The sequence below is a fragment of the Dama dama genome, chromosome 1, assembly GCF_033118175.1.
Source record: "Dama dama isolate Ldn47 chromosome 1, ASM3311817v1, whole genome shotgun sequence".
NCBI classification, from domain to species: domain Eukaryota; kingdom Metazoa; phylum Chordata; class Mammalia; order Artiodactyla; family Cervidae; genus Dama; species Dama dama.
In genome coordinates this window covers 50,026,875-50,083,146 of record NC_083681.1, presented here as the reverse complement: position 1 = coordinate 50,083,146, position 56,272 = coordinate 50,026,875, and the positions used below count along the sequence as shown (strand labels likewise).

The following is a 56,272-nucleotide window of genomic DNA, read 5'->3' as shown; positions in this document are numbered from 1 at the left end:
AGAAATATCATATGACATCCCCTATATCTGGACTCTAAAAAGAAATGATACAAATGAACTTACTTACAAAGCAGACAGAAACTCACAGACTTAGAAAATTATTTCTTTGTTGCTGGAGGGGAAGGGATAGTTAAGGACTTTGAGAAAGTCGTGTACACACTGCTATATTTAAAATGTATAACCAACAAAAATTGATTGTATAGCACTTGGAACTCTGTTCAATGCTATGTGCCAGCCTGGATGGGGGAGGGAGAATGGATATATCTATATATATGGCTGAGTCCCTTAGCTGTTCACCTGAAATTATCACAACATTTTAATCGGCTATTCCCCAATAAAAAGTGTTTTGGGTGTTAAAAAATTAAATAAAAAATGTAAGGAATTAAATAATAGTGTATAAGATAGAAAAAAACAACTCTCATTAGGTGGCCACAGTGTTGCTGAGATTTAGTGGTTTATTTGATCTAATCATTTCTGCTTTTCTCATGATGGGATATATTTACAATCAGATTGAATCAATTAACAATTAGCTATTTCTTTTGCACCCTTTTGCAGTAAAAGGATTATCTTCCTGGTCAGTGTCTTATTCACAGTTTTTGTCTCGCTTATTTGATTAAACAATTATACATATGGTTATAAGAGAAGTACTTAAATGTTTTATATACTGAGTAGGGAATGCTCAGAGCAGTACTTGAGATGTGCTAAAGGACACTGAGTTTGATCAACTCTCTCTAGAGTCATTATGAATTGAAAAAATGTCAATGGGCAAAACAAAAGTGTTCTTGTAACTTGTGAAAAACTATTAGCAGAAATGTTTCCAGAGGTGGATTTGACTCTGGTGAATAATCTTATAAATTTAGGAGCAGAAATAAGGATATCTTCCTACAATTTAACACAGTTACACTTCCGAAGTATCAACAATACGAGAAAAGCTATAGAATAACCATAGTGATGTTTTGTGTCATTAAATTAGGTATAGGATTGAAAATTTCAAGTCTGTGAGTAGCCTACTGGCTTTGTCTAAAAACAAAACTAGCACCATATGCACAAGCAAAGAAGGGGTTAACTGGAGATTGTAAAATGCTCTGTGATGGCTGTTGGGGGCAGGCACAAGTTTGAGGTAGAGGTTGGGTGATTTAGTCACTGGATTGTTCTGGGGATTGGATTACATTCTCTGTTCAGCACCCACTATCCAAACTCAATCACTCAGGCTAAAAGATGGCCTGAGGGGGCTCTTGAATTTCTGTGGATATGTCCCCTATGGATATGCGTACATAAGTAAGTATAATTCAATAAACTTTACACCAGAAAAACAAAGCAAAAACCCAATCACTCAAGATTTAACCCAATCACCAATCAAGAGATCTCCACTCACCAAGGGCTGGTGCCTCCGTATAAAAACGTTCTGTTTTCTGACACTAATACTCTGGAAGAGCTGGGCCCAGGCCATCCTCTCCCAAGTTTCAGAGTCCCCTCAGCCTCAGAATTCCACTTACCTGCTTGGAGTCCCAAGTGGCCCCCGCCATGTCCTTCTGCCCGCTCAAGGTGGCTGTGGTCTGCACGAGCAACATGAACAGGAGCATGGAGGCCCACAGCATTCTCAGGAAGAAAGGTTTCAGTGTCAGGTCTTTTGGAGCTGGATCCCGAGTCAGGCTCCCAGGAACCGCACGCAACCTCCCTGTGGTTTACGATTTCTCCACCACGTATGAACAGATGCGCAAGGACCTTGCGCGCAAAGACCGAGAACGCTATACCAGCAACGGCATCTTGCACATCTTGGGAAGAAACGAGAGAATCAAGCCTCGCCCAGAAAGATTTCAAGAGTGCAGAGATCGCTTTGATGTCATCTTCACCTGCGAGGAGAGTGTCTATGACAGGGTGATAGAAGAGCTGTGGGCCCAAGAGCAGGAGACCTGCCAGCCTGTGCACGTGATCAACGTGGACATGGACGACAACCTGGAGGACGCCACCCTGGGGTCTCTGATCATCTGCGAGCTCTGCGAACGCCTCCAGCAGGCAGAGGACATGGAAGGCAGTCTGGCTGAGCTGCTCCTGGCAGCGGAGAGGAAAACAGGAAGGAGCTTTCTGCACACGGTCTGCTTCTACTGAAGAAGAGAGCAAACCATGGCTGACTCTCGGCCTTCTCTCTTTACCTTGGTCACATTATTTGGCACCAATTTGTGTGCTAGTCTTCAAGGTTGGCTTAAAGTGCTTCCTAAATCCTTTCGAAACATAGTGCTCCCCTCTGATTTTGATTAGAGTTTTGTAACTGAAAGTGGGTTCTGGCTGCTCACTGTTCAAAAGCCAATAAAGAGGCACGTTTAGTGGAAAGGAAAGTTTATTTTGCATCCTGGCAACCAGGTGGAGAGGGCAGGGGAGTGGTGGTTCAGGGAGGGGGACAGACTTCTCTCCAAAGACTGACTCTGCCCCTCTGACAATAAGTGGGCAAGAATTTTTATAGACAGAGGGAGGGGGTCACATGCAGAAACAGCTATGACAGTTGTCTTGACATTGGTCATGAGCTGATTTGATCAGCATCATCTTGATTTTTTAAGTCCAGTTAATCTTCAGTTCTATGGTTGGTTTGTTCCTCTTACCTTATGAGCATTTTCAAAATTGTGGAAGCTTATATCATGGATGGGGCCAGTCTGGTGGCTCAGTGGTAAAGAATCTGCCTGCAATGCAAGAGACACAGGTTCATTCCCTGGGTCAGGAAGATTCCCTGGAGAAGGAAATGGCAACCCACTCCAGTACTCTTGCCTGAAAAATCCCATGGACAGAGAAGCCTGGCAGCTACTGTCCACAAAGTCACAAAAGAGTCTTAGCAGCTTGGCGACTAAACAACAAAAACAGCGAATGTCATGGCAAACAAAAGCAGCAAATGTCATGGCAAATGCCTAGTCATTCTGTAGTTAATCCATGGGGCAGGTGTTTCAGTATCTACAAGATAGCTCACAGGATATGTCTCAAAATATTATCTACAGCACTTAAGGGAGAATTACGATGGTGTGATCACTCACCTAGAGCCAGACATCCTGGAATGTGAAGTCAAGTGGGCCTTAGAAAGCATCACTATGAAAAAGCTAGTGGAGGGGATGGAATTCCAGTTGAGTTATTTCAAATCCTGAAAGATGATGCTGTGAAAGTGCTGCACTCAATATGCCAGCAAATTTGGAAAACTCAGCAGTGGCCACAGGACTGGAAAAGGTCAGTTTTCATTCCAATCCCAAAGAAAGGCAATCACAAAGAATGCTCAAACTACTGCACAATTGCATTCATCTCACACGCTAGCAAAGTAATGCTCAAAATTCTCCAAGCCAGGCTTCAGCAATATGTGAACTGTGAACTTCCAGGTGTTCAAGCTGGTTTTAGAAAAGGCAGAGGAACCAGAGATCAAATTGCCAACATCTGCTGGATCATCAAAAAAGCAAGAGAGTTCCAGAAAAACATCTATTTCTGCTTTATTGACTATGCCAAAGCCTTTGAATGTGTGGATCACAATACACTGTGGAAAATTCTGAAAGAGATGGGAATACCAGACCACCTGACCTGCCTCTTGTGAAACCTATATGCAGGTCAGAAAGCAACAGTTAGAACTGGACATGGAACAACAGACTGGTTCCAAATAGGAAAAGGAGTACGTCAAGGCTGTATATTGTCACCCTACTTATTTAACTTATATGCAGAGTACATCATGAGAAATGCTGGGTTGGAAGAAGCACAAGCTGGAATAAAGATTTCCAGGAGAAATATCAATAACCTCAGATATGCAGATGACACCACCCTTATGGCAGAAAGTGAAGAGGAACTAAAAAGCCTCTTGATGAAGTGAAAGAGGAGAGTAAAAAAGTTGGCTTAAAGCTTAACATTCAGAAAACTAAGATCATGGCATCTGGTCCCATCACTTCATGGGAAATAGATGGGGAAGCAGTGGAAACAGCATCAGACTTTATTTTTTGGGGCTCCAAAATCACCACAGATGGTGATTTCAGCCATGAAATTAAAAGACGCTTACTCCTTGGAAGGAAAGTTATGAGCAACCTAGATAGCATATTTAAAAGCAGAGACATTACTTTGCCAGCAAAGGTCCATCTAGTCAAGGCTATGGTTTTTCCAGTGGTCATGTATGGATGTGAGAGTTGGACTGTGAAGAAAGCTGAGCGCTGAAGAATTGATGCTTTTGAACTGTGGTTTGGAGAAGACTCTTGAGAGTCCCTTGGACTGCGAGGAGATCCAACCAGTCCATCCTAAAGGAGATCAGTCCTGGGTGTTCACTGGATGCTGAAGCTGAAACTCCAGTACTTTGGTCACCTCATGCGAAGAGTTGACTCATTGGAAAAGACCCTGATGCTGGAAGGGATTGGGGGCAGGAGGAGAAGGGGATGACAGAGGATGAGATGGCTGGATGGCATCACCGATTCGATGGACATGAGGTTGAGTAAACTCCAGGAGTTGGTGATGGACAGGGAGGCCTGGCGTGCTGCAATTCATGGGGTCGCAAAGAGTCAGACATGACTGAGCAACCTGACTGAACTGAACTGAAAGATACTTAACTACGCTTAGTGACTAAACTATTATTTAGTTTTGTTAGACTGTTTTCCTTTGTTTCTGCCTTTTCTCACTTCTGTGATTAAGCTTATTCTTTTTCTTTATTTTTGGCTGTGCTGAGTCTTCCATGCTCTGTGTGGATTTTCTTCATTGCAGTGTGCAGGTTTCTCTTGGTTTGAAGCACAAGCTCTAGGTGGGCAGTTGTCAGTAAGGCCAGCTTAGTAGTTGTGGCCAATGGGTTATATTGTCCTGTGGCATGTTGAATCTTCCTGGACCAGGGATCAAACCTGTGCCCCCTGGACAGGCAGAGAGACTCTTAACCACTGAACTACCAGGGAAGTTCCTAAGGTTATTTTTTGACTAAAGTTTTTTCACAGATAAAGGCTGACTGAGGACATGGTGGGGAAGGTCCATAAGGCCCTGATCCATTTCCATCTGCTCTATTCAGTTCATGCCCAAGATCTAGTTCCTCATGACTTATAGGATCCCTTCAAGTCTGGGTCACTGACTGTAATAAAATTTCACACTATATTTAAGTTGTGACTACTTATCCATTTATGCCTGGTGTTTGTAAGACTTTTCTCTTACAATTGTTCTGCTTCCCTTGTATTCTTGAAGCCATTCTTTGTACCAATTCCCAGGGATTTCCAAGTTCCAGTCAAGGCTCAGAAACTTCTGCTTTGAGTCAGTTGCTCTCAAGTCATGGTGTCCATCGCAGTCATCTGAAGGGCTTTGTACATGACAGACCTCTGGGCTCCACTCCCACAGCTTCTGATTTGGTGATCTGGGGTCCAAAGTTGCCTTTATCACACATTACAGGCTGATGTTAATGCCCTGGCTCTGGGATTCACACTTTGAGAAGACTGAGTATGTTCTCTAAGGTAGGACTGTGAATATGACAATCACTCTAACTGTTGGAGGCACAGGGACATAAAATCTGTGATGTACTAAATGAATGTTTCTCTTGCACCATTTTGAAGGGACAAGACTGTCTCTCCTTATTGTTTGGTCTCTTGTTCATAGTTTTTAGACCAATATCCTTTGCTCTGTCAATTCTGCAAACTAACAAAGGAATGGAACTAAAAATTACTGTATTTCAATATAGAATGGTCAGACAGCTCTCTACTTAAAGACATGAGAAAGTTAGTGGTGGCTGCTCCAGTCCCTGGAGAATCATCATGAATTCAAGAAAATAAAATAGAGGATAGGCAGTGTTGTTGGAACTCCTGAAATACTGCAGGGATGTTTTCCAGGAGTTCCCTTTTTACACAGGTGAATAATTTTATTACTTTATGGACAAAACTATGTGTATCTTCCTGTGATTTAACACAATTACAATTCTAGAGCATCAATTGTAGGAGAGAAATATGGAAAAATTCTTGTAATTGAATGAAGTATAAGCTTGGAAATTTCAAACATGTTTTTCATATGCACATTCTCAGGTCACTGGAAGGGCTGCTGAAAAGCTTGGGAGTAGTCTGGGCATTTTGCCTAATATCATAGGTTCAGTTCAGTTGCTCAGTCATGTCCAACTCTTTGCAGTCCCATGTACTGTAGCACAGGCCTCCTGTAGCCAGACCTCCCTGTCCATCACCAACTCCTGGAGTTTACTCAAACTCACGTCCATTGAGTTGGTGATGCCATCCAACCATCTCATCCTCTGTCATCCCCTTCTCCACCCGCCTTAATCTGTCCCAGCATCAGGGTCTTTTCCAATGAGTCAGTGCTTTGCATCAGGTGGCCAAAATATTGGAGTTTCCGTTTTAGCCTTAGCCCTTACAATGAATATTCAGGACTGATTTCCTTTAGGATGGACTGGTTGGATCTCCTTGCTGTCCAAGGGATTCTCAAGAGTCTTCTCCAATACCACAGTTCAAAAGCATCAATTCTTTGGTGCTCAGCTCTCTTTATAGTCCAACTCTCACATACATACTTGACTACTGGATAAACCATAGCTTTGACTATATAGACTTTTGTTGGCAAAGTGATGTCTCTGCTTTTTAATATGTTGTCTAGGTTGGTCATAACTTTTCTTCCAAGGAGTAAGCGTCTTTTAATTTCATGGCGGCAGTAACCATCTGCAGTGATTTTGGAGCTCAAAAAAATAAAGTCTTCACTGTTTCCATTGTTTCCCCATCTGTTTGCCATGAAGTTATGGGACCAGATGCTCTGATTTTTTGAATGTTGAGTTTTAAGCCAACTTTTTCACTCTCCTTTCACTTTCATCAAGAGGCTCTTTTGTTCTTCACTTTCTGCCATAAGCATGGTGTCATTTGCATATCTGAGGTTATTGATATTTCTCCCGGCAATCTTGATTCCAGCTTGTGCTTCATCCAGCCCAGCATTTCTCATGATGTACTCTACATAAAAGTTAAATAAGCAGGGTGACAATATACAGCCTTGATGTACTCCTTTCTTGATTTGGAACCAGTCTGTTGTTCCATGTCCAGTTCTAACTCTTGCTTCTTGGCCTGCATACAGATTTCTCAGGAGGCAGATGAGGTGGTTTGGTATTTCCATCTCTTGAAGAATTTTCCACAGTTTGTTATCATCCACACAGTCAAAGGCTTTGGCATAGTCAATAAAGCAGAAGTAGATGATTTTCTGGAACTCTCTCGCTTTTTTGATGATCCAGCAGATGTTGGCAATCTGATCTCTGGTTCCTCTGACTTTTTTTAAATCCAGCTTGAACATCTGGAAGTTCACAGTTCATGTATTGTTGAAGCCTGGCTTGGAGAATTTTGAGCCTTACTTTGCTAGCATGTGAGATGAGTGCAATTGTGTGGTAATTTGAGCATTCTTTGGGATTGTCCTTCTTTGAGACTGGAATGAAAACTGACCTTTTCCAGTCCTGTGGCCACTGCTGAGTTTTCCAAATTTGCTGGCATATTGAGTGCAGCACTTTCACAGCCTCATCTTTCAGAATTTGAAATAGCTCAACTGGAATTCCATCCCCTCCTCTAGCTTTGTTCATAGTGATGCTTCCTAAGGCCTGCATTCCAGAATGCCTGGCTCTAGTTGAGTGATCACACCATTGTGATTATCTGGGTCATGAAGATCTTTTTTCGTATAGTTCTTCTGTGTATTATTGCCATGTTCTTAATATCTTCTGCTTATGTTAGGTCCATACCACTTCTGTCCTTTATTGTTCCCATCTTTGCATGAAATGTCCTTTGGTATCTCTAATTTTCTTCAAGAGATCTGTAGTCTTTCCCATTCTATTGTTTTCCTCTATTTCTTTGCACTGATCACTGAGGAAGGCTTTCTTATCTCTCCTTGCTATTCTTTGGAACTCTGCATTCAAATGGTATATCTTTCCTTTTCTCCTTTGCCTTTCACTTCTCCTTTTCACAGCTATTTGTAAGGCCTCTTCAGACAACCATTTTGCCTCTTTGCATTTCTATCATAAGTGGAGATTTCAAAACACAGCTACAGGGTAACCACACCCTTGTCCAATATTAGATGTTAAAGATGATTTAACACCAGATTGTTCAGATGACTGAATCTAGTTCTCCAGTCCAAATTCACTATCCAAACCCATTTAAGAGTTAACCCACTTATCAGTCAAGAGTTCTCTACCCACCTCATTGTGGTGACTGCATATAAACTTGGTCTCTGTTCTTTGACACTATACTAGTTGCAAGAGCTGGACCCAGGTGCTCATCTCCCTGGTTTCAGAGTTCCCTTGGACCCTGAAGCCCACCCATGCAGCTGGAGTCTCAAGTGGCCACCATCATGCCCTCCTCCCCATTCAACATGGCCATGGTCTGTATGAGCAACATGAACAGCAGCATGGAAACCCAAAGCATCCTCAAGATGAAAGGGTTCAATTTCAGGTCTTTTGGAGTGGGATCCTGTGTGGCACTCCCAGGACTGGCACCCTCCCCGTGGTCTATGATTTCTCCACCACATATGAGTAGACACGCAAGGACCTTCTCCTCAAAGACCAGGTATGCTATAGCAGCAGTGGGGTGTTTCACATGTTGGGGAGAAATGAGATAATTAAGCCTTGTCCAAAATGATTTCAAGAGTGCACAGATCCCTTTGATGTCATCTTCACCTGTGCTGAGAGAGTGTATAAAATAGTAGTGATAGATCTGTGTGATAGAGAACAGAAGACCTGGCAGCCTGTGCATGTGATCAACTTGGATACAAAGGACACGCTGAAGGCAGCCAGCCTTGGTGCTTCCATCATCTGTGAGCTCTGCCAGGGTCTCCAGCAGGCTGATGACATGCAAAGCAGTCTGGCCGAGCTGCTCCAGGCAGCAAAGCAGAAAACAGGAAGGAGACTTTTGCACATGGTCTGCTTCTACTAAAGATCTTAGGTGGTTTTCAGCTCCCTTGTCAGTAAGAACTTTAGTATAGACTTTTGGGCTAGTGGATATTTTCTCTGAGAAGGGTCTTCAAAGTTCTTTTATATTAAAGGCTGTCTATATGATTTTTTTTTCAGGTGCATCCCACTCAGGCAAAAAGTGGAGGATAAAAAGGTTTCATGGCAAACAGAGCACGAACTGTAAGTAGGCATTAAAGTCCTTTCAATTTGAGTTTAAATAGTGTGGAGACTTGCCTTCAAAGGAATAATTCAGTGTTCACATGTCTCTGCAAAGAAGTCAACCTCCAGGACTCCATTTTAATGATCAACAAACCAAGGCTCATAATGGCTTGCTGGACAAGTGAAGTGTTGAAGGATATTTCAGAAAATGAAAAACAGTGTCTATTTTATCCATTTATAGTGATAACAATCCTTTTGCTTTTATGGCATATGTATAAATGTGAATTGTTTTTTTTTAGTGAGCTAGGTTTGTATTGAATGTTTGAACTTAAAAATATTTTTATTTTTAGATCAGAAGTCCTTTTCTAGTGCCAACTTTAATAGAAACTCAGTGCATAATGAATTGTATTTATTACTAAAATTCTGGCACGATTTGTTCAATAAAATAGCTCATTAAATGTAATAAAATGAAATAAACCTTCAAATTTAAAGAGAAGTGTTGTCTTATTTGTGGTAAGGAATGCATATTACAAAGTGAAAGTGAAAGTTGCTAGGTCGTGTCTGGCTCTTTGCGACTCCATGGAAGTTAGCTTGCCAGGCTCCTCTGTCCATGGAATTCTCCAGGCTAGAATACTGGAGTGGGCTGCCATTTCCTCCTCCAGGGAATCTTACAGACCCAGGTATCGAACATGGATTTCCTGCATTGCAGGCAGATTGTTTACTGTCTGTTCCATCAGGGAAACTCGTTACAAAGTGAGTGCCTTGGTTCTTTTATTGTTGAAGACAAATGACTTCCATGGAGAAAAGCATTTTTTCCTAATGAGAACTTTCTTCATGCTAAAAACATTCATTTGTTGAGTACTGTTCTGTGAAAGTGGTTCCTTACTACTGGATAGTGAAATATTCTTGGTTCTGATGAACAATGGCACCAAGTCCTGGGTGACTTTGCTGTTGTTGTTCAGTCACTAAGTCATGTCCAACTCTTTGTGACCCCAGGGACTGCAACATACCAGGCCTCTCTGTCCTTCACCATCTCCCAGAGTTTGCCCAAGTTCATGTTCATTGAATTGGTGATGCCATCCAACCATCTCATCTTCTGTCACCCTCTTTCCCTTCTACTGAGGGAAAAATGTCAAAATATCTAACGTGGAGTTGGGGTTTCAAATGAAATAAGAGAAAGAATGGGACTGAAAATATTTTTTGGAGAAAGAATTGTGGAACATTTCCAAACTTATTAAAAAATATTTACAGATCCGAAGATTCAGCCAACCTCAAGGAGCATGAAAACAAGCTGTGCCTAGGCCCATGAATATTGATCTGAAAAGCAAGATCAAGGCGAAAATCTTGAGTGTAGCCAAAGGAGGCAGGCAAATATGAGTGTGTCAAAATTATTTTGATTTACATGTGATCTGTTAAGCACTAAGTACATATAATTTTATATACCCTTAGGCAACAACATCATTATTCATGTCTCTGAAATTTGGAACTCATGGAAAAGCTGAGGATGGGTATAACTTTCATGTAAACTATTTCATGGGCTTCCCTGGTGGCTCAGTTGGTAAATACCAAGTCTGCCTGCAATGCAGGAGTCCTGGGTTCAATTCCTGGGTTGGGAAGATCCCCTGGAGAGGGGAAGGGCTAGCTTTTCCAGCATTCTTGCCTGGAGAATTCCACGGGCAGAGGAGCCTGGCGAGCTATAGTTGATGGGGTCAGAAAGAGCCGGACATGACTGAGCAACTAACACTTTCAATTTCAAGATATTTCATGAAGAAGAAATGTCAAAAATTGTTGGTACATATTAATTGTAAGTTTCATATTTTTGCTGAAAATAGATTAACACAATCTCTTCACTGTTCACCTGAAACTATCACAAAACTGTTAATCCACTATACCCCAATACAAAATAAAAAGTTTATATTGTTTTTAAAAAATGCACCAAATAAAGATAAGCTTAAGGGTAATTTTCATTAGTAGGTAAACTCAGGGTTATCGTTTGTGTTTATGAACACAGTGGAGCCAAGTAGCAATTATTATTTTACTTGAAATTTTCTAAGGAGAAGAGAACGCAGGCAGAATTCACATGTAAATGATGTCCAGTGAACTGAAAGATAAAGGACAAAATGACATCCTACTTTTACAGTAATTAGAATGGAGAAAAGTGGTGAGGAGTTACCATAGGGGACAGAGTTGATGAGGCTTGCTAAACTCAAGAGACTCTGAGCTACAGGGTTTAGCACTAGACTCACATTGACAACCTCATTTTAGGTGATCAAAACAGCATTTATCACATTAAATTTATATGGCCTTGGTTTTTTTTTTTTATAGACTAGCTTAGGTGATGAACCGTTTTTTTTTTTTTTTTGTTTGTTTTTTTAATTCAGAGCATCTGAAAGAAGTGAGAGAGAGAAAAGGAGCGGGAGGAAGTGAAGAAGATGTGAAGGTGTCTTAGAGACAAAACACATTTGGGAAGAGAGTGAGGCTGGTGGAGACAGTTCTGTCCCTTGGGTCCTGGGATAAGTGCTGCTCTCAGGGGCTCACATCAAGGAGAATAAACAGCCCAAATCCTGCTATGTAACTAGCTGATACTTATATTTCCAGTAGAATGTCTGTTCCTGAGGACTCATTCTAAAGCCAGGGTGTGATTAGACATCTACAGGTAGAGATGGTTCAAGGATCAAGGTAAGGACTGGGCAGGTGCTATGTCCTAAACAGGCTAGAGGGGCAGGACCCTTGTAGGATGTTAATATGTGTGGAATGATACTAAACAGAGGTACTTCTAGCAGAAGTGAAGGGTGAGGTCTGGAAAGGGAAGTTGAGAGTATATGAACCAGCTGAAGTTACTGAAAGTTAGCAAATTAGCAGATCAGTTGAGTTCAGTTGCTCAGTCATGTCTGACTCTTTGTGATCCCATGGACTGCAGCATGCCAGGTTTTCCTGTCCATCTCTAACTACTGGAGCTTGCTCAGACTCATGTCCATCGAGTTGGTAATGGTGTCCAACCATCTCCTCCTCTGTCGCCTCCTTCTCGTCTTGCCCTCATTCTTTCCCAGCATCAGGGTTTTTTCCAAATGAGTTGGTTCTTCACATCAGGTGGCCAAAGTACTGGAGCTTCAGCTTCAGCTTCAGCATAAGTCCTTTCAATGAATATTCAGGGTTGATTTCCTTTAGGATTGACTGGTTTGATCTCTTTGCAGTCCAAGGGACTCTCAAGAGTCTTCTCCAACACCACAGTTCAAAAGCATCAATTCTTTGGCGCTCAGCTTTCTTTATAGTCCAACTCTCACATCCAAACATGACTACTGGAAAAACCATAGCTTTGATGAGATGGACCTTTGTCAGCAAAGTAATGCATCTGCTTTTTAAAAAGCTGTCTAGGTTGGTCATAGCTTTTCTTCTATGGAGCAAGTGTCTTTTAATTTCATGGCTGCAGTCAACTTCCGCAGAGATTTTGGAGCCCAAGAAAATAAAGTCTGTTACTGTTTCCATTGTTTCCCCGTCTATTTGCCATGAAGTGATGGGACCAGATACCACAATCTTAGCTTTTTGAAAGTTGAGTTTTAAGCCAGCTTTTTGACTCTGCTCTTCGCTTTCGTCAACTTCAGTTCTTTGCTTTCTGCCATGTGTGGTGTCATCTGCCTATCTGAGGTTATTGATATTTCTCCCGACAATCTTGATTCCAGCTTGTGCTTCATCTAGCCCAGCATTTCTCATGATGTACTCTGGCATATAAGTTAAATTAGCAGGGTGACAATATACAGCCTTGATGTACTTCTTTCCTATTTGGAACCAGACTGTTGTTCCATGTCTGATTCTAACTGTTGCTTCTTGACCTGCATACAGTTTTCTCAGGAGGCAGGTGAGGTGGTCTGGTATTCTCATCTCTTTAAGAATTTTCCACAGTTTGTTGTGATCCACACAGTCAAATGTTTTGGTGTAGTCAATAAAGCAGAAGTAGATGTTTTTCTACTGGTAAAAGTTTCTAAGGAACTCTCCTGCTTTTTTGATGATCCAATGGATGTTGGCAATTTGATCTCTGGTTCCTCTGCCTTAGAAAAGGAGATATCATTCATTAAATAACAGGTGCCATAGAATTAGGTTTGACATGAGAAATAGAAAACAAATGGTCTTACTATAGATCGCTCTTGGCAAAATATGAAAAAGATGTTGAAAATGACAAGGATCTGTGTGGGATTTCTCCAGGCAGTGTGTGGGAAGGGGCTTTGGGGAGCTACCAGGGAGACTTGCCTGTGTGTGAGAAATAGGAGGAGGCATTTGAGTAGGGTGTTAAGAATTAACTTGTTTCAGACTGAAGTCACTCCATTGGGACACCAGTCCCACAGGAAAATTCCCTAACCCTAGCTTTCTGGCCTCTTTCTATGACTCTGATTTTAAATAGTTCCCTCTTAGTCCCTGTCTCCACTTTATGGCTGTGGTGAACTTTTGCAATGCTCTAGGGCTTCCCCGATAACTCAGTTGGTAAAGAATCTGCCTGCAATTCAGGAGGGCTGGGTTCAATTCCTGGGTCAGGAAGATCTGCTGGAGAAGGGAAAGGCTACCCACTCCAGTATTCTGGCCCGGAGAATTCCATGGACTATATAGTCCATGGGGTCACAAAGAGTTGGACACTACTGAGCGACTTTCACTTTCCGCTGAAGCCCTACCTTGTTGATTTGTCTTTCCTGGCTTCTTCCTTCTTGCCTTTATCTATTTTCCTTTTATTTATTTATTTTTAAATCAGGCTGTGGGATTCACAAGTACCGTCATTTCTATTTGGTGCTCTCCCCTGCCTTCTGGTTTTCCACTTCCTGCAATGGACAGGCTGCCCTCACTGGACAGAATTCTCAGAGGGGAGCATGTGCTCAATGGGAAACAGTTTCAGTGTACATGCTAAGTTGTTTCAGTCATGTCTGACTCTTTGTGACCCTATGGACTCTAGCCTGACAGGCTTCTCTGTCCCTGGGGATTCTCCAGGCAAGAATACTGAAGTAGCCATGCCCTCCTCCAGGATATCTTCCTGACTCAGGGATTGAACCCCACATATCTTACATCTCCTGCATTAGTGAGCAGATTCTTTACCACTACAGCCACCTGGGAAGCCCAACAGTTTCAGACCCAAGGCCAACTGATGACTGGTGACTCTGACAGAACATTTTCTCCCAGCACCCAGCCATGATTATAGGAGTTGATTTTCCTCCCCAAATAGGAAAATTAGAAGCATTGAAGGTAACTGGAGTAGAAAATATAATGTTTATAGTGAGTATAAGATCAATCTTATGAGACAAATATTTTAAGATACTCATTCAATAGAAGGAATTCACATTTGTCTCCAATTCTTAAAACCTGTCTATTCATAATTTGCCCCTCTTTAAACCATAAGTATATATTGTAAGACTCTAGACATTCCCATTTCCCCCCTCTATCCCTGGTTAGTGATATGGTGCCTGAAAATAGTTTTTGCTCAATATATGTTACCTGAATAGCTGAGTTAATTAATGAATCAAAGTGTACTAAGAAACAAATGTTCAATTTCTGCATGTAAAAAGACTTTAAATATCATGCGGCCCTCCCTCCTCCTTCTGAGAAGTGATACCTTTCTTTTTTCAATTTCAGTCATTTCTACACTTAGTTTTCTAAGATGCAAGCTGGAGGAGTGCCTCACATCGGGCACGCAGGCCTTGTCAATAGCACCTCTTAAGGTCTCTTGACCCTCTTCACAAGTGAGGTTCCTGTATGTGGTAAATGCACAGTTTTCAAATCTCATATCTATTAATTATTTCCTTGGGATATTTGGCAAATAATTCACATTTCTTGAGTCTCATATTTCTTAAGAGTGAAATGGAGATAATACCCAGTTCCTTGAATGGATAGTCAACATGTGAGTGCAAAAATACATGAAGTACCACACACCAAGTGATGACTACAGCTGCTGGCATAAAGCAGATGCATGATAGATATTAGTTTAATTCCTCCTTGAGCATTAGGTTCAGATCTGTTTTACTCCAGGAACACCATTGGCCATTTAGAATCCTGTCTCATCAACTACTGTTCCAGTAAACCTCCATAGATAATTTTATTTTATTTTATTTTCACATTGAAAACAATTTTATTTTAAAAACTAGATCAACTGTTCTAAACTGATAACTTCATGACATCTAAGGGCTGCTCCCCATGTAAATGGTTGAGTCTAAGTGTAAAGTTGTGATCAATGTCCTTCACAATCAGGAAAAATCTGCCTGTACAAATCCTCCCATACTTTCTCCAGTATTCTCTATGCCTAAGCCTCTCTAGCCTGAAATTCTCTAGCTTATGCCTAAGCCTCTGCCTGAAAACGTTTCAAGAATACATCTTTTTCTTTTCTTTCTTTGCTATATGATAAACTCCTCAATGTCAAGTTCAATTACAATCTTGCTACTGCCTTCCCAGAGATGTACCATGGTTCCTGCTATATATTGATACCCATCTGTTGGCAGGAAAAGATATACAGCAATATCTTTTTATTTGACCAGTTGGAAACCTATATATCCTTTAGTTAGAGTAGGATTCTAGGCTACAGAATATATCCTATTCACCTTTGTATATGTCTTATTATTTGCATGTTCAAAGAAGGCAGAAGTATGGAATATGCCAAAATCTCCTGCTGCTTTCACCAAGACTAGGAAAATCTGTGTTTTTATCTCTGTATATGAATAAGAAGTGATGTATGTAGTGGTATTTCTAGATATGATGACTTTAAACCACACTGGTGTTAGCCACACAGTCTTCCGCTTGCTGGGCATCCCTGGCCTTGAGGACCAGCACATATGGATCTCCATCCCCTTCTTCATTTCCTATGCTATTGCCCTCTTTGGAAACAGTCTAGTCATCTACATTATCCTCACAAAGCGCAACCTTCATGAACCCATGTACCTCTTCCTCTGCATGCTGTCTGGAGCAGACATTGTCCTCTCTACGTGCACAGTCCCTCAGGCCTTGGCTATCTTCTGGTTCCATGCTGGGGAGATCTCCCTGGATCGCTGCATCACTCAGTTCTTCATCTCACACAGCACTTTCATGTCTGAGTCAGGGATCTTGCTGGTGATGGCATTTGACCGCTACATTGCCATATGCTTTCCACTGAGATACACCACTATTCTTACACACACACTGATTGGGAAAATAGGAATTACCATCTTTCTGAGAAGTTATTGTACCATTTTTCCCATAGTATTCCTTTTGAAAAGATTGAATTTCTGCAAAAATAATATCATACCCCACACCTTTTGTGAACACATTGGTTTGGCCAAATATGCTTGTAATGACATTCGGGTGAACATCTGGTATGGACTCTTTGTCCTAATGTCAACAGTGGTTTTAGACGCCCTGCTAATATTTGTTTCCTATGTGCTGATTCTCCATGCTGTCTTCCACATGTCTTCCCAAGACTCTCGCCACAAGGCTCTCAACACGTGTGGCTCTCATGTCTGCATCATCATTCTCTTTTATGGACCTGCCTTCTTCACGATCCTGACTCAGAGGTTTGGTCGTCACATTCCACCTCATATTCACATCTTGTTGGCTAATGTCTGCGTTCTGGCTCCACCTATGCTGAACCCTATCATTTACGGGATCAAGACCAAGCAAATCCGGGAGCAGATGGCTCACATATTTTTTCCAAAGCAGAAGTAACTCCAAAGGAGGAACAGACTTTTCATCGTCTCTAGCTGTTCATGATATGGACTACAGATGTGGTGAGTGGAAATAGTATTGATAAACTGAAACATAAATGTCTTGGTGAATTCTGTTTCCAGGAAAGGTCACAAGGTAGGTTTCAGAGTTTACATCTTTTGCTGTCAAAGCAACAGAGAGTAGTATCATGTTTGACTGAGCATGGTGTGTTTCCTCCAGAGAGCCTGTGAACTTCTAAATCATGTATCCTTCATGTCATCAGCTTGATTTGGTAAAAGATGAAATGAGTACTGATTTCTGGTTTTGAATTTCTTCAACCATTCCGGGCTGAGTTTCCCACTTTTTTGAGACATCTTGTGACATCCTTGGACAATCACATAAAAAGGGTACAATTTATCAGTTGGGCAGGATGAATAACTTCTGGACCCTAACGGATAGCATTGTTTCTATATTTAATAATCTTATATTGTCTATTTGAAATTTGTTAACTTGAGAGTTGATATGTTTTCTTACCACACGCACTCATGCACATATACATACACAAATTGCACCTATGAAAAGGGTGATGAATATGTTCATTAACTTGATTGTATTATCTTGCTATATATGTATATGTATTTATATATCAAATCATCTGATTGTATACTTTATAAATATACAATTTGCATTTGTCAAATATTTGACAAAATTTTTTTGGAAAGAAAAACATTTTATTCTAATGAATTCACATCAGTAACATCAGAAAAGCATGTTTAAGAGACCACAAACATCTGTGTAGCCCCAAACTCAATACCATCTCAATGAACTTCCACAGAATGAGAAAACCCTCTTCCTCAGCAATCTTGCTGCTGCTGCTACTAAGTCGCTTCAGTCGTGTCCGACTCTGTGCGACCCCAGAGACGGCAGCCCACCAGGCTCCCCCGTCCCTGGGATTCTCCAGGCAAGAACACTGGAGTGGGTTGCCATTTCCTTCTCCAATGCATGAAAGTGAAAAGTGAAAGTGAAGTCGCTTAGTCGTGTCCGACTCTCAGCGACCCCATGGACTGCAGCCTACCAGGCTCCTCCGTCCATGGGATTTTCCAGGCAAGAGTACTGGAGTGAGGTGCCATTGCTTTCTCTATCAGCAATCCTGAGGAAGCACAAAAGTTGTTAATGATTGAGGAGAGGTTTACCTGGTGGTTTCACACTTTAAATCTTCACTATCAATTATATTTGTAATGCTAAACCAATGTGGGCATGAGAGATGATTTTTCATATCTTTGGTCGGAACTTCTTGATTAAGCTAATCCATTCACCAATGTTTCACAAGGTTCTAGTACCTTGTGAAACCCTCACAAAGCTTAAGGTCACCCTGATTCTGAGCACACTCAAAAAACTGTTCCACCTCAAAGGAGCATGAGACTTGCTGCTGCTGCTGTGTATGGCATAAAATATATAACACATGAAAAGATGCTCAACATTGCTAATTACTAGACAAATGCAAATCAAAACTGCGATGAGATATTACCTCACACCAGTAAGAATGGCTATCATAAAAAACTCTACAAATAATAAATGCTAGAGAGGGTGTGGAGAGAAAAGAACCCTTCTAAACCGTTGGTGGGAATGTAAATTGGTACAGTCACTATAAATAATAGTATGGAGGTTCCTTAAAAAACTAAAAATACAGTGACCATATGACCCTGCAATCCCACTGCTGGACATATACCTAGAGAAAAACATCCAAAAGAATGCATGCACCACAATGTTCATTGCTGCACTGTTTACAATAGCCAAGACATGGAAGAAACCTAAATGTCCATCAACAGAGGAATGGATAAAGAAAATGTGATATGTATATATTACTCAACCATTACAAGGAATGGAAGAATGCCATTTGCAGGAACATGGATGGACCTAGAGATTGTCATAATGAGTGAGGTAATTTCAGAGAAGGAGAAATATCTTCTGACATTCTTTATGTGTGGAATCTAAAAAGAAATGACACAAATGAACTTATATACAAAATGGAAAGAGACTCACAGACTTAGAGAACAAATTTATGATTGCTGGGGGGATGGATGGGGAGAAGGGGTAGTTAGGGAGTCTGGGATTGACTTGTAGACCCTTGTAGATAACTAACAAGAACCTACTATATAGCACATGGAACTCTGTTCAATGTTATGTGGCACCCTGGATGGGAGGGGAGTTTGGGGGAGAATGGATACATGTATATGTATGACTGAGTCCCTTCACTGTTCATTTGAAACTATCATAGCATTGTTAATCAGCTATACCTCAACACAAATTAAAAAGTTAGAACAAATATATGGCCTCTAAAGTGTTTCCTCATTAACATATGTCTCAGCCTCACGCATTCTGATTAGTTTTCCCCCAATATGAATGACTGGGTGAATATAAAGGAGGCTTAGCACCAATGAACATGATCTGAACCTGGTGTAGCAGCAGTCAGCACCCCAGCATCTCTGAACTAATATTCTAATCAGAAGTGTTTTCTATTGGAAGGTTTTTAGTCAAAAGGGGAAATGGTGGAAACCTCTGCCTTACTGAGGTCTGGGAAAGTCATTCTGGCTTCTGCATAGTTTAACTTAAATTTTGCTGACCAGAGCATCCTGTTTTGTGGCCTTTCAGACATGCACTGTACAGCTGCTATGGTCATTGAGGAAGCGAATGCATTCGAATTTCAAAATGGAGTAGCTGTGGTTCAGAGGTGGCTCTTATAAACTTGATTTTGCAAATGTTCCTGTTTCACTGAAAACTTGAATTTTCTGACTATTATTGCAGACCAGGACAAAAAAACCACAGGTGGGTGTAGTATTATCTCAGATGTGATTACTGCTTGTATTTTGCTTGTCATGATGTCTCCTGTATCATGACTGTTAGATGCCTTACATTTCCTCCCCAGTCCGAGTAAATGGAAATTTTTTTGAGGACTGAGCCACAACACTGGACTCACTGGGAAATGAGTCTAATTTCTGGGTCTCCAGCAAGATACCATGTCAGCCTCTTTTATTCTCTGTACATCCCCTGCCTGACCAGTGCCTCTTTACCTACACCCTACTCACATAATTGACCTTCCTACGTACTTTCCTCAGGCCCCAGATAGTTGCTGTTCTTATCAAAGGGACAGTGAGGGGACATACCCCTTTACTGGTTTCCTGGTAACTAGTGAGCCCACCTGATGTCAATTCCCCTCTAACTAGTAATCTCCCCTTCTCCAGGGAGCAAAGTTTGCCACCATGTTCTTCCTGTCATCCCCAGTTACCGTGTGGTGTCACGCAAGGAACTTACTTCAGACATTGAAATTCCCTATCTATTATACCATTGACGCCTCTGTTGCTGACTCTTAACTCTTTTTCCATCTTTTTTTTCTTGTGAAAGTCACTCAGTTGTGTCCGACTCTGCGACCCCATGGACTATACAGTCCATGGAATTCTCCAGGCCAGAATACTGGAATGGGTAGCCTTTCCCTTCTCCAGGGGATCTTTCCAACCCAGGGATTGAACCCAGGTCTCCCACATTGCAGGCAGATTCTTTACCAGCTGAGCCATGAGGGAAGTCCAAGAATACTGGAGTGGGTAACCTAACCCTTCTCCAGCAGATCTTCCCAATTCAGGAATCGAACTGGGCCTCCTGCATTTCAGGTGGATTCCTTACCAGCTGAGCTATCTGGGAAGCCCTCTTTTCTTCCATCTTAAAGCTGGGCAAGCACAGGTCTCAAAAGCCTGTGGAGTACAGCCCAACAGGAACACCCTGTTGATTGTGTTGATGCTTATACAAACCTATACATGTGATAAAATTGCCTAGAACCACTCCCTTGAAATAAGTGCATGTAAAATTTTTAACATCTAAATAAAATATGTGGATTTTAATAATGTCATTTTTTTGGTTTAGATATTCTACTATAGTTATGCAAGATGTTACCCTTGGGTAAAACTAGGTGTATTGTATGAGGGGCTACTCTTTACATTGTTTTTTACAACTACCCATAATTCTGTAGTTATTTTAAACACTATTACCAAGCTGTATTGATCAGAACAGTAAGGGATTGGCATAAAAACAGACAAATCAATGGAGCAAAAGGGAGCCCCCAAATAAAGTTTTACATATCTGGTTAACAATGGTCAAGAATGTTTAACAGAGAAAGATAGTCTCTTTAACAAATAGTATTAGGAAAACTGGGTAATCAGGAGAAAAATGAAATTGGACCCACACCATACATCACACACATACACAAGCCTCTCAAAGTGGATTAAAGACCTAAACTCAGACACCAAGCCATTAAACTCCTAAAGGAAAAAATTTATTGAGTTTGTCTTGGCAATAATTTTTTATGTATGACACAAAAGCACAGACAACAAAAACAAAAATCAACAAGTGAGACTACATCTAACTCAAATGCTTTGTGCAGCAACGGGAACAATTTATGAAACAAATAAGCAAAGTATGGAATGAGAGAATATATTTGCAGAACATATATCTTGTAAGGATTATTATCCAAAATATATATGTAGGGAACTCATACAACTCCATAGCAAAAATATCCAAACTGCCTGATTTAAAAATGGACAGAGATATAAATCAAGCATACTTCAATAAGATAAAATTTTTAAAAAGGGCAGAGAAACTGAATAGATATTTTCCAACAAGACATACAAATAATCAAAAGGAACATGAAAAATTCTCAACATCACAAATCATCAGGGAATGAAAATCAAGACCAAAATTACTAATCATTTCACACTTGTTTTTTCATTTTATAAAAAAGGAAAGAGAGAGCTATTTTATAGAAATAGGCTATTTTATAAAAAAAAGAAGAGAGAGCAAGCTTGCGGAGGATGTGGAAAAAAGGGAAACACTGTGCACTGTTTGTTGGTAGAAATGTAAATTGGTTCAGCTGTGAAAAGCAGTACTAAATTTTCTCAAAAAATTAAAAATAGAACTGTTACACGATCCAGCAAATCCACTTCTGGATGTCTATTAAAGGTAATTAAAATCAGGATCTTGAAGAGATATCTGCACTGTCATGTTTATTGCAACATTATCTACAATATGGAAACAACATAATTATTCATGTACCAATGAATAGATAAAAAGATGTAGTATCACACACACATCTATCTAGGTGGAATATTTGTCCATGAGAAAGAGTAAAATTTTACCATTTGCCGAAACATAAATAGATCTCAAAGACACCATGCCAAGTGGAATAAGCTAGTCATAGGAGGACTAATACTGCAGGATTCCACTTACATGAAGTGTCTAGTCAAACTCATAGAAGCAGAAACTAGGATGGTGGTTGCTAGGCACTGGGGAGAGAGGGAAATAGGGAATTGCTGTTTAGTGGGCTATAGACTCAGTCATACAAGATGAAAAGGTTCTGAGAGATCTCTTGAACAGTGTTGTGCTTGGAGTTAATGATGCTGTACTGTGTATTTAAAATTCTAAGATGGTAGATTTCATGTCTTGTGTGTGTGTGTTTTGCCACAATAAAGAAAAACTTAACTCTAAGTTGTCTACAAGAAATTTATCTTAACTGTAAAGAATCAAATGGATTAAAAATAATATGATGGAGTAAGACATACCTTGCAAACACTAAACAAAAGAAAGCTGAAGTAGCGCTATTAACTTGAGATAAAGCATATCTCAGAATAGTGAAAATTTTCAGGGGGAAAGAAATGCATTATGAAGGATAGAATTATTGATTTTCCAAGAAGACACAACAATTGAAGTGTGTATGTGCCTGACAGTAGAGATCAAATTATGTGAGCCAAAACCAAATAAAACTGCATGGAGATAGAGACAAATCCACTATGTAGTTGGAAACTTAATCACCCTTCTTTCAGTATTGATAGATCTGGCAGGCAGAAAATCCATAAAGATATAGTTCATATAACAAAACTATGAACCAACATGTTCTAACAGACATTTTGTAGGGTACTATCTTCAATCACAGCAGAACAAAGATCATTTTCAAGTTCACTTAGAATATTCACCGGACTAGACTTCATTCTAGAAATTGGATTTAGAAGAGGTAGAGGAATCAGAGATCAAATTGCCAACATCCACTAGATCATAGAAAAAGCAAGGAAATTCCAAAAAAAACCCTCTACTTCTGCTTCATTGACTATGCTAAAGCCTTTGTGTGGATCACAATAAACTGTGGAATATTCTTTTTTTTGTGTGTGTGTGTGGAATATTCTTGAGATGAGAATACCATACCACCTTACTTGCCTCCTGAGAAACCAGCTGGACATGGAACAACAGACTAATTCAAAATTGGGAAAAGTATAAGTCAAGGCTGTATATTGTCACCCTGCTTATTTAACGTATATGCAGAGTACATCATACGGAATGCTGGGCTGGATGACTCACAAGCTGAAATCAAGATTGCTGGGAGAAATACCAACAACCTCAGATATTCAGATGATATCGTTTTAATGGCAGAAAGTGAAGAAGAAAAGTTCACCCTCGTCAAGAGGCTTTTCGTCACTTTCTGCCATTAAATGTCAGATTTCATTTTCTTGGGCTCCAAAATCACTGCAGACAGTGACTGCAGCCATGAAATTAAAAGATACTTGCTCCTTGGAAGAAAAGCTATGGCAACCTAGACAGTGTTTTAAAAAGCAGAGATATCACTTTGCCAATAAAGGTCTGTATAATCAAAGCTATGGCTTTTCCAGTAGTCATGTATGGATGTGAAAGTTGGACTATAAAGAAAGCTGAGCACCGAAGAATTGATGCTTTTGAACTGTGGTGTTGGAGAAGACTCTTGAGAATCCCTTGGACAGCAAGGAGATCAAACCAGTCTATCCTAAAGGAAATCAACCCTGAATATTCATTGGAAGGACTAATGCTGAAGCTGAAGCTCCAGTACTTTGGCCACCTGATGTGAAGAACTGACTCATTTGGAAAAGACCCTGATGCTGGGAAGGACTAAGGGCAAGAGGAGAAGGGGGTGACAGAGGAGGAGATGGTTGAATGGTATCACTGATTCAATGGACATGAGTTTGAGCAAGCTGAGGGAGATAGAATAGGACAGGGAAGCCTGATATGCTGCAGTTCATGGGGTCACAAAGAGTTGGATGTGACATAGCGACTGAACAACAAACAAGACCTCATTCTGGGTCTTAAAGCACACCTTAACATATTTTAAAAATATCAGTCTTATAAAGTATATTTTCAGACCAGAAATCAATGACAGAAAGCTTGAAAATATTCAAATATTTACAGGTTAAACAACATACTTCTAAAAAACACATGCATTAAAAAAATTTCAAGAGAATATTTTTCATATAGGAGAGATTCTTGAGAATAAAAAGAATTTATACTTAACTTGTTTCTGACCAGGTTGAATAGCTATGAAGTAATAAGAAAATACAACTTATTATTACTAGGATCATTTACGTGTTTTATTACACTGGAAACAATTAAATGAAAATTTGTTAAATCAAGATACCAGTATGATTCAAATTTAACAGAAATGTTTATCTAGCAGAGCTTGCTTTATAAAGTCTATTTCATCAAAAATAATGATTTTTCCCCCCCTCCTATGGCTCAAAGTATTGTACAAGACCACAGTGCCCATGGTAATGCTTAGCCATTAAAAACAACTAAACAAGGGTGGAATTCTGACTGGTCTGGGAGTTTGGAGTTTAGTGACTCTGTGCTTGCCTATCAGTGTAAGAGCCTCAGAAATAAATCTGCAGTTCAACAAAGTCAGGTTTCCTTTTTTTACCCATCCCGGTGAGGGACACAGCACACTAGAGGAACAGAGAGAGTGTCTGACCAAACAAATAAAAGTAAAAGGTAGAGTTATAGGACTTAGAAGTGGTTTATGAAAAATTGTGTGTATTTATATCAAAACAAACAGTTTTTTTTAAAAAAAGGTGAGATTACTGTCTTTCTATGTCTTGGAAAAAGTAATGTAGGAAAGTGGGGGTGGTGGTTTAGTGGCTAAACTGAGTCTGACTCTGTGGCCCCATGGACTGTAGCCTGTCAGTCTCTGTCCATGGAATTTCCCAGGCAAAAATACTGGAGTGGGTTGCCATTTCCTCCTTCAGGGGATCTTTCTGACCCAGGATCAAACCCTTGTCTCCTGTTTTGCAGGTGGATTCTTTACTGCTAAGCCACCAGGGAAGCCCATTCACAATAGTACTTACATAATTTGTGGAATATAAAGTTATTTCTAAGTTTAAAAATTTCATGTGTGCATTCAGGACGTGTAAGTTGCTCAGTCGTGTCCAACTCTGTGTGACCCCATGGACAGTAGCCCAACAGGCTCCTCTGTGCTTGGAATTCTCCAGTTTTTAAGACTACTGGAGTGGGTTGCCATCCCCTTCTCTGGGAAATCTTCCTGACCCAGGGATCAAATCTGGATCTCCCACATTGCAGGCAGATTTTTTTTACCATCTGAGTCACTGGGAAGCCCACAAGAATTCAGGATGAGTAAATAAAATTACTTTAAAAGAATATACAAAAACATTAGCACCTTTTCACAAAAATAAACTCAAAATGGATTAAAGACCTAAATGTAAGACCAGAAACTATAAAACTCCTAGAGGAGAACATAGGCAAAACACTCTCCGACATAAATCAAAGCAAGATCCTCTATGACCCACCTCCCAGAATATTGGAAATAAAAGCAAAACTAAACAAATGGGACCTAATGAAACTTAAAAGCTTTTGCACTACAAAGGAAACTATAAGTAAGGTGAAAAGACAGCCCTCAGATTGGGAGAAAATAATAGCAAATGAAGAAACAGACAAAGGATTAATCTCAAAAATATACAAGCAACTCCTGCAGCTCCATTCCAGAAAAATAAATGACCCAATCAAAAAATGGGCCAAAGAACTAAACAGACATTTCTCCAAAGAAGACATACAGATGGCTAACAAACACATGAAAAGATGCTCAACATCACTCATTATTAGAGAAATGCAAATCAAAACCACAATGAGGTACCATTACACGCCAGTCAGGATGGCTGCTATCCAAAAGTCTACAAGCAATAAATACTGGAGAGGGTGTGGAGAAAAGGGAACCCTCTTACACTGTTGGTGGGAATGCAAACTAGTACAGCCGCTATGGAAAACAGTGTGGAGATTTCTCTGACAACAATAAATGTGTATTTTTGGTGACTAAGCAGTAAATGGAATGATACTCTAGGTCGGTGAATGAAACAAAGTGTGACACAAATATCAAGAATCATAGGTGATCTACCAACTGTACATGGATATTTTTGTACCCTTAGGAAAAAGTGGAAACATTATTGATGACCTGAAAATATGAATGGTATAACTAGTCTAGAGATAAATATAAATCAACTCATCCTCACAAGAAAAACAAAAATGTATAAATCATGTTTATACATAAATTGTATCCATTGATACAGAAGATTGAACATCACATTAATATTCATTAATTTAACTCAATATTTAATGGCAGTGTAGATATTAAAATAGGACTGTGGAAAAGCTGGTTTTACTGGGAGAGACTTTTGTTGTAAAACATTCTAAAAATGAACACTCAGTGTGAAGTGGAGATTTGAGCACATGGGGAGAGCAGGAGAGGAAACAGAAGGGAAAGGCTGAGGGAAGGCATGGTGCATGGATGAACTTGAGGACTGGGTCTAGGCCATTTGGGAGGAGGCAAGGCTGGTGAAGACAGCTGTCCCTGGGGCTCTGATGTAAGTGCTTCCCTCAAGGGCTCTCCTGTCAGCGAATAAACAGCCAAGTGTCCAGACCCCACCAAACTGACTTTCATCACCAATCATATGTCTGTTCCTGAAGACTCAGGAAAGGCTGATGAGTGAATTAGATGCCCGAGGGTGGGGTGGTTCCAGGACCAAGATAAAGACTGGGCTTGTCTTGTGTCCTAGACAGGCCAGAGGGGACAAGCCTCTTGGAGGCTATTGACATATGTGCAGAATGCCTGGCAAAAATCAGAGGCATCACACTAGTTGATTACAGCCCATGTGGAGGGTGAAGTTTGGGAAGGGAAGTGGAGAGTCTATAGGCAGCTGAGCTTAATGAAGGTTTATAAAGAATGTAAAGTGATCCAATATATGACAAGGGTCCTAATAATTTGACCAGACATCAGAAAACAGAAGAGATATTGACTTAAGACTAAAGACCTTTCTTCAAATATGTGAAAAGCCCTGACAATGACAGAGGTCTGTCCTAGACTCCTAAAACAGGACACAGGAAGTGGACCAGGAACCTCTCAGGCAGGTGTGACAAGAGAACTACGGGGCAGAAGCCTGCTGGACCTGTGTCAGACCAAGATACTCTAACTTGGTCGGAGGACCAACGTTACAGGGAAATTCACCACTGAGCTTCTTGACATTGCTGTTTGGCCCCAGTTTATAAAATTTTCTTTGCTCCTCGCTTTCCCCAATTACTTGGAGCTTTCATAATCTGCCCTCCAGACCAGTCCTGCCTTCGTTGATCTGTGTCATCCTCGTCCTCTTCCTTCCTGCTATTTTTCTGTTTTCCTTTCCTAATCACCTCTGACTCACACACTTTCCCTCACGTCCCTCTGCTGTCATCCCACCTGTTTTCCTGTGGGAGCTCTGCAGCTCTGGCTGCAGAGAATCTTCTCCAGAGCAGCTGTGTGCCCTTGAGAAGAGAGTGCCCTGACTCAGCCAGCTGACTGGATTCCTAGGATTGCTGAATCTGATGGCAGAACACTGTCTCCCAGCACTTGGAGGATGCAAATCAGAGTAGACTTTCCTCCTCAGGAAGAAACATCAGGAGTAAAGACTTGTTTTTGATAAGCATAATATACAACTTAGCTATGGAGCTAGAAAGTTTAAAATACCCCTTTGTTAGGGGGAATTAATGTTTGTCTCCAATTCTTCAATTGACCTGCTTGTAGATTGGTTTTCTCTCAAACAAAAAGCAAATTTTCTCTCAAACAAAAGGACTCAGGCAAATTACTATTTTTCTATATCTCCGGTTTGTAGTGTGGTACCTGAAAATTTGTTTCTGCTTCCTGACTGACCAGATTAATGAATGAATGAATGAACACTAAGAACAAGATGACAATATTTCCACCTGCTGAAAAAAATCTTCCAGATGTCATGTCCAGCCCCTCCTTATTGCAAATAGTAATAACACCCTATTTTCCAATTTCAGTCACTTCTTAACTTAGTTCCCTAAAGTATGAGCCAGAGGAGTGCCTCACCTCAGACAGACAGGCCCTGTCATGTTACCCCTTAAAATGTCTCTTGAATACACTCACAAGTGTGTATGAGAGATTTCAAATCTCACATTCATCAGTTAGGCCAAATCTCCTTTACTTCCACCTATCCTGCTCTCTTCAGTATCCTCTATGCACAGTTGCCTGGATCTGAACAAGCTGTGTTCATTAATATGCTATACTTCTATCTGAATACCCACTTTTCCTCTATTGATTCCTCTTTTTTTCATTCTTCTCCTTATGATAAACTAACCACCAAGGTGAAGTTCAAGTTCAAATTCAAGAAACCTCTTCTTACAACATTTCCAGATACATATAATGATTTCCACTTATGTTCATAATTCTCTGTTTGTAGGAGAAATATATATAGCAGTATGTTTTATTTGATTATCTGGAAATATGCATATCTTCTAATGAGACTATCATTCATTGAAACAGAGAACATATGTTGTTGACTTTTCATGTTTCTTATTTGCATGTTTACAGAAGATGGAGTGTGTGAGATATGCCAAAGTCTGTGACTTCACAAAGAATATTCCAGGAAAATCTGGATTTTCATCTCTGTCTGCTCTGTCTGTGAGTAGGAGGTGATGTCTCTAAAAGTGGCCCCAGATATGCTTGCCTTAAACCACACTGGTGCCAGTCACACAGTCTTCCACTTGCTGGGCATCCCTGGCCTTGATGTCCAACACATGTGGATTTCCATCCCCTTCTTCATTTCCTATGTCCTCGCTTTGTTGGGGAACAGCCTCCTCATCTTCATCATTGTTACAAAGTGCAGCCTCCATGAACCCATGTACCTTTTCCTCTGCATGCTGGAACAGACCTTGTCCTCTCCATGTGCACTGTCCCTCAGGCCTTGGCCAGCTTCTGGTTCCATGTTGGGGAGATCTCCCTGGATCACTGCATCACTCAGTTCTTCATTGATCCATCGCACTTTCATGTTTGAGTCAGGGATTTTGTTGGTGATGGCATTTGGCATACATTGCCATATGCTACCCACTGAGATATACCACTGTTCTTACACATACACTGATTGGGAAAATTGGTGTTATCATCTTTCTGAGAAGTTATTGTATGATTTTCCCTATAGTATTTCTTTGGAAAAGATTGACTTTCTGCCAAAATAATGTCATTCCACACACCTATTGTGAACCCATTGGTTTGGCCAAACATGCTTGTAACGACATTCGAGTGAACATCTGGTATGGACTCTCTGTCCTAATGTCAACAGTGGTTTTAGACACCCTGCTAATTTTTGTTTCCTAAATGCTGATTCTCTAGGCTGTCTTCCACATGTCCTCCCAGGATGCTTGTCACAAAGCTCTCAACACGTGTGACTCCCATGTCTGCATCATCATTCTCTTTTATGGACCTGCCATCTTCACAACCCTGACTCAGAGGTTTGGTCGTCACATTCCACCTCATTCCACCACATCTTGTTGGCTAATGTCTGCGTTCTGGCTCCACCTATGCTGAATCCCATCATTTATGGGATCAAGACCAAGCAAATCCAACAGCAAGTGGCCCACATATTTTTCCCAAAGCAGAAATAGCTTTGGAGGACAAACAGTTTTCAGTTTTTGTAGTGATCGATGATGTGAGCTATAGAATTGGTGGGTGGAAAACCTATGGTAAACTGGATACTAGAAAATAGCTTAGGGAATTCTATTTCCAGTGGAAGTTCACCAGGAAGTTTTCAGAATTTATATTTTCTGCTGTCAAAGCAACAGAGAATGTGTGTCATGTTTGACTGAGCAAACTTCATCCTATCCAGAACTTGTGAGTTTCCAATCTCATGTATACTTCACAACACTAGATTGATTAGATGATGGATGAGTACTGTGTTCTGGCTTTTAATTTCTTCAACTATTTTTCTTGAGGTTCTCATCCTTTGAGATATCTTGTGTCATCCCTGAACATTCTCATACAAGGGGTACAATTTTCCAGTTATGTAGGATGAATAACTTCTAGAGATCTAATAGACATCATTTTAACTATAGTTATTAATATTCTTGGGTTGGCCAAGAAGTTCATTTGGAGGTTCCTATATGATATTGGGCTTCCCAGGTGGTACTAATGGTAAAGAACCTTCCTAACAGTGCAGGAGACATAAGAGATGTTGGTTTGATACCTGGGTTGGGAAGATTCCCTCCCTGGAGGAAGATATGGCAACCCACTCCAGCATTCTTGCCTGGAGTATCCCATAGAAAGAGGAGATGGAAGGCTACAGTTCATAGGGTAGCAAACAGTCAGACATCACTAAAGTAACTTAGCATGATCACCCACCTAGAGCCAGATATATTGGGATGTGAAGTCAAGTGGGCCTTAGGAAGCATCACTATGAACAAAGCTAGTGGAGGTGATGGAATTCCCATTGAGCTATTTCAAATCCTAAAAGATGATGCTGTGAAAGTGCTGCACTCAGTTCAGTTCAGTCACTCAGTCATGTCTGACTCTTTGCAATCCCATGAATCGCAGCACGCCAGGCCTCCCTGTCCATCACCAACTCCCGGTGTTTACTCAAACTCATGTCCACCAAATCGGTGATGACATCCAGCCATCTCATCCTCTGTCGTTCCCTTCTCCTCCTGCCCCCAGTCCCTCCCATCATCAGGGTCTTTTCTAATGAGTCAACTTCTCACATGAGGTGGCCAAAGTACTGGAGTTTCAGCTTCAGCATCCAGTGAACATCCAGGACTGATCTTTAGAATGGATTGGTTGGATCTCCTTGCAGTCCAAGGGACTCTCAAGAGTCTTCTCCAACACCACAGTTCAAAAGCATCAATTCTTCGGCACTCAGCTTTCTTCACAGTCCAACTCTCACATCTATACATGACCACTGGAGAAACCATAGCCTTGACTAGACGGACCTTTGTTGGCAAAGTAATGTCTCTGCTTTTTAATATGCTATCTAGGTTGGTCATCACTTTCCTTCCAAGAAGTAAGCGTCTTTTAATTTCATGGCTGCAATCACCATCTGCAGTGATTTGGAGCCCCCCCAAATAAAGTCTGACACTGTTTCCACTGTTTCCCCATCTATTTCCGGTGAAGTGATGGGATGCTGTGAAAGTGCTGCACTCAGTATGCCAGCAAATCTGGAAAACTCAGCAGTGGCCACAGGACTGGAAAAGGTCAGTTTTCATTCCAATCCCAAAGAAAGTCAATGCCAAAGAATGTTCAAACTACCTCACAGTTGCACTCATCTCACATGCTAGCAAAGTAATGCTCAAAATTCTCCAAGTCAGGCTTCAACAGTATGTGAACCATGAACTTCCAGATGTTCAAGCTGTATTTAGAAAAGGCAGAGGAGACAGAGATCAAATTGCTTATATTTGTTGGATCATCAAAAAAGCAAGAGGGTTCCAGAAAAATATCTATTTCTGCTTTATTGACTATGCCAAAGCCTTTGACTGTGTGGATCACAATAAACTGTGGAAAATTCTTCAAGAGATGGGAATACCAGACCACCTGACCTGTCTCTTGAGAAATCTGTATGCAGGTCAGGAAGCAACAGTTAGTACTGGACATGGAACAACAGACTGGTTCCAAATCCGGAAAGGAGTACCTCAAGGCTGTATATTGTCACCCTGCTTATTTAAATTATATGCAGAGTACATCATGAGAAATGCCGGGCTGGATGAAGCACAAGCTGGAATCAAGATTGCCGGGAGAAATATCAATAACCTCAGATATGCAGATGACATCACCCTTATGGCAGAAAGCAAAGAACTAAAGAGCCTCTTGATGAAAGTGAAAGAGGAGAGTGAAAGAGTTGGCTTAAAGCTCAACATTCAGAAAACCAAGATCATGGCATCCAGTCCCATCACTTCATGGGAAATAGATGGGGAAACAATGGAAACAGTGAGAGACTGTTTTGTTTTTTGGGCTCCAAAATCACTGCAGATGGTGACTGCAGCCATGAAATTAAAAGACCCTTGCTCCTTGGAAGAAAAGCTATGACCAACCTAGACATCATATTAAAAAGCAGAGACATTACTTTGCTGACAAAAGTCCATCTAGTCAAAGCTATGGTTTTCTACTAGTCATGTATGGATGTGAGAGTTGGACTGTGAAGAAAGCTGAGTGCCGAAGAATTGATGCTTTTGAACTGTGCTGTTGGAGAAGACTCTTGAGAGTCCCCTGGCTGCAAGGAGATCCAACCAGTCCATCCTAAAGGAAATCATTCCTGAATATTCATTGGAAGGACTGATGCTGAAGCTATAACTCCAATACTTTGGCTACCTAATGTGAAGAACTGACTCATTGGAAAAGACCCTGATGCTGGGAAAGATTTAAGTCAGGAGGAGAAGGGGACGACAGAGGATGAGATGGTTGGATGGCATTGCTGACTCGATGGACAGGAGTTTGAGCAAGGTCTAGGAGTTGGTGATGGACAAGGAAGCCTGGTATGCTGCAATCCATGGGGTCGCAGAAGAGTTGGACACGACTGAGCCTCTGAGCTGAACTGAACTGATACTTCAATAATAAAATATAAAAGAGAAATTATCAACATTTGTCCCTATCTCCTCAGGAGATATTTTATGGTCTGTACCAATACTTTGGCCACCTCATGCAAAGAGTTGACTCATTGGAAAAGACCCTGATGCTGGGAGGGATTGGGGCAGGAGGAGAAGGGGATGACAGAGGATGAGATGGTTGGATGGCATCACCGACTCGATGGACATGAGTTTGAGTAAACTCCGGGAGTTGGTGATGGACAGGGAGGCCTGGTGTGCTATGATTCATGGGGTCGCAAAGAGTCAGACATGACTGAGCAACTGAACTGACTGACTGACCAATATGTAGATTTGTTGTCACAAGTTCTTTTCAGGGCAAGGGTTCAATGAGTATCTTGAGTATCTGGCAGATGTTCTGCACGAGTCCATCAGATTTAGTCCAGACTGAGACATGGATAAGTCACACTTCCTTAATGATTTCTTGGTTCCATTTGAAGTACTCTTTTACCAATACCAAGAAGATTTTGGTTCTTCTTCCAAATATTAAATGCAGAAAATGCTGTGTTGTTGAAATGCTAGTAAGTGATCAGAAGGGATATAGTCCAGAATGTGATTTTTGATTTGGTGAACAATTTTATGAATTATGGGGCCAAATTTACACAATATTCTTATGATTTACAGTTACATATCTAGACTTCGTGACTTTATATTAAGTGCAATAATATTGCAATTATAGGTAAAATTGAATTGAATGAAAGTTAAAAATTTTAAAACAGCCTTTTGGGCAAATTATGAACAGTTCACTGTAGGGCTGTTAACATTTTATAGTTGGCCCAGTAAAGCTCATCAGTGAGCTAAGCATAAAATGTTGGCAGTCTCATCCCTCACTGAATGAAATACTGGGCCAAATCTAAGTAACAACCCCCCTCATTGGGTGGTCACATTGTTGCTGAGGTTTAGTGGTTTAGTTGATCTAATTACATCCACTGTTCTCATGATGAGATACATTCTCAACTACCTTTTGAAGTGCAAGAATTATCTTTCCTTCCTGGTTGGTATCTTTTTCACAATTTTTAAGTCTGAATTATTGGGAACTAAAGAGCCTCTTGATGAGGATGAAAGAGGAGAGTGAAAAAGCTGGCTGAAAACTCAACATTCAAAAAATTAAGATCACAGTATCTGGCCCCATCACTTCATGGCAAATAGAAAGTAAAAAAGTGGAAGCTGGGACACATGTTATTTTTTGGGCTCCAAAATCACTGCAGATGGTGATCTCAGCCATGAAATTAGAAGACGCTTGTTCCTTGGAAGGAAAGCTATGACAAACCTAGACAGCATATTAAAAAGCAGAGACATTGCTTTGCCAACAAACGTCTGTACAGTCAAAGCTATGGTTTTTCCAGTAGTCATGTAAGGATGCGACAGTTGGACTATAAAGAAGGCTGAGTGCTGAAGAATTGATGTTTTTAAATTGTGGTGTTGGAGAAGACTCTTGAGAGTCCCTTGGACAGCCAGCAGATCAAACCAGTCAATCCTGAAAGAAATCAGTCTTGAATATTCATTGGAAGGACTGATGCTGAAGCTGAAGTTCCAATACTCTGGCTACCTGATATGAACAGCTGACTCATTGGAAAAGACCCTGATGTTGGGAAAGATTAAGGGCAAGAGGAGAAGGGGGCGACAGAGGATGAAATGTTAGGTAGCATCACAGACTCAATGGACGTGAATCTGAGGAGACTCCAGGAGATAGTGAATGACAGGGAAGCCTAGGGTGCTGCAGTCGATGAGGTCCCAAAGAGTTGGACACGACTTTGAGACTGAACAACAGCAAAGATTATTTGATTAATCAATTATGCAAATAGATATAAGAAAAGTAATTAAAAGTTTTATATTCTTAGTATGGAGTGCTCAGAGTAGTGCATGAAAGTGGTAAAGGGCACTGAGTCTGACCTACTCTCTCTAGAATCATTATGAATTGAAAAAAAGTCAATGGACAAAATGCAGTGATCTTGTAACTTGTGAAAAATTACAAGACAACTACAGAAGTCTATTTGAGATTACAAAATGCCCTGTGATGGGTGTGGGGATAGGCACACCTTGAGGTAGATGCTGGGTGATTTAATCACTGTTTGTTTTGGTGATTGTATTGGGTTCTCTCTTCAGCACCCAATATCCAAACCCAATCACTCAAGACTAAAAGGTGGCCTGAGGGGGCCCCTGAATTTCTGTGGATATGTTCCCTTTGTGAATAGTATTGAGCTTTACACTTAGGATATGTGCACACACATATGCACAATTCAATAAAGTTTATGCTGAGAAAACAAAACAAAAACCCAATCACTCAAGATTTAACCCAATCACCAGTCAAAAATTCTCCACCCAACCTGGGAAGGTGACTCTGTATAAGCAAGGTTTGTTCTTTGACACTAACTCTTGTTGGAAAAGCTGGACCCACACCCTCATCTCCCAGGCTTCAGAGTCCCCTCAGACCCTGAAGTCCATCTGTCTGACTGGAGTCCCAAGTGGCCACCATCATGCCCTCCTTCCCACTTAGCATGGCTGTGGTCTGTATGAGCAACATGAACAGAAGCATGGAAGCCCACAACATCCTCAAAAAGAAGGGATTCAATGTCAGGTCTTTTGGAGTGGGATCCTGTGTGACACTTCCAGGACTGGCACCCAACCTCCCCGTGGTCTATGATTTCTCTGTCACATGTGAGCAGATGTGCAAGGACCTTCTCCTCAAAGACCAGGTACACTATAATAGCAATGGGGTGTTATGGATGTTGGGAAGAAATGAGAGAATCAAGCCTCGTCCAGAACGATTTCAAGACTGCAGAGATCCCTTCAATGTCATCTTTACCTCTGCTGAGAAAGTGTATAAAATGGTGGTGAAAGATCTGTGTGATAGAGAACAGAAGACCTGGCAGCCTGTGCATGTGATCAACATGGAAATAGAGGACAGGGGCAGCCAGCCTTGGTGCTTCGATCATCTGTGAGCTCTGCCAGGGTCTCCAGCAGGCTGATGACATGCAAAGCAGTCTGGCCGAGCTGCTCCAGGCAGCAAAGCAGAAAACAGGAAGGAGCTTTCTGCACACAGTCTGCTTCTACTGAAGATCTTGGCTGGTTTCAGCTTCTTTGTTGGTAAGAATTTGTGCCTAGACTTTTGGATTAGTGGGTATTTTCTTTGAGAAGAGCCTTCAAAGTCCTTTTTGCTAAAAGCCATCTGTATGATATTTTTCACGTACACCCCTCCCAGGGAAGGAATTGGAGAAAAAAATCTTTGCATGTAAATGGAACATGGACTACCACTAGACACCAAAACCCTTTCAATTTGAGGGACAATGGTGTGGGTACTTGACTTGGAAGGAAAAATTCAGTGACACACAATTCTTCAAGGAAATTAACTACAAGGACTCCATTTTCCCTATGAACAAACGGAGGGTAATTATGGAGTTCTGGAGGAATAAAGTGTTGGATTTTCCAGTCAGAAAAACAAACAAAAATTATCAAGTCCATCTAGTTTTCTTGAAAGCAATTTCCTTTTGTCTTTTTAATGTGCTATATAAGTATGAATTTTTTTTTTTAGTGAGCTATTTGGGTTTATATTGAATGTTTGAACTTAGAAATATTGTTATTTATAGATTGTATGTTTTTTACTAATGCTAACTCTCATAGAAACTCAGGCTAGATGATGGGCAGCATTTATTACTAAAATCCTGACTTGATCTGTTCAATGAAATAGCTCATTAAATTAAATAAAATGAAATTAAAATCTCTGATTAAAAAAAGCGTCTTATCATTTGTGATAGAAAATGGATCTTACAACATGAGCCCTTCAATTTCTTATTGTTCAAGTCACATGAGTTCCATGGAGAAAAGCATTCTTTCCTGAAGAAAATTTTCTTCAAGCTTGAAACATTCATTGCTTTGAGTATTGCTCTTCTTGGAAAAGGGACCCTCACTCTTGGGAAGTAAAACATTTTTGATTCTGATCAGTGACACCAATACCTGTTTGACTTATGGAAGAAAATAAAGGAGAGGTAAGGGCTTCCCTTGTGGTTCAGTTGGTAAAGAAACTGCCTGTGATGCAGGACACCTGGGTTCAATCCCTGGATCGGGAAGATCCCCTGGAGGAGGAATGGAAACCCATTCTGGTATTCTTGCCTGGAAAATCCCATGGACAGAGGAATCTCTTGAGATACAGTCCATGGGTCACAAGAGTTGGACACAACTTAGCAACTAAACCACCACCATGTGGTGGTATGAATCATTTAGATAATTTGATATGTCAGTGTGTAGATGCCAACTTTGTTTACAAACTGGAAACAGGATGGAGCTAGGGTGGACCTGGAAGGACCAGGTAGTACAGTAATTCCCAAGGAGGAGACTGCACTGGGGAGTAAGGTGGTGGCTCTGAACGGTGGAGCAGATGTAGGGTCAGAGACAGGTTTGGAGATAAAATATATAACTGCTGAAGAGGAGAGAGGAATTTAGGAGCACTCTGTTTTCTGTCTTTCACCACAGGTGATCATGTGTACATATCTGCACACGGCAGTACTGGTGGTAGGCACATGAGGGTTTCTTTCCTAGTGAATTCATTGGGCTTTATGATTAGTTTTTCTGCTGCTTCTGGGTACTCAGGGTCAGGATTGGTGACTGGATGGGATAATCTGTTGAGGCTATCATTTCATGCGATGGAAACACCAAATTGAAGTAGGTTTTTGGGTAGTGTTGGAAGTTCTTCTGAAGATAGAGATTTTTTTCCAGTCAGTTATTTTTGCCAGAAAATCTCCTTTGAGGAAAATTTGATGTCTTTCTAATTAAGTTCCTGTCCACTGGGGCAAACCAAGGCAAATATGACAGAGGATTAAAATGTTGCAGGTGCTTAAATGGAGTAATTATAGTGACGAATTACAAAATATAAAGTGTATATAAAATAGATAATGAATAAGGACCCACTCTAGCATTCTATTCAATTCTGTAATGAACTATATGGGAAAAAAAATCTAGAAACTACTGAATGCTCCAGTGGCTCAGTGGTAGAGAATTTGCCTGCAACACAGGAGCCCCAGGAGACATGGATTCAATCCCTGAGTTGGGAAAATCCCCTGGAGGAGGGTATGGAAACCCACTCCATTATTCTTGCCTGGAGAATCCCATGGAAAGAGGATTCTGGTGGGCTACAGTCCATAGGGTCACAAAGAGTTGGACAGGACTAAGCATGAGCATGAGCATAAGTGATTTAGTTTGTTTTACAGTAGAATCTAACACAACATTGTAAATCAGCTCTATATAGTCCTATAGAAATTAAAAATATAATACATTTCCTGAAAAAACAAAATATAAGGTGTATGTGAATAAATTATAAGGAATTGGACTAGATTAAATAGATTGTGGAACATTGTTTTTCTAAGGGTCTTTATAGGTCAGAAAAATATAAAAAAGATTGGAAAGTTAGAACTTTAATTCTGGTAGAATTCAGCTGTGAAACCATCTGGCCCTGATCTTTTGTTTGCTGGAAGATTTCTGATTACAGTTTCAATTTCCATTTCTTCCAAGTTGTCCATTTTATTGGCATAGAGCTGCTGGTAGTAGTCTCTTATGATCCTTTGTGTTTCAGTGTTGTCTGTTGTGATCTCTCCATTTTCATTTCTAATTTTGTTGATTTGGTTCTTCTCCCTTTGTTTCTTGATGAGTCTGGCTAACGGTTTGTCAATTTTGTTTATTTTTTCAAAAAACCAGCTTTTAGCTTTGTTGATTTTTGCTATGGTTTCTTTTGTTTCTTTTGCATTTATTTCTGCCCTAAGTTTTAAGATTTCTTTCCTTCTACTAACCCTGGGGTTTTTCATTTCTTCCTTCTCTAGTTGCTTTAGGTGTAGAGTTAGGTTATTTATTTGAATTTTTTTCTTGTTTCTTGAGGTAAGCCTGTAATGCTATGAGCCTTCCCCTTAGCACTGCTTTTACAGTGTACCATAGGTTTTGGGTTGTTTTGTTTTCATTCACTTCTATGCATATTTTGATTTCTCCTATGATTTGTTGGTTATTCATAAGCATGTTATTTAGCCTCCATATGTTTGAATTTTTAGGCTGAATTCTACCAAAAATTTAGAGAAGAGCTAACACCTATCTTACTCAAACTCTTCCAGAAAATTGCAGAAGAAGATAAACTTCCAAACTCATTTTATGAGACCACCATCACCCTAATACCAAAACCAGACAAGGATGCCACAAAAAAGGAAACTACAGACCAATATCATTGATGAACATAGACGCAAAAATCCTTAACAAAATTCTAGCAAACAGAATCCAGCAACATATTAAAAAGATCATACATCATGACCAAGTGGGCTTTATCCCAGGAATGCAAGGATTCTTTAATATCTGCAAATCAACCAATGTAATACACCACATTAACAAATTGAAAGATAAAAACCATAAGATTATCTCAATAGATGCAAAAAAAGCCTTTGACAAGATTCAATATCCATTTATGATAAAAACTCTCCAGAAAGCAGGAATAGAAGGACCATACCTCAACATAATAAAAGCTATATATGACAAACCCACAGCAAACATTATCCTCAATGGTGAAAAATTGAAAGCATTTCCTCTAAAGTCAGGAACAAGACAAGGGTGCCCACTCTCACCACTACTATTCAACATAGTTTTGAAAGTGTTGGCTACAGCAATCGGAGCAGAAAAAGAAACAAAAGGAATCCAGATAGGAAAAGAAGAAGTGAAACTCTCACTGTTTGCAGATGACATGATCCTCTATATAGAAAACCCTAAAGACTCCACCAGAAAAATACTAGAGCTAATTAATGAACATAGTAAAGTTGCAGGATATAAAATCAACACACAGAAATCCCTTGCATTCCTATACACTAATAATGAGAAAACAGAAAGAGAAATTAAGGAAACAATTCTATTCACCATTGTAACAAAAAGAATAAAATACTTAGGAATATATCTACCTAAAGAAACAAAAGACCTATATATAGAAAACTATAAAACACTGGTGAAAGAGATAAAGAGGACACAAATAGATGGAGAAATATACCGTGTTCATGGATCAGAAGAATCAATGCAGTGAAAATGAGTATAATACTCAAAGCAATCTATAGATTCAATGCAATCCCTATGAACATACCAACGGTATTTTTCACAGAACTAGAACAAATAATTACACAGTTTTTATGGAAATACAAAAAACCTCAAATAGCCAAAGCAATCTTGAGAAAGAAGAATGGAACTGGAGGAATCAACCTGCCTGACTTCAGTCTCTACTACAAAGCCACAGTCATTAAGACAGTATGGTACTAGCACAAAGACAGAAATGTAGATCAATGGAACAAAATAGAAAGCCCAGAGATAAATCTATGCACCTATGGACATCTTATCTTCGACAAAGGTGACAAAAATATACAATGAAGAAAAGACAATCTCTTTAACAAGTGGTGCTGGGAAAACTGGTCAACCACTTGTGAAAAAATGAAACCAGAACACTTTCTAACACCATACACAAAAATAAACTCAAAATGGATTAAAGATCTAAATGTAAGACCAGAAACTATAAAACTCCTAGAGGAAAACATAGGCAAAACACTCTCCGCCATAAACCAGAGCAGAATCCTCTATGACCCACCTCCCAGAATATTGGAAATAAAAGCAAAAATAAACAAATGGGACCTAATTAAAATTAAAAGCTTCTGCACAACAAAGGAAACTATAAGCATGGTGAAAAGACAGCCTTCAGATTGGGAGAAAATAATAGCAAATGAAGAAACAGGCAAAGGATTAATCTAAAAAATATACAAGCAACTCCTGCAGCTCCATTCCAGAAAAATAAATGACCCAATCAAAAAATGGGCCAAAGAAATAAACAGACATTTCTCCAAAGAAGACATACAGATGGCTAACAAACACATGAAAAGATGCTCAACATCACTCATTATCAGAGAAATGCAAATCAAAGCCACAGTGAGGTACCATTAAATGCCAGTCAGGATGGCTGCTATCCAAAAGTCTACAAGCAATAAATGCTGGAGAGGGTATGGAGAAAAGGGAACCCTCTTACACTGTTGGTGGGAATGCAAACTAGTACAGCCGCTATGGAGAACAGTGTGGAGATTTCTTAAAAAACTGGAAATAGAACTGCCGTATGACCCAGCAATCTCACTTCTGGGCATACACATCGAGGAAACCAGATCTGAAAGAGACACATGCACCCCAATGTTCATCGCAGCACTGTTTATAATAGCCAGGACATGGAAGCAACCTAGATGTCCATCAGCAGATGAATGGATAAGAAAGCTGTGTACATATACACCATGGAATATTACTCAGCCATTAAAAAGAATTCATTTGAATCAGTTCTAATGAGGTGGATGAAACTGGAGCCTATTATACACAGTGAAGTAAGCCAGAAAGAAAAACACCAATACAGTATACTAACGCATATATATGGAATTTAGAAAGATGGTAACAGTAACCCTGTATGTGAGACAGCAAAAGAGACACAGATGCATAGAACAGTCTTTTGGACTCTGTGAAAGAGGGCGAGGGTGGGATGATTTGGGAGAATGGCATTGAAACATGCATATTATCATATGTGAAACGAATCACCAGTCCAGGTTTGATGCATGATACAGGGTGCTCCGGGCTGGTGTACTGGGATGACCCAAAGGGATGGGATGGGGAGGTAGGTGGGAGGGGGGTTCAGGATGGGGAACACATGTACACCTGTCGTAGAGTCATGTCAATGTATGGTAAAACCAATACAATATTGTAAAGTAATTAGTCTCCAATTAAAATAAACACATTTATTAAAAAAATAAAGTATCTGGTCTTACATTTAGGTTTTTAATCCATTTTGAGTTCATTTTTATGTGTGGCATTAGAGAATATTCTACTTTTATCCTTTTCCATGTAGCTGTCCAGTTTTCCCAGCAGCACTTACTGAAGAGATGGTCTCTTCTCTATTGTATATTCTTGCCTCCTTTGTCACAGATTAATTGACCAAGGTGCATGGGTTAATTTCTGGGCCTTCTATTCTATTCCACTGATCTACATTTCTGTTTTTGTGCCAGTACCATACTGCTTTGATTAACATAGGTTTGTAGTATAGTCTGAAGTCAGGGGGCCTGATTCCTTTAGCTCTTTTTTCTTTTTCACAATTACTTTGGCTATTTTGGAATCTTTTGTGCTTCCAAACAAATTTTAATTTTCTTTTGTTCTAGCTCTGTGAAAAAATATCATTGGTAATCTGATAGAAATTGCATTAATCTGTAGACTACCTTGGGTAATATAATCATTTTGACAATATTGACTCTTCCAAGCCAAGAACACATTATTCTTCTGTTTCCATCTGTTTTATCATGTTTGATTTCTTTCATGAATGCTTTATAGTTTTTGGAATACAGATCTTTTGCCTCCTTAGGTAGATTTATTTCCAGGTGTTTTATTCTTGTTTGACACAATAGTAAACGGGATTGTTTCAACCTAACATATGATCCTGCAATCCCACTCCTGGGCATATATCCAGAGAAAATCATAATTCAAATAGATACATGCAGACCAGTGTTCCTTGCAGCACTATTTATGATAGCCAAGACATGGAAGCAACCTAATGTCCACCAAAAGATGAATGCATAAAGAAGATGTGGTATACTTATACAATAGACCATTACTTGGTCATAAAAAATAATGAAATAATGCCATTAGTAGCAACACGGGTGTACCTACAGATTATCATACTAAGTGAAGTAAGTCATTTGAAAAGACCCTGATGTTGGGAAAAATTGAAGGCAGGAGGAGAAGGGGATGACAGAGGATGAGATGGTTAGATGACATCACCAACTCAATGGACATGAGTTTGGGTAAACTCCGTGAGTTGGTGATGGACAGGGAGGCCTGGCGTGCTGTGGTTCATGGGGTCACAAAGAGTCAGGCACGACTGAATGACTGACCTGAACTGAACTGAAGTAAGTCATACAGAAAAAGACAAATATATGATATCACTTTATGTGGAATCTTAAAAACAGATACAAATGAATTTATATACAAAACAGAAATAGATTCATAGACATATAAAACAAGCTTATTGTTAACAAAGGAGAAAGCGTGGCTGCTGCTGCTGCTGCTAAGTTGCTTCAGTCGTGTCCGACTCTGTGGGACCCCATCACCCATCCCTGGGATTCTCAAGGCAAGAACATTGGAGTGGGTTGCCATTTCATTCTCTAATGCATGAAAGTGAAAAGTGAAAGTGAAGTAGCTCAGTCATATCTGACTCTTAGCAACCCCAAGGACTGCAGCCCACCAGGCTCCTCTGTCCATGGGATTTTCCAGGCAAGAGTACTGGAGTGGGTTGCCATTTCCTTCTCTAAGAAAGGGTGGGGGGAGGCATAAATTAGGAGTTTGGGATTAACATATACACAGTGGTAGATACACAAAAGATAACCAGCAGGAACCTATTGTACAGCACAGGAAACTATACTCAATAGTTTGTAATAACCTATAAGGGAAAAGAATCTGAAAAAAATATATGTGTAACTGAATCACTTTGCTGTACATCTGAAACTAAACACTGTAAGTCAACTACACTTCAATTAAAAAAAGGAATGACCATAGGTCTAAACATGAAATTTAAACTATAAAACTTTTAGAAGGAAATAAGTAGAATATTTATGTGACATGAGTGTAGAGAAAGGTTTCTTACCAGGTCACAAAAGGAATAAACAAAACACATTTGTAAGTTATATTTCATTAAAATGAAAGCTTCTATCATCAAAACACATACCAAAAATAGTTTTTCAGCTCAGTTCAGTTCAATTCAGTCACTCAGTCGTATCTGACTCTTTGCAACCCCATGGGCCACAGCACACCAGGCCTCCCTGTCCTTCACCAACTCCCGGAGTTTACTCAAACTCATCATTGAGTCGGTGGTGCCATCCAATCGTCTCATCCTCTGTCATCCCCTTCTCTTCCTGCCTTCAATCTTTCCCTGCATCAGGGTCTTTAAAAAAATAAGTTTTTAAAAATTAAAAAAAAGTTAAAGTGAAAAAGGCAAGTTATAGGTCAAGAGAATGTATTCATGGAACATGTATTTGACAAAAGACTGGTATCCAGGATACATGAAACCTCCAACAATGAATTATAAAAAGAAAAAATGTGTTGAAAATGAGCAAATCATTAGAAAAAGCGTATCACTAAAAAAGACCCTGATGCTGGGAAAGATTGAAGGCAGGAGGAGAAGGGGATGACAGAAGATGAGATGGTTGGATAGCATCACCAACTCAATGGATATGAGTTTGAGCAAATTCTGGGAGATGGTGAATGACAGGGAAGCCTGTCACGCTGCAGTCCAGGTGGGCACAAAGAGTTGGACATGATTTAGTGACTGAACAACAACAAACAAGACTGGCAAATGGGCAATAAGTACATTAAAATGTATTCAATATTTATTGGCTATTAAAAATTAAAATTAAAGCATCAGTGAGATACCATTAGCCTTCTAACACAATTGCTAAAACTATAAACACAAATAACAGATATTGGTAGGATGTGGAGCAAATAGAATTTTCATAGCAGGTTGGTGAGAGCATATTGGTTTGAAAGAAGTTTTGGCATTTTTTTATGAAGTTAGATATATACTTTCTATATGACCACACAATTCCAATCCTAGGTATTTGCCTAAAAGAAATGAAATCATATGTCCACCAAAAGTACTCTTGGCCTCTGTATTAGGGTTCTCCAGGGAATGCAAAACCAATAAGGTGTGTGTGTGTGTGTGTGTGTGTGTGTGTGTGTGTGTGTGTGTGTGTATTTATTAGCTTAAAGAACTGACTCACACATTTGGGGAGATTGGCAAGTCCAAAATCTGCAGGGTAGACTGCAGGCTGGCAACCAGGGAGAGCTGATATTGCAACTCCAGTCCAAAGACAGCCTGGAAGAAAACATTCCTTTTCTTTGGGGGACCTCAGTTTGCTTTCTCCTAAGGTCTTCAACTGACTGGATGAGGCACACCCATATTATGGAGAGTAATTTGCTTTGCTCAAAAGTCTGATTTAAAGGTTAATCTCATCTAAAAAAATAACCTCATGGCAAAACACAGAACACTGATTGACCAAATATCTAGAACCTGGGGCCTAGGCAAGTTGACCTGTAGCTAGAACTGTCACAGTTTCCATCAATGAGAATGGATATTTTTGCACAATGAAAGTACAACTCATCAGAACAACAACAAAGAACCACAAAGTAAGAATTTCTGCTGAACTCCTCTCTAAATGGGAAAAGAGTTCTTCTGAATCACTTCTTACATCATTTTCACTAGAATTCTGTGGTTTTATTATCATACACACAGACACATAAGTGATTCTAAGGCATAAAGCTGTTTCTCCTTTGCCAATATGTATATACTCTTTACTTAGATTAAATAAAAACACAAATATATGAACACAATATAAAAAGGAGACAATTTTATCAAGAGGAGCTTTGCTGCATAAAATAACTGAAAATTAAATGCATTATTTGGTAGCCAAAGGAGAAAAGGGTAGAGAATATTTTTTATAGTTCACCTTGATTCACATAGGTAGTGTAAATAAACTTAAAAAATACACTAAAGTATTCCTATGTATTTTTAGGAATACATAGAATTTAGAATATTTAGAATATTATTTAATTATTTATTTAGAATATTATTTAGAATACTTAAAACATTATTATTTCTAGTTGGAATTTTAGAATATTATTTATTCTATTTAGAATAATATTTTTATTTAGAGCAATTAAAATTTAGACTATTATTTGCAATATTATTATTTAGAATATTATTTAGAATATTTAGAATATTATTTATTTTTATTTTTTTTCCATTTATTTTTATTAGTTGGAGGCTAATTACTTTACAATATTGTAGTGGTTTTTGTCATACACTGACATGAATCAGCCATGGAGTTACATGTATTCCCCATCCCAATCCCCCCTCCCACCTCCCTCTCCACCCAATTCCTCTGGGTCTTCCCAGTGCACCAGGCCTGAACACTTATCTCATGCATCCAGCCTGGGCTGGTGATCTGCTTCACCCTAGATAATATACACGGTTCGATGCTGTTCTCTCGAAACATCCCACCCTCGCCTTCTCCCATAGAGTCCCAAAGTCTGCTCTGTACATCTGTGTCTCTTTTTCTGTTTTGCATATAGGGTTATCATGACCATCTTTTTAAATTCCATATATATGTGTTCGTATACTGTATTGGTCTTTATCTTTCTGGCTTACTTCACTCTGTATAATGGGCTCCAGTTTCATCCATCTCATTAGAACTGATTCAAATGAATTCTTTTTAATGGCTGAGTAATATTCCATGGTGTATATGTACCACAGCTTCCTTATCCATTCATCTGCTGATGGGCATCTAGGTTACTTCCATGTCCTGGCTATTATAAACAGTGCTGCGATGAACATTGGGGTGCATGTGTCTCTTTCAGATCTGGTTTCCTCAGTGTGTATGCCCAGAAGTGGGATTGCTGGGTCATATGGCAGTTCTATTTCCAGTTTTTTAAGAAATCTCCACACTGTTCTCCATAGCGGCTGTACTAGTTTGCATTCCCACCAACAGTGTAACAGGGTTCCCTTTTCTCCACACCCTTTCCAGCATTTATTGCTTGTAGACTTTTGGATAACAGCCATTCTGACTGGCGTGTAATGGTACCTCATTGTGGTTTTGATTTGCATTTCTCTGATAATGAGTGATATTGAGCATCTCTTCATGTGTTTGTTAGCCATCTGTATGTCTTCTTTGGAGAAATGTCTGTTTATTTCTTTGGCCCATTTTTTGATTGGGTCATTTATTTTTCTGGAATGGAGCTGCAGGAGTTGCTTGTATATTTTTGAGATTAATCCTTTGTCTGTTGCTTCATTTGCTATTATTTTCTCCCAATCTGAGGGCTGTCTTTTCACCTTGCTTATAGTTTCCTTTGTAGTGCAAAAGCTTTTAAGTTTAATTAGGTCCCATTTGTTTATTTTTACTTTTATTTCCAATAATAGAAGATTATTTGTTTTTAGAATTTAGAGTATTATTATTTTAGAATAGTATTTAGAACAGTATTTAGAATATTTAGAAATTTTTATTCTAGATTATTATTTAGAATATTCTTATTATAATTTTCAAAGTTTAAATGACTTTAAAAATATAGCATATTTTGAATTTCAAGTATGTCTCAACTTTGAAGAAATATTTTATTCAGCTTAAAAATAATTTATATGTTAATTTTAAATTCTTGTGCAGATTAAAAATAGAATTTATGTTTTCTAATTCCCATTAAAATGGAAACAGGAAGACTTGTGAAGTAATACTAACAGTTTATTAATGGAAAAAAGCACATGGGCCCACCTATGCAGGAAGGATATTGTGGAGAACAGGGTGGTGTGGACAAGGTTGGACAGCTGTCATGAACTGACCCAACTCTATAGGTCAGAGAGGGTATTGCTAGAAGGGCAGCTCTATGTCTACATTCCCTGGGGTAATAGTTGTCCCTGAGGGCTTCAGGCAAATGATAAAACCTCAGATCCCTGTTCTCCATCACTCTGAAAGTCCTATTGTGATGGATTCAGTTTAGCTCATGAGAACTCCACTTGAAGCAAGTGAGTGAAATTGTATTGCTGTGGGGTGAAATTGCAGGGGGTGGGAAGACTTGCTAGGTTTTATATCATAATTAGCTGTTATGAGGCCTATCAGAGGTTGAAAATATTAAGACCTTTGTTTAGTATGAAATAGACACAGCGGGAGAGAATAGAGCAGCTGTGTGCCTAAAGCACTGATACAGATTCATGAAAAATGAAATTGTGCAATTGTACATATTTCATTCAGACAGCATATCAGTGACATCATATTAGTAGTTTGCAACAAACTGTGGTGGGAATACTACAAAACAGCTTTATTTTATTTATATGTATATATGTAATATGTATGCATATATATTTATTTATTTTGATAAGCCATTTACCAGTACACTACTGGATCAGTGTTACATTCATGGAATGTTCTAGTAGAATGGAAAGTTCTGTAAAGGAGTGGGGAGTGAGGCAACACCGAACTTGAGGGAATCTTTAGCTCTTATTGTTCCAAAGAACCCTGAGTAACTAACAGAAAAAGTTCTACATTGGCCCACAGATCCTGACCACTGTAAACATCCAAAGTATTCAATTAATGGCTTATTCATGATTTTATTGCCATGATCTACCATTTCACCCATGCAATATTTGTTATGGGATATTTTGTTAGGCATTTTGAGGACTATGCTGTGTTTCAGAGTGCTAGGTTTTGGAAATGAGCAATGGAAGTCATGCAAGCCTCAGTAAGTTCACAATCAATTGGGGAGATAATCAAGAGCTAATCAGATGTACTCCTCTCCATGAGATAGACACTCTAATATAAGGCTCCCTGTGAAATCAGGGAAAAGAGTAAATGAAGGAGAGATGTATTACACACATGGTGAGAAGTCCCCTGAATAGGGCTAATTCTCTTAGAACAAAACACAAAGATTGAGATGACATCTCAGAATGCTGAAGACATTTAGATCACAACCATGAAAACCTTCATGAAGCCTTTGAGAAGGCTTTTAGAATGATGTTGGATTAGACAACCAATTATCCTAGTACATGCAAGTTTATGTACAGGCTAGACCTTATTTCAAGTTCCTTAGTTCTATTCTGTGCCTCTCATAAGAAAAACCTTTTGCCACTCCTTCCCCTATTGGTATATTACATTCTCTTCAAGAGCTATTTCAGATATATACTTATTCTTTCAGACTGGTTGGATAGAACTTCACAAATACAGAAAGTATTACTTCTCTTGTGTCACTGTATTAATTTTTTGTACAGCTAACATATTAACTTCATAATTGCATTTTCTTTAGTTATAAAAGTGTCTATATTGTTTTTGTGAATAAGATCTCATTTAGAGAACAAGCATCTTCATCTCTCTGTATAACATCCATATAGCATATCTTCTTCATCTTTATATATAACATAGCTCATGGCATCTTCTGAACAGAATGGGATCAGGAAGGCGCCAAGGTGCTGGTGATATTAAAGAAATCTTTAATTATAATCTTCATTTTTTTTTTCTGTCTCTGCACATAGATGGTGGAGTCCTAGTGGTCTCATCAAATATGGCTGCCTTAAACTACACTGGTGTCAGTCACACAGTCTTCCACTTGCTGGGCATCCCTGGCCTAGAGGACCAGCACGTGTGGATCTCCATCCCCTTCTTTGTTTCCTATGTCACTGCCCTGCTTGGGAACAGCCTGCTCATCTTCATTATTGTCACAAAGCGCAGCCTTCATGAACCCATGTACCTCTTCCTCTGCATGCTGGCTGGAGCAGACATTGTCCTCTCCACGTGCATAGTCCCTCAGGCCTTGGCTATCTTCTGGTTCCATGCTGGGGAAATCTCTCTTGATCGTTGCATTACTCAGGTATTCTTCCTCTCTTCCACTTTCATCTATGAGTCAGGGATCTTGTTGGTGATGGCATTTGACCGCTATATTGCCATTTGCTGTCCCCTGAGGTACACCACTGTTCTTACACGTACACTGATTGGGAAAATTGGTGTCACCTTAATTCTCAGAAGCTGTTGTACAATTTTCCCCGTGATATTTCTCCTGAAAAGACTGACTTTCTGCAAAAGTAACATCCTCCCAAACACTGCTTGTAAGCACATTGTCTTGGCCCGTCTTTCCTGTGATGACATACGAGTAAACATCTGGTATGGGTTTTTGGTGTTGATGTCAACTTTGGTCATAGATGTTGTGTTAATTTTTATTTCTTATGTGCTGATTTTCCGTGCTATCTTCTACATCCCTTCCCAAGATGCGCGTCACAAAGCTCTCAACACATGTGGCTCCCATGTCTGTGTCATCATCCTCTTCTACGTACCTGGCATCTTCTCAGTCCTTGCTCAGCGATTTGGACATCACATCTCACCCCATATCCATGTCCTGCTGGCGAATGTCTATATTCTGGCTCCACCTATGCTGAACCCCATCATTTATGGGATCAAGACCAAACAAATCAGGGACCAGGTGATTCATGTGTTCTTTACAAAGCAGAAATGAACATGTTGATGGAAACTAACCTTGTGCTGTTCTTAACAATTCTCTCTGTGCATGAGGTGAGTTTTAGTATCAACCTGCTTTTCTTTTCAGTTTTTTTCATGATTGACATTCACAAAGATTTTCTTGTTTTTTTGCCTAGTTCTTTAAAACTTTATACTTATTATGCTCATAAAGGAGATGGTTGGATAGCATCATCAACTCAATCGACATGGACTTGTGCCAACTCCAGGAGATAGTGAGGGACAGGGAGGCCTGGTGTGCTGCAGTCCCTGGGGTCACAAAGAGTTGGACATGACTTAGTGACTGAACAACAGTTGCTCATAAAAATCTATAAAGGCTACAGATAGTGTTATCTTTTAACAGAAGTCTTTTTTCTATCTTCTTTTATAGATATAAGGTAAAAGCTGATCACTTCACTCCCATGTTAGGGTTGGTTTTCAGTTATAATCACACTTAGCTTGTCTTCTATGCCCTCATTTCTAGGACAGAACTATTCAGAAATTTAAACTAAGAAACTGGAGGACACTTTCTCCTCATCTTAAAAGTGGAAGATTCAGTTCTTCCTTTCAGAGATCTTTTAACTTAGCTTTCTAGACTCCAGTCTTTGCAGCTTCAAATCTTGGAAAATGACAGAACTGAGAGGTCAGAATATGGAAACCCCTCATACTGGCAAGTTTTTCTATCTTAAGAATCACAAGAATGCAAGAGATTTCATACTGCCTTTTATATATTGTCTGGGTTTAGATCCCCAGCACCTAGTGCAGCCATAGTACTCAGCAAGTGTCTCATAGGAAAACCTAGGTGTGCATTTGAGGCCTCGGAGGTTTGAAATTTTTACTGCAATTTTGTATGGATGCTGAAACTCTGCTGGCTTCCCTGTCCCCCAGGCGAAGCCCTTCTCCTGGGTCAGGACTGATCCTCAGCCCATGTCCAGACAGCAAATAGTTCGCTGGAGGGAAAAGTGGTTAGCAACTGTCAACTTGCTTTTGAATTGTTATCCTGTCTCTTAAAGTTTTGTTCATTTGTTCTGTGTTACTTTCCTAGCTATCTGATGGTTTAATATATCATTCTTGAAATTTGTCTTTTTCTTGTTGCCACAATGGAAACATTATCATGCCATGTCCTACTGTGTCATATCCAAAACAAAGATTTCAGACTGATTGATGTTTACCCTGACAACACAAAAATAACAAACCAATAACATTTAGACTGAAGAGAATAAATACATATGCTTTTGCATGACTAAGATATATTATTTCTACCATTTTCATCTGAATGCAAAAAAGGTCATAGTTCTTTTAATCATAATTTGAGATTCATTTAATTTTGGATTTTAAGTATTCCTCAACTTGTAGTAGAATATATGTATATACATAAAATGCAAAACGAAGTAATTTTTGAGTCTTAACCTGCATTAAGAATATACACAAAATAAAGGGACCAACTTACCTTAGTATTTTTAAAGATTACAATCATGAACCTAATAAAATTTGACTCAGCATTCTATTTTACTCTCATGGTACATTATTTCCATCATACCAAGAAGACAGAAGTATTACTTATTGTCTTAATTATCTTACATAGTGTACTTCTCATAGCCACACATTTTCCCCCCAAACATGAGCATTTTTAAGAATATCATGAATTTCTAGACTTTTTTTTCATCCACCAATCCTGTCAGGCGAATCCAGTAATTTCTGAGAAATTTGTTCAGTTCAGTTCAGTTCAGTCACTCAGTCATGTCCAACTCTTTGCAACTCCATGACCTGAGGCATGCCAGGCCTCCCTGTCCATCACCAACTCCCAGAGTTTACTCAAACTCCTGTCCATTGAGTCAGCGATGCCATCCAACCATCTCATCCTCTGTCATCCCCTTCTCCTCCTGCCTTCAATCTTTCCCAATATCAGAGTCTTTTCAAATGAGTCAGTTCTTCGCATCAGGTGGTGAAAGTATTGGAGTTTCAGCTTCAACATCAGTCCTTCCAGTGAACACTCAGGGCTGATCTCCTTTAGGATGGACTGGTTGGATCTCCTTGAAGTCCAAGGGACTCTCAAGAGTCTTCTCCAACACCACAAAAGTTTCAGTGCTTCAGTGCTCAGCTTTCTTTATGGTCCAACTCTCACATCTATACGTGACTATTGGAAAAACCATAGCCTTGTTTAGACAGAACTTTGTTGTCAATGTAATGTCTCTGCTTTTAAATACATTGTCTAGGTTGGTCATAACTTTTCTTCCAAGGAATAAGCAACCTTTAATTTCATGGCTGCAGCCACCATCTGCAGTGATTTTGGAGCCCGCCAAAAATAAAGTCTGCCACTGTTTCCACTGTATCCCCATCTATCTGCCATGAAGTATGGGATCAGATGCCATGATCTTAGTTTTCTGAATGTTGAGCTTTAAGTCAAATTTTTCACTCTCCTGTTTCAGTTTCATCAAAGGCTCTTTAGCTCTTCACTTTCTACCATAAGGTGGTGTCATCTGCATGTCTGAGGTTATTGATATTTCTCCCAGCATCTTGATTCCAGCTTGTGCTTCATCCTGCCCACGTTTCTGATGATGTACTCTGCATATAAGTTAAACAACGGGGTGACCATATACAGCCTTGAATTACTCCTTTTCCTTTTTGGAACCAATCTGTTGTTCCATGTCCAGTTCTAACTGTTGCTTCTTGACCTGCATACAGATTTCTCAGGAGGCAGGTCAGGTAGTTGGTATTCCCATTTCTTTCAGAATTTTCCACAGGTTATTGTGATCCACACTTTCAAAGTCTTTGACATAGTCAATAAAGCAGAAATAGATGTTTTTCTGGAACTCTCTTGGTTTTTTGATGATCCAAAGGATGTTGGCAATTTGATCTCTGGTTCCTCTGACTTTTGTAAATCCAGCTTCAGCATCTGGAACTTCACAGTTCACTTATTGATGAAGCCTGGCTTGCAGAATTTTGAGCATTACTTTGCTAGCATGTGAGATGAGTGCAATTGTGTGGTAGTTTGAGCATTCTTTGTCATTGTCTTTCTTTGGGATTGGAGTGAAAACTGACCTTTTCCAGTCCTGTGGCCACTGCTGAGTTTTCCAAATTTGCTGACATATTGAGTGTAGCACTTTCACAGCATCACCGTATGACACGTGAAATAGCTCACCTGAAATTCCATCACTTCCACTAGCTTTGTTAGTAGTGAAGCTTCCTAAGCCCCACTTGACTTCATATTCCAGGATGTCTGGCTCTAGGTGAGTGATCACACCATCGTGATTATCTGCGTCGTGAACATCTTTTTTGTACAGTTCTTTCGTGTATTCTTTCCCCCTCTTCTTAACTACCTGCAATCTCAATCAACAATTTTATTCTTCTTCTGAAGAGAATGTAGTGGCAAATCACCCTATAGTTTTGTAGTACCTTTATTACATGGGCCACAATGGTGCAATTTGTGTTTAAATCAAGGTCATTTTTATACTTTAAATAGCTTTTGAAAATGGTTCACTGTTCTGTCTTCTCTCTACTTTGCTTCCATGACATAAATTTCCTCCTATAACTTCCCAGTGATTTTCCAGGAATCAACCAGGAAAAAGAAATCTACAAATCACATCTTCATCTTAAATTTCTTTTCCCATATAGACCTTTGCAGAGTATTGTGTAGCATTCCCTGTGCTATACAGTAGGTCCTTATTACTTATGTACTTCTTATATGTGTGCTTATGTATGACTTTCTTTTCTTTTAACTCTTCAATGTCATTTTAGGTTCCAGTTCAGTTCAGTCACTCAGTCGTGTCCGACTCTTTGGGACACCATGATTCACAGCACGCTAGGCCTCCCTGTCCATCACCAACTACCGGAGTCTACACAAACCCATGCCCATCGAGTCGGTGATGCCATCCAGCCTTCTTATCCTCTGTTGTCCCCTTCTCCTCCTGCCCCCAATCCCTCCCAGCATCACGGTCTTTTGCAATGAGTCAACTTCTCGCATGAGGTGGCCAAAGTACTGGAGTTTCAGCTTCAGCATCAGTCCTTCCAATGCACACCCAGGATTGAATTCCTTTAGGATGAACTGGTTGGATCTCCTTGCAGTCCCAGGGACTCTCAAGGGTCTTCTCCAACACCATAGCTCAAAAGCATCAATTTTTTGACACTCAGCTTTCTTCACAGTCCAAATCTCACATCCATACATGACCACTGGAAAAACAATAGCCTTGACCAGACGGACCTTTGTTGGCAAAGTAATGTCTCTGCTTTTTAATATGCTATCTAGGTTGGTCATCACTTTCCTTCCAAGGAGTAAGCGTCTTTTAATTTCATGGCTGCAATCACCATCTGCAGTGATTTTGGAGCTCCAAAAAATCAAGTCTGACACTGTTTCCACTGTCTCCCCATCTATTTCCCATGAGTTGATGGGACCAGATGCCATGATCTTAGTTTTCTGAATGTTAAGCTTTAAGCCAACTTTTTCACTCTCAATTTTCACTTTCATCAAGAGGCTTTTTAGTTCCTCTTCACTTTCTGCCATAAGGGTGGTGTCATCAGCATATCTGAGGTTATTGATATTTCTCCTGGCAATCTTGATTCCAGCTTGTATTTCATCCAGCTCAGCGTTTCTCATGATGTACTCTGCATGTAAATTAAATAAGCAGGGTGACAACATACAGCCTTGATATTCTCCTTTTCCTATTTGGAACCATTCTGTTGTTCCACGTCCAGTTCTAAGTGTTGCTTCCTGACCTGCAGACAGGTTTCTCAAGAGGCAGGTCAGGTGGTCTGGTATTCCCATCTCTTTCAGGATTTTCCACAGTTTGTTGTGATCCACACAGTCGAAGGCTTTGACATAGTCAATAAAGCAGAAATAGATGTTTTTCTGGAACTCTCTTGCTTTTTTGATGATCCAGTGGATATTGGCAATGATCCCTGGTTCCTCTGCCTTTTCTAAAACCAGCTTGAACACCTGGAAGTTCACAGTTCATGTATTGCTGAAGCCTGGCTTGGAGAATTTTGAGCATTACTTTACTAGCGTTTGAAATGAGTGCAATTGTGCAGTAGTTTGAGCATTTTTTGGCTTTGCCTTTCTTAGGGATTGGAATGAAAACTGACCTTTTCCAGTCCTGTGGCCACTGCTGAGTTTTCCAAATTTGCTGGCATATTGAATGCAGCACTTTCATAGCATCATCTTTTAGGATTTGAAATAGCTCAACTGGAAATCCCCTCCACTAGCTTTGTTCATAGTGATGCTTTCTAAGGCCCACTTGACTTCACATTCCAGGATGTCTGGCTCTAGGTGAGTGAGCACACCATTGTGATTATCTGGGTCATGAGGATCTTTTTTGTACAGTTCTTCTGTGTATTCTTGTCACCTTTTCATCTTCCACTTCTGTTAGGTCCATACAATTTCTGTCCTTTATCGAACCCATCTTTGTGTTTAATGTTCCCTTGGTATCTCTAATTTTCTTGAAGAGATCTCTAGTCTTTCCCATTCTGTTGCTTTCCTCTATTTCTTTGAATTGATCACTGAGGAAGCCTTTCTTATCTCTCCTGGCTATTCTTTGGAACTCTGCATTCAAATGGGAATATCTTTCCTTTTCTCCTTTGCTTTTTGCTTCTCTTCTTTTCACAGCTATTTTTTAGGCCTCCTCAGACTTCCATTTTGCCTTTTTGCTTTTCTTTTCCATGGGGATGGTCTTGATCCCTGTCTCCTGTACAATGTCACGAACCTCCGTCCATAGTTCATCAGACTCTCTGTCTATGAGATCTAGTCCCTTAAATCTTCTTCTCACTTCCACTGTATAGTCATAAGGGATTTGATTTCGGTCATATCTGAATTGTCTAGTGGTCTTCCCTACTTTCTTCAATTGAAGTCTGAATTTGGCAACAAGGAGTTCATGATCTGAGCCACAGTTAGCTCCCGGTCTTGTTTTTGCTGACTGTATAGAGCTTCTCCATCTTTGGCTGCAAAGAATATAATTAATCTGATTTTGGTGTTGACCACCTGGTGATGTCCATGTGTAGAGTTTTCTCTTGTTTTTAGGTTTAGACCCTTTGAAATTTTTTTTCCCCTCAGAGTGCCAAAATGCTCTATTTTTCTATGACTTGCTACTTATCAGATAAGCCTCAGCCAGTTAATCTCTTCCCAGTGAACACTTCCTCTGGCCATATATTTTAATTACATATGCCTAAAGTAGGGAATTACATGGTTTCAAGTCAGAATTCATAAAGTAAAGTCATCAGATGCCAACCAGAACAGCTTAGCTACCCATTCTCAGTTCAGGCAGTAGGGTCCTAACAAGACTCAATAACTTACATTAATCCCTATATAGAACCTTTGCTTTACCTGAAGCTCACCAAAGCACTGACATATTTATAAATTGTGTAAAATCAATCTGTACTCTAAATCTTGTAATGACTATATTTTCATTTGTTTGTTGTGATATAGTACTGCTCTACTGTTTTCCCTCCTTGCAATGGGTTTTAAAAAATCTTTGAATTTATTCTACCACAAGCTTGTTCTTGAGGGCCATAGACTGACTGGGCTAAGATGGTGTCACTAACCTCACTGAGAAGTCTACTCTTGTTGAATTTTTTTGACATTGCTAAGTGCACTTTGTGTATTCTCAGCTATTGGTAGAAGGTCATTATTTTTGCAGAAACAAAAACTTGTATAGAAATATCTGCTAGCTAAAAATCTGTTAAACTATAATTTATACTGATGTCTTAATTTAAAAAAATACTTTAATTAATTATTTTCAGTATACTTGAAAAACATAGATGACCTGATTATTTGTAACATGTATTTTCTTAGCACTTT

General features: G+C 39.7%; 3 protein-coding genes and 3 pseudogenes across 3 annotated transcripts; all 6 read left to right on the top strand.

Moving 5' to 3' along the window:
• Nucleotides 1-1,524: 1,524 nt before the first annotated feature.
• LOC133054508 (RNA polymerase II subunit A C-terminal domain phosphatase SSU72 like protein 3-like) lies at nucleotides 1,525-2,109 on the top strand. The gene has a single exon (XM_061139566.1). It carries the CDS (start codon nucleotides 1,525-1,527, stop codon nucleotides 2,107-2,109), a length of 585 nt encoding a protein of 194 aa, XP_060995549.1.
• Nucleotides 2,110-8,283: 6,174 nt separating this feature from the next.
• On the top strand, nucleotides 8,284-8,864 carry LOC133054502 (RNA polymerase II subunit A C-terminal domain phosphatase SSU72 like protein 6-like; annotated as a pseudogene).
• Nucleotides 8,865-15,760: 6,896 nt separating this feature from the next.
• LOC133059504 (olfactory receptor 52B4-like) lies at nucleotides 15,761-16,705 on the top strand. Its single transcript, XM_061146750.1, has one exon. It carries the CDS (start codon nucleotides 15,761-15,763, stop codon nucleotides 16,703-16,705), a length of 945 nt encoding a protein of 314 aa, XP_061002733.1.
• An 11,817-nt stretch (nucleotides 16,706-28,522) lies between these two features.
• LOC133059455 (olfactory receptor 52B4-like) lies at nucleotides 28,523-29,464 on the top strand (annotated as a pseudogene).
• A 5,438-nt stretch (nucleotides 29,465-34,902) lies between these two features.
• Nucleotides 34,903-35,482, top strand: LOC133054497 (RNA polymerase II subunit A C-terminal domain phosphatase SSU72 like protein 3-like; annotated as a pseudogene).
• Nucleotides 35,483-48,541: 13,059 nt separating this feature from the next.
• On the top strand, nucleotides 48,542-49,486 carry LOC133054494 (olfactory receptor 52B4-like). The gene has a single exon (XM_061139528.1). The coding sequence runs from the start codon at nucleotides 48,542-48,544 to the stop codon at nucleotides 49,484-49,486; it is 945 nt and encodes a 314-aa protein (XP_060995511.1).
• The last annotated feature ends 6,786 nt before the right edge of the window (nucleotides 49,487-56,272 follow it).

What these genes read in the sequence shown, in the direction of transcription:
- LOC133054508 (XM_061139566.1), top strand. Translation starts at nt 1,525, where the DNA reads ATGTCCTTCTGCCCGCTCAAGGTGGCTGTGGTCTGCACGAGCAACATG.
- LOC133059504 (XM_061146750.1), top strand. Translation starts at nt 15,761, where the DNA reads ATGATGACTTTAAACCACACTGGTGTTAGCCACACAGTCTTCCGCTTG.
- LOC133054494 (XM_061139528.1), top strand. Translation starts at nt 48,542, where the DNA reads ATGGCTGCCTTAAACTACACTGGTGTCAGTCACACAGTCTTCCACTTG.